This window comes from Octopus sinensis, linkage group LG19, assembly GCF_006345805.1.
Source record: "Octopus sinensis linkage group LG19, ASM634580v1, whole genome shotgun sequence".
In the NCBI taxonomy this organism is placed as follows: Eukaryota; Metazoa; Mollusca; class Cephalopoda; order Octopoda; family Octopodidae; genus Octopus; species Octopus sinensis.
This window is the reverse complement of record NC_043015.1, coordinates 9,790,939-9,850,938: the sequence shown is the minus strand read 5'-3', so window position 1 is coordinate 9,850,938 and position 60,000 is coordinate 9,790,939. Positions and strand designations below refer to the sequence as shown.

General features: G+C 33.4%; 1 long non-coding RNA gene across 1 annotated transcript; it reads right to left on the bottom strand.

The window, feature by feature from the left end:
* Positions 1 to 24,727: 24,727 nt before the first annotated feature.
* LOC118767139 lies at positions 24,728 to 51,532 on the bottom strand. Its single transcript, XR_005003039.1, has 3 exons — positions 51,503 to 51,532; positions 35,919 to 35,923; positions 24,728 to 24,853 (listed from the first exon to the last, which is right to left on the bottom strand). It is a non-coding gene; the product is annotated as an uncharacterized LOC118767139 (long non-coding RNA).
* Between the last annotated feature and the right edge of the window lie 8,468 nt (positions 51,533 to 60,000).

Sequence of the window (60,000 nt, the reverse complement as noted above, 5' to 3'; positions counted from 1 at the left end):
TATATATATATATATATATATATATACATATATATATATATATATATATATATATATACACACATATATGTAAGTATCCTTACATATATGCGTGTATTTGTACACATATATGTGTGTGTTTGTGTGTGCGTGTGAGTGAGTATGTGTGTATAAATTATGCACATTATGTTATTGTATCTATTTGGACCAGAATCCTAGTCCTTAATGCTACTTCCCATGCTTCTAGGCAAATGTCTGTGAAATGTGAACCTACTTTTACTTAATATGAATATCTCAAATTTGATATTTCCTTCAAGCAACACGTTTATGAAGATATCTATCAATTACACCTTTCCTATGCAGGAGGAATTCGGTTTTCTAAATTCAATTACAATAAGAATTCTTAAACCTTTTACAACAGGTCTTGTCTGTCCCCTTTAATTCTGCAACAAGATATGTAATTCAAATGGTTACACTTAATGTACTAGGATATAAACGAAACTTTATTGCTCACAGAGAATCTATGTAGTATGCCGCTCTTCAAATGATATAACACGATATTTAAAGGTCCCAGGGATGTAAATATTGTTTAATTTTTCTTTATGAGTTGTGAATTGTTTATTCGAGACTACATTACGAGACTTGACGAAATGAGTTCGTGTAGTTAACTCATGAACTTAATGGTTTGCTTGTTTGAATATAACTTTAGTCTTTAGTAGCGTTACGAGAATCCCTATAATAGGAGCACACCGTCGGTTCCGACGATGATGGTCCCAGATGATACGATCAATGGAACAGCTTGCTCGTGATATTAATGTGCAAGTGGCTGAGCACTCCACAGACACGTGTACCCTTAACGTAGTTCTCAAGGAGATTCAGCGTGACACAGAGCGTGACAAGGCTGGCCCTTTGAAATACAGGTAGAAGAGAAACAGCAAGAAAGAGCGAGAGAAAGTTGTGATGAAAGAGTACAGCAGGGTTCACCACCCCACCTGCCGGAGCCTCGTGGAGCTTTAGGTGTTTTCGCTCAATAAACACTCACAATGCCCGGTCTGGGAATCGAAACCGCGATCCTCCGACCGCGAGTCCGCTGCCCGAACCATTGGGCCATTGCACCTCCACAAGAAAATCCCTAACACCTTCAACACTCATTGATGTCGTCTCTGGTATTTTCACAAGCAATCCGCGACCATCAATGTCGCCAGCGTCATTATGATCCCGACCATCACCAACCTGCTCTCTTCCTCCCCCTCCTCCGGGTCGTCATCATCAACGTCATCGACTTTTTCATCGTCATCGTCGTCGCCATAACCATGATCGCCATCTTCATCACCGTCATCGCCGTCGTCGTCGCCATGATCACCACCACCATCGCCATCATCATCATCATTTTCATCATTGTCATCACCACCACCACCACCACCACCACCACCATCATCATCATCATCGTCATCGTCATCATCATCATCATCATCGTCAGCATCATCATCATCATCATCGTCAGCATCATCATCATAATCATCATCATCATCAACATCAGCATCAGCATCAGCATCAGCATCAGCATCAGCATCAGCATCAGCAGCAGCGCTGTAAATTCTCTATTGAATAGACCTGGCATTTTCAATATGCAAGATAACATATTTGATATCCAGAAAGAGACCATGTGTTATTAACTTACTCATGTTATTTGCTACATACGGATGTGTCGCGTTCGTATGTACGCTATCGTCCACCCTTTACCTGCTTGCCTATAATTAAATGTTTTTTGTGGAATATTATTCCATACCCAAAGACATTCACATACGCGTATGCACACACATTCATTTATACATACACACAAACATATATACATACATATACGTGTGTGTGTTTTGTGTGTGCAACTAGAGGCGACCTATAGTGCAAGGTCCGCCGCTCTCGTAATTATGTCAATCCGCCACTAAAAATCTAGTAAGAAACACATTATTCTATCCTGTATATCATTCAATTTATTGAAACATGCAAAGCTTTGAAACCTAGTAGTACCAGAATTATCAGGTTTTTCTTTGGTTTCCAATCTACAGTCAAAGTAATCCCTACTTGAGCTTACAGATAACCTATGCGTGCACAATGGGCTTGATAAGTAGATTTAGTTGCAGAATGAACAAATTGACATATGGTCAACATATTTGATTTAAAATGAATTTATTAATTGATTTGGTAAGTTTCAATGAATACTTCATCCACTATAGAAACGGATGAATCAAATCCTCATTTAACTGGGGCCTTCTGTATGTCCCTTGAATAACACGTTCTCTTTGACTAAATGTCTGTATTCGCCTTTTGGTTTAGCAAATGTCTATGGAAGCATTTATCAATGGTAATTCTAGATTCATTCAACAATATATTTCAGCTGTAAGTCAATTAAATACTACGAGATTTCCCTTAGCATTTTCTATCGATATTTCAGGAGTCAGTGCCATGCAGTTTATCATTGTTATTATGATGAATAGAGGTTGCTTGGAAGGAGAGGAAGATTTTCTCAATCGCATTTCTTGGTCCCATTTCCCTCCTCAAATCAGTAAAGTATCTATGCATAGCATAGAGGCCGATTCTCTAATTATTCCGCCTGTAAACAGAAGGAATATGTATTTCATTTCATTTCTCCAGAAAGAATGTAAGCAAAGTTTGGACATGGCGTTTGAATATTGCGTTCCAATTAGTCAGAAAGTTAGATCCGTCAATTCGTCAATATACTGTACACGTGAATGTCCGTATTCAAATTAGTTATGCGATCAAGAAACACAATCCTAACTTCCTGCTCACAACAACGAGTTTACCTAAATGATGGATTCGGCCTTGGAAGACATCGTATCCTCATTCAGCTTTGGCTGAACGACCTGCACAAATCTTTTTTTTCTATTTGTATATAGTGATCAAATGAACGTGCCGTACATTAGGTCACTTCCTCCATCAGGCGAACAAAGCCTGAACAAGTGGACGTTGTACCACGTTTCAGGTGTCCGAGTGATCGCAGAGTAACGCGAAATGAAGTGTTCTACTCAAACACAGGATAAAACCACGATTTTACGATTGTGAGTGCAAAACCCTAACCGCTAGGCCATTCATCCTGGTGGTTAAGCATACCTATTTCCGGTGATTACGTTCGCATATGCCGAGCATAAAGCATCTGTATATTGCAGAATCTTCACGATGTATATAAAAAAACAACAACATTTGCATACCAGTCAGAGTGTAGATATAAAAATCGCTTAATCATGCATTATAATGTTCTTCATAATACAATGCACAAGAAAATAAGTTCTATAATTTTTGGTTTCTTATTTTAGTTTATAAAATTCCCATTCCGTCTTCTATAAAATTTCCAGAGTATGTATATTTAAAGAGAAACTAATAAAGTGAAAACAAATCTCCATATAAACAAAAAACACATGTACAACAATTCACGTAATACGATTGTGAGGAGCCTAGAGACATGGGGCGATTGCAAACAGGAGCTGGGATAGTTGCAAAGTAAAATAAAAAACAGCCCCCATTTAGTGAGTTGCCTATGTACATCTAGCTCTCACTCTCTTTCTCTCTGTTTCTCTCTCCCTCCACCTACACACAGACACACACAGATACACACACACACATCTATATGAATCAATTTGACAATATTAATAATTATTGCTTATGAAATACAAAATTGATAAAAGAGAAACAGGAATCTGATCTCACACTACTTTATTACTCAGAAATCGAGTAGTACAATCAATAAATAAACAAGCAGCTACTTTTTTTCAGAAATAAGTGAGAGTTTGAGAAAGAAAAATAAAATGTTGTGAGTGAGCAGATCCAAGCTTTAGTGGAATTATATTTTCAGAGAGAATGTGATGAGAATTTTATGTTGAAATTTAAAACACTTTCAGGTGATGTTCAATAATTATTTGAACTCTTGTCACGTTTTGAAGACCTATAATGAATCTGCACTCCTCAATTGCTTGTTAAAAACATTCGGTTACCACATAGACTCTCTTCAGTGTGGTCGATACTATTTTTTATACATGTTTGTCACTCTGTATGTATGCCTATCTGTATGTATATATATATGTCTTGTTTGCAAGACATACATACACACATACATATATATATATAATATATATATATATATATATATATATATATATATATATATATATATATATATATATATATATATATATATATATATATATATATATATATACATACATATATATATATATATATATACATATATATATGTATATGTACATATGTACATATATTATACGTGTATATATATATATAATTTTGTATGTATATATATATATATACATATATAGTTATATAAATGTAAATAAGCAGAAAATAGAGAAAACTTTTGATCAACAAACAAGCAAATTGACCAGCATCGGTCCATTAATTTTTAATAGAAAGCATAACATAACATTACATAACATTAGTTACGCCATTTTTGGCTGGCATCGTCAGCCGAAACGGCCGTAATCTGGTTGTTTGATGATCAAAAGTTTGTCCCGTTTTCCGCTAATTTAAATTTGAATCCGGATAAACTTCCGTTTATTCAGTTACTAGCAGTATCGCCCGGCGTTGCTCAGGTTTGTAAGGGAAATAACTATAAAGCATTTTTAGAGAGTTATAGCCAAAAAATTATGGTAAATTTTTTTTGAGTTAAAAAAGGTTGAGTTGCGCCCCCTAGACAGTCTGTGGTGTGTTTCTGATTCTCGACCCCATGTCGATTTTATCGATTTTTTTCAGAACTGGGGGAACTTTTCAAAATGTTCGCTGCGTTAGTTTTGAATTATGACATTGGGCTATGTGTGTGTCAAGTTTCATCAGAATCGGTTGAAAGCCGTGGTCAGGGTGAGGGTACAAGCAAACAGACACGCAGAAACACGCACAGACAAACTGCCGTTTATATATAGAGAGATTACCTGTACCCTATGAGCATAGTGTGCTTGCATACGCATGCCCAGGGATAGCATAGGTAAATGATACCGGTTCTAAGTACGGACACGCTTATCCTTTAGACGTTTATTCCAGCCGCTAACTCTGCTTACATATGTACGTGTGTGTGTATGGACACATACATATATACATACACAAACACACACACACACACACACATATATATATATATGACACCCCTTGGGTATTGGAAGAATTGATTAGCCAGACTCTTATAAAGAGTAGAGGTCGGTAAGAGTTGAGAGAGAGCGTTTTGGTAGTCCCGCGGAGTACGTCGTGTGAACACATTGGTTAAATCTACGCTGCGTAATTTATATATACCAACCTATGGCAGGATATATATATATATAAATGGAGAGGATAATCAATCAACAAACATCAACCTGTAAACATTCATTTATATCGATTTATCAATTGATCATAATCATATGTATCAGTAATGAAAATTAACAAATTAAATAAGCAAAAAAACAAAAAATAAATAGATATCACCACCTTGGAATTAACGTTTTCACCATTCCTTACTGTTTCTATTATGTTATTATTTTAATTTGTTTTATTATTTTATTATTGTACCTTACTTCCTCACATGTTAGATTATGGTCTCTCTGATCAAGTTTTGGGGCTCAATCATTGTCCAACCCGTGTCCAATGTTTGTTTAAACTTTGTAAAACCCATGTATATTACTGGCGTGATGTGGAAAACTGGGAAGATTGGGCAACCCCATAGTAGAAACAGCTGTAAGGGCTTAGTATTTGTTCCCTCATTTATTCTTATTCTTATACTCTTTTACTTGTTTCAGACATTTGACTGCGACCATGCTGGAGCACCGCCTTTAATCCAGCAACTCGTCCCCGGAACTTATTCCTTTTGTAAACTCAGTACTTATTCTATCGGTCTCTTTTGCCGAACCGCTAAGTTACGGGGACATAAACACACCAGCATCGCTTGTCAAGCAATGCTAGGTGGACAAAACAGGCACACAAACACACACACGCATATATATATATATATATATATATATATATATATATATATATATATATATATACATATATAGGACGGGCTTCTTTCAGTTTCCGTCTACCAAATCCCTTGACAAAGCTTTGGTCGGCCCGAGGCTATAGTAGTAGACACCTGCCCAAGGTGTCACGCAGTGGGACTGAACCCGGAACCATGTAGTTGGTAAACGTGCTACTTGCCACACAGCCACTCCTGCGCTTATACTCAATTAATAAATAGATATAAATGAATGTTTACAGGCTGATGTTTGTCGATTGATTATCCTCTCCATTTTATTATTTACCTTCTAAATTCTGGGTAAATTTTTGTGTTACCCCTCCCACTCATACCCAGTATTCAATTGTTACCAATCAGTTACCCGTTTGGGGCGAAATACAAATCTCCTGTATGGAAAACATAGCAATGTAAGTAAATTGAGGAAAGAAATATGGTGGAGGTGCGCAAAGGTCATCTCGGACGTGCTAGAAACAACAGCTAAAGGAAAGGTTTTCTGAGATAACGTCCGTGTAAGTTTAAATGGTCGATCAGGGCTTTGAAATCACTGATCACAAACAGGAATGACAGGGCAGGAAAACGTAATTTCCATAGTATTTGAGCTGGAATTTAGCACACAACAAGAAATAACATAGTTCTCACAAAACTTTAAATTTATGTGTGTGTGTGTGTGCCAAAGGAAGTAATTTTTGCATACCTTTCTTTATCCCAATTAATTAATGGAAGTTGTGACTTGTTGTATAATGAAAAATTCAAAAAGAGAGATAGTGCCTATTTCTCCCCTTCCCTCCCGCTTTTCCCCTTTCTTTGTGCCGGCTTTCTTTCACCTTCACTCATAGAACATCCAGTACCAACTTTGTTTCACTTTCAACTATAGAATATGCATAGGGCATGGAACATCAGCGTCTCTCTCTCGCCCGCTATCCATCTTTCATCTTCTCTTATAGAAACCTGATTTCTGTCTGTTTTTCTTTCTATTGTGTTTTTGTCTTTTTCTCATCCTGTCTTTCTCACGGTCATTCTGTAAACATCTTTATCTTTATGCTTTGAAGAGAGCAGAAATTGAAAAAAATAGAGAAAGCGAAAAGGGGATACAGAGCAGAAAGTGAAAGGTGTATGTACGAGTATATGAAATATACGTGTCTGTGTGAATGTACACTCATGAGTCTGAGAGAGAGAGAGAGAGAGAGAGTGAGTAAAGGTGTGTATCGTAATGATGGAGGTCTTTTTATGTACACACTCATATACAAAATATAACGTCATCATCGTCGTCGTCGTCAAATAAAATATTTACGATAGGTGATTCATAGAAATGATTATAATCTTTAATTTTTGTAATTCAAATTTGTCAATGAAAATAAAGTTTAGTTGCGAGTGGAAATAGTAATGAATCTCTTGATACATCATACGTGAAAATCAGCAACTCGGTTTTGGAATGCATAAAGAACATACATACACACGTGCATACTCTCTTCTCTTCTCTCTCTCTCTCCATATATATATATATATATATTATATATATATATATAGGAGCACTCCGTCGGTTACAATGACGAGGGCCCCAGCTGATACGATCAACGGAACAGACCGCTCGTGAAATAAACATGCAAGTGACTGAGCAATCCACAGACAAGTGCACCTCTAACGTAGTTCTCAGTGAGACTCAGCGTGACACAGAGTGTGACAAGGCCGCCCTTTGAAATACAGGTACTACTCATTTTTGCCAGCTGAGTGAACTGGATCAACGCGAAATAAAGTGTCTTTCTCAAGGACAGAACGCGTCACCTGGAATCGAAATCACGACCTTACACTCGTGAGCCGTATGCCCTAACTACTAAGCCACGCGCCTGCACATACATCTCTCTCTCTCTCTCTCTTTCTATATATATATATATATATATATATATATATGTATGTATATGTATATATATATATATGCATTTATATATATATATATATATATATATATATATATATATATATATATATGTATGTATGTATATGTATGTATATATGGATATAACTAGAAACGAACGAATGTTTGAAATTTCGCTAAGAAACTTTATTTTCTATAAGCATAATACAATACTTTGAACTTCATCATACATTATGTAAACTCCATGCTTATCAGGCATTAAATTAAATAAACTACAGTTAACATAGAAGTGTTAAGCAATGAAATTAGTGCCAGTACGTTTGCATCTCGAGGAAGTTATGTATGTTTGAAAAATGTTTTCCTTCCTACTCTAATTTTACAGCTAGATGTCTCTGTATCATTGTTCATGAACAGTCGCCACTGTAGTGTTACGTTAAACGAGATATACAAATAACACATTCCATCTCTTAATTATAATTTCATTATGTGTTCTGCAGACCCTTGAAATATACGCATCTGATTAATTACATTTATACACGAAATTAATCTACATTGAAATATTATCACAGATCCTTTCGTTTTAGCATATATAACATTTCCATTTGGAATTGTGTTTTGGACGACAATGGAATTCTGTAAGTTCAAATAAGGCGCAGATTATACATGACTTGGTGTTTGTCTTCAATTGATACACCGAATTCGACTTCAATTGTACGCAGCATAATAATGAAATGTACAGCAGATAAATACCCAGTGGTATCTTTAGTGGAGAGATTCGAAAATGCATAATATGATCATGAAATGCTAAGGAAGAGATTGCTAAAGGTATAAATTTGTTTCATCGAAGTACGGATACACAACTTATATTGTGCCAAATAATACTGAGAATAAAACCACAGCAGCCTATTAAGCTTTTGTAAGCATATTACAAACCAAATTAAACCTGTTATTTCAATTGAATTTTGTAATTGTATACAGATATTCTTATGAAACTATATAGAATCATAAATATTTGAAAACTGCGCAAATGCCATGATATTTTCCAGGGTTAAGGCTACCGTGAAAACTTTTAGCGCCATAGAACAAAGTTTTATTTCGCTCACAATATATTGACGCCACTGACATCAAATATATTGCACATTAAAACGATAGCTATATTAAAATCTTTTCTCAGATACATTTACAAATTTGTTTTCAGTCGAAGAAATACTTATTTTAATTCTTTCTTCACTAACTTTTATCAACATTTCAACCTTGGATAATATTGAAATGTATGTTTCGAGACGTATATGTAATTAATATATTGCGTAAAACAATCTCTTTATTAAGATAAAACATAATTTATTGAGAAAACTTTAATAAGTACAAAGTCTAAAAGAGATTTCGTAAAGAGAATACATTTCTAATGTGTTGTATACATTTCGTAACGACTTACAGAATGTGAAAAACTAAAGAGGAGTAGAAATAGATGTAGTCGTTAGAAATATTCGAAGTAATTATCTTTGGAGGAAAATCACACATTTTAACGAATATTCCTATTTTTATATCCTCCTTTCAAAATTTAATCTATATTTTAGATCATTTTTTTTCACCAAGGAATTATTTACAATATATTTTGAAATCTAGCGATTGTAGATTGGTGGAATCGTTAGTGTTTCATAAATGAAATCTTTTCTTACGCATTTTTATATTCTATCGAAGGTAGTCTAAAACTTCCATCAGTGGGAGACGATATAAATGTACCAAAATGTACCAGGTTCATGTGTAAGAACCTGCGCGTATATCAGTGTTTGCTTGTCGGCGCGAGTGCATTTCTATGAGTAAGAAAGAACTTACTTTTCTAAGATGTTATATTGAAGCTACTGCAGGATTCTTTTCTAGACATTTTGTTTTCATATTTCCTTCTTAGTAGTTTTTTTTTATTTGTTTGCCACAATAACTTTAATATCTGAATCATTTTGGGTTTCCAATAATGATGGAACGATATTTATTCATTGTTGGCGCTTCTCTGTACAAGTCAGTGTTGTATAGCGTATAATATTCTACTTGTAAAATAATTTTCCTGGTGTTTAAAATTGTTTCAAGGTTAACTACTCTACATATTAATATTTCTTAACTAGAAATTAAGAAATATATGGTGTACAATTTATTACGACAGAGAAATTATTGTGCCATGTAATACAAGTTAGGATACCACTGAATGAAAAGAACATTCTTCTCAATGAGAAAAGGTACTAAGAATTCGTCCAGGTATTTCTCAAGTATGAAAGGACAAATTAAATTGCCTTACATCACACGTCCATATATGGGTTTATTGCCAAGCACACATATATACTGTTATGTTCAACACATCTCAACAAAAGCATGTGAGATTCAAATATTCGTAACTCATAGCGGATAGAATTTAGCATAGATGAAGGGGGCGTGCTGTCAGAAACGTTAGCACACTGGGCAAAATGTTTGCGGTATTTCGTCTGCCGCTACGTTCTGAGTTCAAATTCCGCCGAGGTCGACTTTGCCTTTCATCCTTTCGGGGTCAATAAATTAAGTAACAGTTACGCACTGGGGTCGATGTAATCCCACTTAATCCGTTTGTCTGTCTGTGTTTGTCCCCTCTGTGTTTAGCCCCATGTAGGCAGTAAAGAAATATGTATTTCGTCTGCCGTTACGTTCTGAGTTCAAGTTCCGCCGAGGTCGACTTTGCCTTTCATCCTTTCGGGATCGATTAAACAAGTACCAGTTACGCACTGGGGTGGACATAATCGACTTAATCCGTTTGTATGTCCTTGTTTGCCCCTCTATGTGCTTAGCCCCATGTGGGCAGTAAAGAAATAAGAATTTATTACTGAGTCACAATTAGGAATGATGAGAAAATACAAAGACTTGTGATTGGAGAGATTAATTAAACTAATAAATGGCACTTAAGGAATATAATCAGTTACAGCAAAGCATTAGCCCACTACGTTAAGATAATCTCCCTTGCTACGCAGGAGCGACTGTCCTTCGGAAAATATGGCAGATGCAGAAGTGTTTTGTGGAGATGGAGACTGGTGAAAGGCATTCGTACTTAGGGAAAAAAACCCATTCAGAACAGCTTAGGTCATTAATGTGCTTTTCATGGATATATCCGGACATATTCGGACAAACATGGACACTACTTGCATAATTGCAGTTAGCTGCACTATTTCAATTTAGTGATATTATATCGGAAATTGGTTAGATTCCAAAGAATCTAACCAAGAATATTCGCACTAGATATTGTTATGCCATTCCTGTAAATGAGGAAGTTTATGATATCATAGATTGTTCCTTAAATAATACTTAGTGTCTTCTTGATATATTAATCTTATAATCATTCAAGACATTTCAGCAAATACACTGAGATTAGGGTTAAAAATTTTAAATGAAAATCATATAAATTGATAAAACGTTTGAATACATAGAAAGCTTGTGTCTCCAATTTTTGACGTATTTTTAACCAAATTTGCAATAATTTTAAAATTATCTTGCTGGAATGAAATTCAATCCTAATATCTGTTATATAAATTCAGAGTATGAAAAGCGAAATACGTTATTGTTCGACATACAAGAATTTTGTGGCAAACAACCAATCGCTACATTCATAGAAAAGTGATTTGCTTCTCCATTTCAATCTGGTTATTTCATTTGTAACAAATAGAAAAAAAGAAAAGGCATTGTAATAAAACAAATTATCACCAATCCTAAAAAAAAGCACAGATAAATCAGACAGAGACAGAAATAAAATCTTGCAGTTTGATAATAAAAATGTGTGTGCGTAAAAGAAGGGTGCTTTTGAGTTGTTTATCTGAGTAAATGACAGTGTAGAGACAGGTCTCGCACACATGACTGAGTTATGGTGCTATAAAAATGAAGTAAAGATCATAAGTATATGTCAGATTAAAGAGATCAAAGTTTCCTGCAGTATTGTTATAGTATCCTTATTGTATTCTGCAGACTGTAAGAGATAAAACTGTAATATTCCGATGTTGAAATTGAAAGGACTGTCAGTAGTTAATGTTATCGTTTTCCATTGTGTCTCTGTTCGATTTCGTTTCAATAAACGATTACGAGAGCTGAGACAATGGTGTCAGCTTTAATGACAATTAAATCAGAGAACCATTGATTTTTATACGTGTGCATTATCTAATTACACATTTTAACCTAAATACGCGTTTTGTTTTTATGTATAAGGACACTTGACTCTCACCACTCTCTAACATTTATTTACATTCGAATAGTTCTCAAGACCTTCAGACTCCAACAAATAATCGAATTTGTTTCTTTTATTTCATAAATATTAGAACATTTTATATTGTTGCAAATATATTACAGGTAAGAGGTTTAGGTTTAGGTGAGTACAACAAAAAAGTGTGAATAAAAGGAAGAGACGATATGTTGAATTCTGTTTTGAATGAGTTTAAAATCATGATTTAAGTAAAGGCCAGACGCGATAAATAAATTTAGTGACTTTATTTTTATTTTAACTAAATTAATTCAATGTATAATTGTAAACCAAAGACATAAAAGAAAAAGAAAATTAGAAACATAATATTCTTCACATAATGCCAAGCACAATCAACGAAAACTGTTTTAAGTTTGTGAAAAACGTGTATCAATAAAGTAGAAGGAGGACAAAGGCTGGAGTTACTCATATGAAGCTTAGGTTTACTATCATATCTGCCGTCATAGATTGTATCATTATCAACTAATGGCAATTGGACCAATTCCATACAAAATGCTGAGGTAATACATTTGCCCTACATAACATATTATACATTTTTAGCATCAGGATGATATCGGAATGGGAAATTTTCCCTTTTATTTGGTTCTTCAACATCCAGTATTCAGGTTTCTATTTCTAGAAGGTAAATCTTGGCTGATTCACGCTACCTTCTTTGGCGTTGGTCAGATAATGTCAGAGATCATGAGGGAGGCAACTGACATTTTCTTCGTTACTTTTACCTCGAGATAAAAACTTTGGGACAAATCAGCCTCGAGTTGGAATAAAAATTTGGATGAGAGCAGTAGAATGATTGCATTACAAATTTAATTCTCATCCGCAACCACTGATCAAACACAACCAGGGTATAGAGTCATTATAAACATATTGTAGTCATACTATTTAGCTCCCTTTAGTTTTTGGCCCCAGGTCCAATTAACCCTTCAGGGGTGTTACCGTAAAAGCCCGCATGCAATGAGGCTTTAATGCTAGTATATATATATATATATATATATATATATATATATATATATATATATATATATATATATATATATATATATATATATATATGTATATATAAAATTTAAAGGACTGACCACAAATAGTGGACGGTCAACATGCTGGATATAGACGTCAAATCGCTATTTTCCACAAAGAATATGTTCTCAAATAAAAAAAAATCATCACAAACCAAAGCATTAAAAATTTGACGTCTATATCTAGCATGTTGACCGTCCAGTATTAGTGGTCAGTCCTTTAAATTTTGTATGTAAAAATATTTTAATCTTCGGATTTTTTTAATATCCTAGGCCACTGGTTTTAATTGATTAATATCAATTTCTACCCTTGTTAAATTTTAAAATAATAAAAAATGTTCCCTAACCGGTAAATTGACTGCTGCTATTTAATGGCTGCAGGGTAGATTTCCGATGAAGGCATTTGAAAGATACACATAAATATAATTGGTTGGACTCTATGCATGCGAGACTCCGGTTAAACGTTTTTGTATCTAATCCTGCAAATTGTATTTCTATATGACAGACTATGCTGAGGAGATAGCAGGTATCTATATGCGTGGATATTAACAATCGAAACTGATCGGTACATAGGTAATCATTTTTATTTCGTATATTTTCATTTGTCTTGCTTATTATTAATGCTTTGGTTTGTGCTGAGTTTCTTTATTTCAGAACACATTCTTTGTGGAAAATAGCAATTTGACGTTTATGTCTAGTATGTTGACCGTCCACATTTACTGGTCAGTACTTTAAAGTTTGTATGCAAAAATATTTTAATCTTCGGATTTTTTTTAATATGCTAGGCCACTGGTTTTAATTGATTAATATCAATTTCTACTCTTATTAAATTTTATATATATATAAACATATATAAATATATATCATTAGAAAAAAAAACACCTTTTCTCAATTCAAAATGAACAATTAAATTACACCATACAGAAAATTACATATAATAGAAATATTAACATAAAAGTAACAATCAAATGTCAAAGATTAAGTAAATTGCAAAACAATTAATAATAATACCTTATATAAATTATTCCCGCAAATATTAATAATATATATATATATATATAGTTAATCCAAACATGAAAACACAAAGAGAAAACACAACAACGCGAGGACGTGGAACAAGTATAGTATTATTGGACGCTCAGGAAAAAAGGAGGGTTTAACGTTTCTCTTCGTCAGAAACGTAGGGAAAAGAAAGATCCAAAGAAGGGAAGACGGAGGACAAAAATCGCCAACGGTACACATGCGGTCACATTTTGAATATATATATATAGGAGGAGACGCCCTTTGGTCATGAATGCCCATCAGATTCCACCTAGAAAGCTACCCTCCCACGCACAAGTCCGGGCAAGGTTGTTTGAGGAAGTCCAGCAGTCGCCCATGCATACCAGCATCCCCTCTCCACACCACTAATGTTATCCAAGGGAAGGAAAAAGGACAATACAGCTTGGTACCAGTGATGTCGCAACTCATTTCTAAAGCTGAGTTAACAGGAGGATGGTGAAATAAAGTCTCTTGCTCAAGGACAAAACAAGCAGCCCTCTCCGTGAATCGAACTCACAACCTTAAGATCGTAAGTTCAACGCTCTATCCACTGAGCCATGCGCTTTCACACATACACACACGCACACACATATATTCAGCACAATGCGGAGCATGCTGTAGGGATACCCGGTTCCCTAGACCCCGTATCTAGTAGTGGGGTGCAGATTCAATGTGCAATTATCTCCTTTCAAGTTTCTAGTCTTCTCTCTATTATACACGAATACATCAATTGATACACACTGACTTTTTTTTCCACTCTTTCGCTCAATACTTTTAATAGAAAAATTGTTTTATCAAATTAGTTAGATATTTATTACTTTAATTTCAATACACAGATACGTACCAAAAATAATCCCTCTCTCTCTAACACACACCCGCGCACATACATACGTGTGCACACATATAATGTGTAATACGAATTTCTACTATGAATTTGTATGAAGCACGATAATCAATATTTGATTGAATCATATACAAAAATTTAACGGTCATCTCTTCATTACATTTTATACACAGTTTTAAAGGATGTAAAACTTTCCTTTTTATAGGATGCTAGTTTTATTTTTCGTGTAGTGAAAATTAAATGAAATAAGGTTTCATTTTTTTTTTGCTCATGTCTAAGTGTAATAAAAATAGAATTATTATTTGCTCTAAGGTGGAAGCCATAAAATACTCCATTAGAAATAACGTTTCGCAAGATGTGTTAAAAATATGTTTATTTCATTATATTTAAATGGCTAATTGAAGTATCATTTCCTAGTATTTCATGCTAACATTCACCTTTGACATCGCACTAGGCCAAGTGCAATATATATAATACGATGTAATTCTCAATGATACAGAATTTGTCATAGTTATAAATTGTGATTAGAAAGATGTTTCCTATTTATCATTCTTTCGAAAAAGAAGAGCAAAGAGAATAAATGTGTTTTCAAATTTTAAATTTGAATTTCTGATTTCTGTTTCCTTAACTATTCCAATCGAATTGAAAATAAGAAAAAAAAATCCAGAAAAAAATGCTTAAAAATTCAATTACTTAATATATTCATGCTGTGAGTATTGAAGCAACATAGTGGATATTTACTATATTCTGAGAACTGTTAGAATTGATTTTAGTTCAGTAGTAAATGTTGGTGTGATACTACTTTGCTCTGACATACATTTATATAGATACATATAAACACACAGGCAGACATACACACTCGCGCGCGCACCCATGAATATATATGTTTATATCTATATATAAAGGGAGAGAAACTGATATATGTATATGTATATATGCGTTTAGGTATTTGACATATATGTCATGCGCAAACACATACATTCATACAGATATGCAAGCATCATACGAATATCACATAATATGTGTTTGTAAAAGATGCAAAATTGAGATATTTCATTTAAAGGGAACTAATTGCAGACATTTGGTCTTAAAAAAAACACAAAATACGCCAAAACTAGGCGTAAGAAAAGCATCTCGGAAGACAAGAGGAAGATGACGATATTTTGCGGTTATTGTCGCAGAGTAATATAACATAATTCCTCCATCATAGGAATCGGTAGCAACACCTAGCCAGAGATGTCTATACAAATCGTGTAAACTTAGAAGCATTAAACAGAGATAAACGGATGTAATCGTGAAATATCGGCAGCTATCATTTTCGTCTAATTCCGGCTATATTTTGTATCGCCTTGCCCTAAATTATAAAGTGTTCTGTAATACGATGTTATTTTAAAGAGGTTTCCATTAGACGAAATTTCACAGCTTTCTAGCTTTTAGTAAAACGCATATATTAAGAATATAATAACGGTAATGTTTATATTAAGCGGCTTCAAAGACACAATTTAAACACACATATATGTATGTGTGTGTATGTACGTATTTATATACACATACACAAACACACACACACATACACACACACACATATATATATATATATATATGTATATATATAATCAAAGTAAGCAACGAGAATATCTTCGGTAATTTGGTACAATCGTTTCACGCTACATGATTTTATTAAACATTGTAAGTATTACATCAGTTTTAAAACGTTGAACAATCATCAGCCATTCATAGAATGGCTGATGATTGTTCTATGAATGGCTGATGAATGCTCAACGTTTTAAAACTGATGTAATACTTACAATGTTTAATAAGATGATGAAGCGTGAAACGATCGTATTAAGTTACCGAAGATATTCTTGTTGCTTACTTTGATTATAATCATCCCATAGATTTATATGGATAACATAGCAGAGCGGGTAAGGATCCTTTGTTAGACCGGGATCAGTCTTAAACTGAAAACATGAAATCTAGAAACCCTTCTCGCATTTCAATCGCTATCTGCTCTAGGATTCCTTGTCTGTCGATTAAAGCTGTAAAAATTCTTGTAGACTGGAAACAAACGAAGGGCAGTGGTTCCCTGCTCATTATTCTGTCTGAAGGAGATAATTCGCCCTGTTTAAATCTAAATGACTAAAAGAGTGTATATTATTTTTTTTGTTTACAAATTAACTGACCGAGTGTGAATAGAGGTTATATGCCCTCGGCGATCAACGTCAGACAAAATCATTTATAAAGCGAAGTGTACTGTTGTTGCGAAACCATTGGTCATTCTATTACTGGACGTATATTTAAATGCATGTTGATTCATTACTTCTCTATTCTTTAGAATATGCTTCTCTTTCGGATATATAATCCACTGATGATATATATATATATATATATATAAAATATTATTAGAGACAAAACCACTATTTTGCAAAACAAACAAGGAAAGACTTAATCAATACATAAAATTTTAATAGTTTATTAAAATTTTATGTATTGATTAAGTCTTTCCTTGTTTGTTTTGCAAAATAGTGGTTTTGTCTCTAATAATATTTTATAATATTTTACTATAAAATTGGATTTAATCCTAAATCTGATTTCTTTCCCTGTAAATTTGGATTTATTCCCTAATATTTATTATTATATATATATATATATATATATATATATATATATATATATATATATATATATGTAATTTAAAAAAGGAAAATACGCACACTTACATAGTGTTAATATAATTTTTAATATATCGACTGGCTTCGCTTTTGATATTCATGATATTATGTTCTATTTATTTGAATATATATTTTTTCTTAAGAACAAAATTTGGTTCATGTTGTGTGTGACACCTGATCAGGGACGCGCAATGATATGTGTTAATGTCTATTTATATTTATATTTATATTCTCCCCTTTCGTGGTGAAGTTCTCTTGACTGGATTACAGCTTATGCATGGAAAAAAGTAAAAAGAGATGTCTGTAAAAATCACGTAAATTTAAGAGCATTCAACAAAGATTTAGGATGTAACCACGAAATATCGGCATCTGTCATTTTCGTTACTTATATCTGTACTTGCCAAAGAGTGCCTGGTACAAATTCATTAGCACTTTATCATACACATTAATCTGTCTGTTCCATAATATGCGCCATTGAAAAGTAAGATATTCATAATCTTTCATAATCTGTTTTCTTCTTCATCATTTGATATTAATGATATTTTTTTCAGTCTGTATAAGTTGTTAACAACGCATCCTCCTGAAGCGAATTATCTGCTTTTATTCGCTATTCTTATTACAGCTTATGCTTGGAGGAAATGGTACATTAGATTACAACTATTACATATACTTTCTATGCTCCGTCTGTCAATTCTTCTGTAACAACATCGAGTTCTCCGGTTGCTGGGGTACTTTTAATTACAACATATAATATTCGTTAGTTTTCAACCCACCTGCTTTCAAGGTTTAATTGTTTTGGATACATATATATAATGCAGTTTGTTATTATTTCTGTGTACATGACGTTCGTGTAAGAGATTGAAAATAACAACCATGTCAATAGGAACCTTTAGTTGCTTTAAACCAAACTGCTTCAATTTTGAGAAAATTAGGAAAATTTTTGCTTGCTACTTTTATTGAATTGCTCACGCGTGAAAAGACTCCCCGGCATAGAAACCACGTCTTTAAATATCAATGTCAGAAGCGTTGCCATCTATCATTTATAAGAAATGAACTTCCAGTTCTCTCTATATATATTACTTTACACAATGCTATGTGCACGTTCTCCTTCATTCGAAAAACGTACTTATTTCATTGTTTAACTTCCATTACCACCAATAGCTTATATGTTGTTTATTTATGAAAATTACACACACATTTACACACACACATACATACACGTACATTCGCGGATGTATTTAGGTGCATATATATAAAGAAAATCGTAGCAGGAGATGCCCAGATTACACAGAAAATAGAATAAACTTTGAATGCTAAAGTATAATGGAACATGATGTGAGACTTTGGACGAAGATTGCATAAAAGAAAATAATTTTTATAAGAAAATATGAATGTGATACGTAGTGAAAAGATGGAATCACACTCTTACATTCTCTCTCGCACACACACACACACACACACTCCCTCTCTATATTTGTATATGTGCGTGTGTAATGTGATATATCGGTATATGTATGCATGTGTGTATTTATGAGTCTGTGTATGTATGTATGTATATATATATATATATATATACACACATCTGTGTGTGCGTCTGTCTCTTTGTGAGTGAGCGAGTGAGGAAGAGAGATAATAGTGGGTTTTGTGTATAATATAAAAATATGCTTTTTCTCGAGAAAGAAATATCAATTTTTAAGGCAAAATCGTATTTACATTCCTTGTCAGACTTATTTACTCAGATAATGGAATCGTTCGGCAATGTCCATTCTTACCATTAGCTTTCTGGAATGTGTTTCTTTTTAATCCCTCGTCTTGCACTTCAGAAGAATGTAATACACCTATTTTCACGTGCATACATACAAACACACTGTTTAAAGCAAACACATACATAAACTATTATCTGAACGGAAGTATAAATGTGTATATAGGCTTATCTACTCGTGCATGCTAAATTATAGGTATGATCTCTTTATACCTTTTGAATATTGCTTTATATGTTGGCCATCATTCTTGTAATATTACGTTCTTTCTTCCCTGACTTTGACTTATGATTGAATGTGAATGACAACACCTCTTATTCCACTATATTTCTTCTCTTAAAATCTGTTATGGTTATGTCAATGTATTTGCGTTCTTTTTTACCGTTTTTACATTGAATATTTGCTAACGTTTGTTATGAAACCCAATATCCTTATCAGGTGAATCTTTATTTACCAGTTACTGGAAATGTGCACGTATAAAATTATGCCGAGATTCTGACGACATATGTAAATGCATCATTCGGCAATCGTTAAAGTAGTCACGGTTCAAACTTTAGAGCACACTTTAATATCATATAATCTGCTAATTTAGGAATAAGATCTGAAGGAATAAGATTCTTGTTTATCTAATGTAATTTGAAGTAACGATAATCTGCATTTATATAATAGTCACCTTCAGAATGTATTCCTCAAATATTAAACATAGATATTTGCCAATACATATGGACGCATTTAATGCTTACCCTCGCTGTAGGTTAATTTAGTTGAAAGATAATTTTACATCACTAGTGTATTGCAAAATATATCAGCTTGACGTCTTCAAATGTGGCTTCAAATTTTTGAAATAAACATAGTCTCTCACATCTTGATCTTTTTTCTTCGAATGCGATATTTATGAACCATATTCTCTTGATTAAAGGGTCGGTATTCAGTACATACAAATATATAATCTCAATACGATTTCGTAGTAACGTAAAATGGATAGCCATAATAAATAACTGGACTGTTAATTTGATTAGCATTTTATGGGATATTTAAATTCAAATAAAATTTTAACGATGTTTTATAGAGATTCAAATAAAGACACTCATTTTTAATAGTTGTATAAGCATTAGCAAAAGCATAAATATGCATACAGATAGTAATAGTAATACAGATAATCATAGCAATTAATTTACACACTTCACACTTTGAATCAGGTTTAAATTTAATCTGAAAATGAAAGGGGAATAAATTCCATTATACGCGCAACGGTGTTACATTCAACGCATATGTACGTATCACTTTTATTGTTAGTCATCATCATTCATCTAAGACCCATATGTTTTAATTCATAAATATATTGTTATCTTTTCCAATGGTTACAATATAGTAAATGCAAGTGTGTCCACGTCATAACAACATGCACTATTCTGTTGCTGAAATATATGCAGTGTTGTACTTTTGAAATTTAGTATTTGTTTTTGATCCAGATGTTTTCTGTTACGCAAATTTAGTTTATTCACTATGTATTTCATTATTTGCGTCGTACAATGAGTGGCATATGCGCAAAACATTATTTGTATGAGCGTGCTGCAGATTATGGATTGTCATATAGTAACGCTTATCGTTTAGATGAGGAAGTATTCTTTTATATTTATCTCGTTTTAATTTCGTACAACCTAAGCGTATATGTCGTGCATCGATGTATGTGCATAGAGTGCAGTTTAAACTGCATAATTCAAGACGGGTCTTAATGATGTTATTTTACACTAGCCTCTTTTGCTTTTCCATGTTTCATTTCAACTAATTCTTTAGATAATCCATTTCTCCCGATTGAATTCTTAGCATTTTCAAATTCATATTTCTCAATCTAACAGTTTCTCGAGAAGCGTTCAGCGTAATATGAAAGATATGTTGAACACTTTTAACTATGATAACTCACACTTCGTCTCTGGTTGGAAATATAATAATATATTCCCATTGTTTTAATTTTCAAACAGCGAATTAGTAGAATTGGAAAGCTGTAGGATAGAATGCCTTCGATTATGTCTATTGGTTCTCTTTCGAAACCAGCTGGAGACAATTTTGTTGTCCGTACATTTGGTTTCCTTAATTAAGGTAAGTGTTACCTTGTATTTCCTCACAGTGGACAGGTTTTATCCTACCATGGATCTTGCATTGGCCTGATAGAGAAACCCTCTAAGATTAACTGTTGAAATATTGCTTTAGTATATATTTATATAGATATATAGATATATATATATATGCGTGTGTGTGTGTAAATGTAAACGAAGATACATTTCAACAGACCATCATTTGCAATGACAGAAGATAAATGCGTGTGCGTAAATACACACACACGCACGCACACACACGTGCACACACATACACACATACACATATATATATATGTCGTTATTCGTAAGTATATATTGTATATATACACACATATATATGTTTAATTGGTGGGGATATTTATATATATATATTTGTATACATACGCACACATATCCACATCTATATTAACTGAAGATTCATATTAGAGCCATCGACTTTTAACTGTAATTCTAATGCACTTGTGATATCACTTATGGAAATTTGCTCCCTCTGGTTCATAAATGTGGGAATATATATGGGTATAGAGATCTCATCATTTCCTTATCACTTAACTGACATCTATTGCAGCGTTGGTCATGTTTCATAATCATCCTATACACATGTCTCCTAAACATATTCCTTAAACGGCCTTTTATATTTGTTTCCCTCCTGAATCACCTTTATAGCCGTTAACAGTGTTTCCTGCTGTTTATCAGTAGATTTCAATCGGACGAATGCCAAATATAATTGCCCAAAAGCTTTTTCATGCAATTAAATTATAGACTTCCATGTTATCTAATTGCGGAAATAGAGCTGAACAAAAGTCATCTGATGCAGATCAAAATTTTAATATTTCCTATAATTCCTTCTTTTGCTTATACCTGCTTAGTTACTTAGTCTTTTTTCATGTGGATGGGTTTCGGGAATCCTCTAGTACAAATCAAAGCAAAATATCGAAAAGAATTCTCTCCATCTCCACCATTTTGGTGCAGAATATTTTGGTTAATGGGTTGTTTGTATAATCACAATAGTGGACATACAGAACAATTAGAGCGTACAAAAAATGTTATCTAATTTATGATGACACATCAGATTCCGATTTCAAATCTCATCGAGTCTAGCTTTATTGATTATACATCGTTGATGATAAAATAATGTACAAATGAATAACAGCGGTCACCAATAAATAACAGTGGTCTCTTTGCATCAATAAACTACTATTTTTATGCTATTATATTTTCTTCATGGAAATATTATTCATATATTGTCTACTAGAATTGTTCAACGCAATGAAGACGCCTCACTTGTAAAATACAAAACATGATTTACAGCTCCGGTATACATGAATAGATATTTCGAGGAATATATATAATGATTCTACAAAGATCTGCCACACAAATATTCCGACAAATATATATTAAATCAAACATTGCAAATGAAGATAAAAAAAACATTGCGGTGTCTATAGAAAGTCAACGGCTATAGTTATTAAACAAGTCGAAATAATAGGAACAATGGTATTAATAGACAAGGCACATTACTCGGTTAATGGTATTAAGTTAATTCAATGGCCGATTTATTTCAACAGAAAATTAGAAACGAATGCAGCTAAACGAACGATGAATAAAATAGGTAAATTAGCGAACAAACTCAAACCTGATTTAACCATAAAGGCGTAGGATAAAATCAGATAACTAATGTAAATAAATCAACTACAGCTTGACCGATCTTCTCATAACATATTTAAGATTCCCAAACCAAGTGATCTAGAAGTACATTTAATTGTTGCAGGACCGGCGTCCAACACTCAACAATTAAGCGACTTGCTTGGCATAATCTTGAAACTTATGTGTAAAAAAGTGAAATGACGCTACAGACATCTGCTGTACAAAACGATTGAATATATCACATCAGTTTCTGAAATCCTCTAGGAACACCTAAATGTAACGTTCGATATCTACATTATGATAGTTTCTCATCTTGGCACGAGGCCTTCAGTTTCATGCGAGTAGTAATATTGGTTCAATAAATGAAAAACGATAGTGCTTTTAGACATGCTACAAAATAGTTAAATTTCCATGACATCTTTTCTGCTTAAAGGGAAGCACAATGTAGTCCAGAATCTTCGGGACTCAACAAATCTATAACAATGCAATTCCGACAACATCAACGCCCTGCCTACTTATTTCAAAGTGTCTCAGACATATTGTATCAAAACTTACGTTCTTGAGAGGAGCTAACTATCCCCAGAAAAAATGCGTTGAAACTCAGACAATCATAACGACTAATTACTCATATAGTAGCCTCCTCCATTTTCTAATATCAATTCAATTAATCTTAATAATAACAATGCTAATAAACATTACAATCTTCGAGTGTGAATTGTGCTAATGTGTTTCAAGTCATACTTCATAGGTAAGAAATATACACTCAGTTAAATCATCAAGAAGTTAAACAAATACGATTGGGATTTCCCCTTTCGAAATCAGTTTCAGTCCATATAATCATCCCGTTATTAAACATGCAAGTCATGTTATAAGCCATGTTATAGTTATAAGCCATTGTCACACGAAAATACTTGGCTCATATAAAACAATGTATTGTATAGTTAACTAACAGGAGCACTTTTATGAAAATTGAAACTCAATATTTAACACACGAAATTTAATGCAATATGGATGCCGGTACGAAAATCAACATACATATTTTATCTAAACGCTGTGTTGTTTACGTTTAGTTTTACATTGGTCATATTATAAAGCTATACTTGCATTTTGGAAAAGCTTATTTCCTCCGCCATGGGAGGAGGTTATGTTTTCATCGACGTTGGTTTGTTTGTATGTCACTCTATTGAAAAATATAAGCCAAAACTTAACTTTTTCTAACATTTTTAAATAAGGAAACTCACCTCATTGAAAAAAAGATATAAAGCAAAACGTAGCCACTTGTAACATTCTATTCCTTCTAAACTAAATCATGTGAAATTAATCAAGCTTAGTCATTCCCAACATATTTGATTATCTCCCCTATACGGAAAAAAATCCCTGATTACCTTCCCGTCTGGAAGTCCATATTTCACAACATAGGGAAGACATGACACGATATAGGTAAATAAACTTGTGCAATTTGAAAAGAAAATACGAAACCGATTATTTTTCCTTAAACTATATTACTATACATAAAATTTTATAACATATTTTTCTAACATAACGATTTAAATATATTTTTTATCCATATAACACACGCCTTCTGCAGTTTTTTCACTCCTTTTTGATTTTTATACATCCAACCACGTGCTTTCATATAACAAATCTCTCTTTCGCACAACCACCCACACACACACCACACCCACATATATGCGTGTTGGGTTTATTTAAGTTGCGTTGTCGTCACACTCGTCACCCTCAAGCGGACGAGGAATGCACTTAGAAAAAAATCTTATTTTGCAATATAAAGTTAACAAGGGGTTCCCTGTTTTGGAGGATATTATATTTTATATATAAGCTATGAGTGCAATGCTTACGAGAGCCGTAAGGAAATGAATTTAAATGCATGACGACGTCTTTACTTTCTGCTTATTTATTGTGCGATATTAAATATATACATACACACAAAAACACCGCCCCCAAACACAAAAGTGAAGTATATACAGAGATGTATATACGTAAAAAGGATATACATACACACCGCAACCACACAAACACACGCACGCACACACATACACGCCTCTCGCTATATATATATATATATATATATATCTCTATATATAAACGGCAGTTTGTCTGTGCGTGTTTCTGTGTGTCTGTTAGGTTGTACCCTCACCCTGACCACGGCTTTCAACCGATTCTGATGAAACTTGACACACGCATAGCCCAATGTCATAATTCAAAACTAACGCAGCGAAAATTTTGAAAAGTTCCCCAGTTCTGAAAAAAATCGATAAATTCGACATGGGGTCGAGAATCAGAAACCCAAACCACAGACCGTCTAGGGGACGCAACTCCACCTTTTTTAACTCTCAAAAAAAATTTACCATAATTTTTTTTCCATTTTTTGGCTATTTTTTGGCTATAACTCTCTAAAAATGCTTTATAGTTATTTCCCTTACAAACCTGAGCAACGCCGGGCGATACTGCTAGTATATATATATATATTATATATATATATATACATATATCGATATAACATGCGCACATATGTCAAGAACAGATTAAGTGCAGGTACGTATATATATATATATTTCTGTGTGTGTGTTGTTATGTGAGTGTATATTTATATACATGCATGCATGCATAAATATTTAATCACATTCGTACGCAAACATGTTATAGTTATTGAATCTCGTTCCTAAAATAGACGCCTTACTTTTCACTTCTTGCTTAAGCTGAACGTTTTCTACTCGATACAACGTTCACAGCGAGGATATCAGCGTTTTGTATAATTGTAAATATACACACTAAAATTCCAAGATAGATTGATAGATTGACATGTGTGTGTGTGTGCCTCCAGAGATTGAAAGAGATATACATATAAATAGATAGTTATATAGTTAGGTAGATTCATATTTGTATACATGTATACGCATAAACGTACAAATATATAATTCTAATCCATGTTTTTATAAATGGCATAAATGAAGTGCAGTTCTCTATTTAAGAGAGAAGGGATTACGTGCATTATTTACATTATTTCCATTCGACGGATATTTGTCCACGGGCATATGGCGTAGTGAGTTAAGAGCTTCCGAGGCCGATTCCAGGCAGTGTCCTGAACAACAACAACAAGAACAGCAACAACAACAGCAGCAACAGCAACAACAACAACAACAACAACAACAATGATAATAATAATAATAATAATAATAATAATAGTAATAATAATAATAATAATAATAATAATAATAATAATAATAATAATAATAACAAGAACAACAACATCGAAAAATACCTTAGGAATGAGAACCCAGGTTCGAAATTTCCCAAGTCACCTGAAGGAGGCTGGAGGGCATATGATCCAAAACGTGTTAACAACAAACTAGATGAGGACAAATATCCGCCGAATGTAAATGATGTAAATAAAGTAAATAATGCGCATTATTGAGATGTTAATAAAAAATTGTAATTAACAGAGTTTAAGTGAAACTTTTGCAACTGATACGATCGCTGTAGAAATTATTTGGAACAATGTCCTCGGATACGTACTGTTAATGCAGTAATGCGACGAAAATAAACATAAGTTTTTCTGTCTTTGGTATGCGGCCATGATAGTCAGGCTTCCTTGAATACAGCAGTATTTACATTTTCGTAAGTCTGGTAGTTACTCTAACGGACTCGCTTGCCGAACCACAAACACCGGCTGAAAGGCGGGGATGGGGAGAAATACAAACACAAATACACACACATACATGTATAAGTACATACACATATGCATATAAGTACATATACATATACATACACATACACACAAATATATATATATATATATATATATATATGTATATATATGTATATGTGTGTGTGTTTGTGTGTATATTTATATATATACATGCAGATTGATAGATACACATTCATATATATGTTTACACACACACACACAAACACACACACTCACACACACTTACACACATCACACACGCATTCCGACACACATATAAGAAACTTTGAATATGCACATGATCGGTTTAATTCCGATTTTCAGAAGTATGATAAATTGCGCTGTGTCTCGAATTTTATATTTCCTGTAGTTGTAAGATTTGTCCTTGAAGAAAGAATGTGGCGCAGATCACCATCCGTTAACTAGTAAATGTTCATGAGAGAGCCGTACGAAAAGAAGTGAGAAAAAGTGATCCCTAAATACGTGATAATCATTTTATGTTATCTCTCGCACATGTATGGGGAGTGATAATGAATGAAACTTGATTTATGTAAAAAAAAAACTTACATAATAGTGGTATAGACAGATGTTGCTTATTATGCTTATTATTCTCTTCAGGAACTATCCGACTGAATTATTGTTTTTAAAAGTATCGTATTATATATAATGCCAAATAATAGTTCGTTAAGTATGAAATTTGTAGAAAAGAAACATATAAGTTTGCCAATGTTTTATAAATACATCAAAGTATGCACACATATTGCCATTTCAGGGGTAGTTTGACCCGCCCGGAATTATAAAAGCTTGGCAATATAGAGTCAATACAACGTTGGAAGGCCTTTGGAAGCATCGTCGTAATTAATTTTTTTTTTCTTATCAAAAATTGATCCAAATTCTGGAAGAAGTGGAAGTTAGTGGGGGCAAGATCAGGTGAGTAGGGTGGATGATGGAGAACTGCCAAATCCAGCTCTTGTAGTTTCACCAATGTCATTTTTGCAATGTGTGTCTGGCGTTGTCTTGCAATAAAACAAGGAGTGGATCTCTTGACTAGTCGAGGCCGATTTTTGTAAGTTTCTACATCAATTGGTCCATTTAGCTGCGGTATACTGCGGCCGTAATTGATGGACTAAGTTTAATGAAATCATAATGGATTAGACCTGCACCAGACCACCAAATACGCACCATCAGCTTGTTTTGATGAATTTTGCTTTTTGGTCTGTGGTTTGGTGGCTCGACTTTGTCCCATCATTGTGCCTTCACATTATACAATGGTAAGAATATATTCTTATGAATGTTCAATACATATATTCAATATTATATTTATGAACATACAAGCCTCACAGAATACACATAATCACACACTTACTCACACATACACACAAAAATACATACATGATTATACACATATGTCCCGGCGTCCGCAGGGAAAAGTTTGTGTATGTATATATACGTATTTCTTCACGTGTAGGTATAAATGATTGTGCATGAGTATCTGTGCGTATATATGGGTACGTATGTCTGCAGAAACGAAAACGAACTACTCTGTGAAGTTGTTTGATAAAAAAACATATATGTTTTCACTCTAACCCAACATGTGTGTGATGTAATCTCTTAAAAATAGTATACCACATCCTTAAATATTCCAAAATTATGTATATACGTATAGCTATGTATATACGTATACCTGTGTATACATCATCTATTGAATTTGTTCTCCATAGCTGTGATCCTGAGGTATATATCTTACATTATATAGAAGGCATATTTTACTGGATATTGCATATAGAAATATTACAGTCACCATACATGTATCATGGCGTTTGTTCAACAAATGTTTGTATGTAGGTATACACGCAAAAATGAGTAGGGTCACGTGTATATATGCAGGCATACGCATACATACCCATACGTGTATATACTCAGGCATAGGCGCAAACATATGAATATAGACACATATATGCACGTACACAGAAATAGATGTATACATGTACAAACAGATACACTGTTAGGTGATCATCTATTTGGTGTAAGAATCTGCCAACAAATCTGAAGAAGGTCACTGAAAACTTCTACCTCACTCTATGTTAAATGTCAATTCCAATTATGTGCAAATAAATTTGAAGAAAATAGAACTCTTGAGAAAAATAAAGACGAATTTCTACGAATGAAGTTGAACAAAAAATATTAAATGCAAAGTATATGCGTTCATTTCCTGTGATGTACTACAATTATATTTCTTTACTATAAATTCTTTTAGAACTAACTTTGATGTCACTAACTAGAATCTACTTTTTTTTCAAGTAACTATTGCTTATCGGATTTTTCAAACAATCTTCGAATATTACTTTTCTTTTTGTGAAATTGCATTACATTATCAATGTGGTATTTTAGTTAATACTTGGACATGAAATCACTAAAATGTGTAAATTATATTACTGTTAAAATCTTTAGTATGATTTCATCTATTCCAATCGAGAATAACTCAATATATAACGATTTCAAAATAGGCGCGCAACAAAAGATTTGGATGTTTCAGTCGTAAATTTGAACCCAAATCATTATTACGTTATATTATCGAACGTGAAAGACCAGTAGTTGACATCAGTTGTATTGTCTCAGCCTCAAAAGCAACACAACAAAAGTAAATGTCGGCATAATTTGGACGAAAAATGTTACATGCTTTAATCAATTTGCCGCCTTCCCTTTTCTCTGACGCCATCTTCTGTAGAATCAATCAGCGTTGTATATTGGACAACGCAACCAGCAACTCTTAACAATTTACGGTTCTAAAAGAAGGCATATTGGGCGAGAAAGTAGTGGTAGATATAAAAAAGTGAGGTGTTTATCGCTGATCAACGCTTTACATGTAATTCTGAAGCATAGTTTGTGAAAATAAATGTGCAATACTTTCTTCACACTTACATAATAAAAAAACATGCTAATATATTCACATTTTCAAAAATTATTTAGAAGCGTGCATTTGAATATATCCGATGACGTAACTATTTTTCAATCCTCTCATCGATTCTGAAATGGCAACCTTGATATCACTCTAACAGAAATCTGTACATAAGAGTCACACAACTTCTATCTATTTTAGCTGAATGGACTCTGACGTTGTATGGTTCAATCATTGTAAAATAAGAGCTCTTACAGAGATCCGGAAACACAGCTTGTGATGGAGGGAGATAGCCTGTATACTGAACCCAGATATTCTATTTTAGTGATTGACGAAATTTATTTCAAAGACTGCCCATGGCAACTGGGAGAGTGAAAGGACAACTTCAGTGATAACATGTGACGAACATGAACTTCCTGTTAATCCGTTGAATCACATATTTTACATATTACAAATATTAGCTCAATGATCGATACAAATGTAAAGAATTTCACTTCATTTGAATCTCCTGCCATTTTTCCACACAGTCCATAATATGAACAGTTTCCTATATTTTATCGAATCATACGGAGGCTAACATGGTAGAAAACTGTAGCCACTACAAATAATAAGATACTAATCTATACGATAAACAATACTAGTTCGGATTCTACACCAACCATTTAAATGTATCTAATATACACAAATTCAATCTGTTACAATGCTAATCTGAAAATAAGACCTTTACTTTTTGACCCTTACACGAGCTATCATTTAATAAATTCTTTGAGACTTATTAATTTCCCTTTATTTATTAATTTCCATTTAAGCACCGATTTGAATTTGGCTGTGGTGGGCACTGTAAGTTATTATGTAGAAGTAAATTAGGAAAGCGCTGGTACTACATCACTTTCGATATAAATGAGTGCCTCATTAATTTTATAGGTAATGTAACTTTGTTCTGAATGAAAAATTATCACCATAAAGAAAACATGTTTCTCCTTAAAAGAAATATCGAATCTACTTGAATAAACAGCATGCAAAATATTTCCATGCTTATATGTGATGTAAATTCAAGTCATCAAACTAGTAAAGTGAAAGACACTGCGGTACAGCATTTTTATCGAGTAAACTACATTAAGAATTATAATAAATATCTCAAATCTTACTTGATTGCATGTGGTTATATTGATCGTATGAACGTTAATGCTGAACATTAATTACACTGATAAAAAATTGTTGCTAAACTAAAGCAAAATAAACAAACTAGTACTGATGCAAATAGTGTCAAATGTTTAATGTGTATAATTAAATTAAAATGAATTTTTGCTAAGCTCGCTAAGAATCTAGTGTTCATAATGTGTATCATATTCTAGGATATTTAGTAATTATCCCAATGCAGATATTTACAAAACTAAATATGCGAATAAAGCACAGAAACACAGAAACACACATACACACGTACACACATATATACCTTTATATGCATGTGTGTATGTATCTATATGCAGATATATATACATATATACATATATATATATATACATATTCATATACATATATATATATATGTATATATATATATATATATATATATACTGACATATATATTTATATACGTATGTATGTATATATATATATGTGTGTATATATATATATGTATATATATATATATATATATATATATATACAAACACACACACGTATGTACACATATGTCTACATATGCATGCATACATTTATTTCTTAGTTTATTACTGTACAGTTATTTCCTCAAATATTATTTTGCTATTTGAAATCTGAAATTAAATTTCAAATATACTCTCAATATCATCATTATTGGCTTTAGCATCACAATCATCGCCCTGATAGTCATCATATTTTTCTACCATCGTCATTATTACAAGTATCACTATGTTTATCATGTTATCAACTTTTGCACTTAAGTGTTGAAGTTTCCTTATAATCATTTCATTTTAAACATCTGATATTTTCTTCTTCCACCTCAGAATTGTTTTGCTTTTGTACCTACTTTACACTTTCCAAACCAAAGCTATATGCAGGTCAGTTATAGTCACTTTAATAAAGATAAAACGCTCCGAGTGAGAACCCTATTATCTGAGGATTGATATGTTTATATTTATGTATATTTTCAAAGTCTTTCTTTATGAACAAGTAACGTAAATTTGTTTGGGGGCTTCAAAAAACGAATGAGTGGTATATTGCATCTTCTGAAAACATGCTTAAACCAAATCTATATTTGAAATGTACATGATATATCTCTTCTATATTTTCCATATTGTGTAACACTCCTACAGGAAGAGAATAACAATTATTGAAGTATATTATTTGCTATATACCGCTTTACCGAACTAGCTATGTCTATTTTGTACTCCTAGCAGCAATGAGAGATGCAAGACAGTTATTAGCTTATCAGAATAAAAAATTTCATTAGGCATGGAAGATAGATTTTTCGGTACATTTGCTTGTATGAATGTCCTCTATATGCTTTTGCTATTGACGGTTACATAGAAAGAATATGACGTGGCACACATATAAAGAAACAGGTGACGCGCAGAACTTAAACTTCACTATCTGCAAATTCAAAGCAAAACAAATGAAGTTACAAACACAAAACCACGATGTAATTATCCCATCTTAGGCACACAGTTTCTTAAGATCGGTAAGTTGAAAAATTTTGTAATTATGAATTTGACGTCCTCATATAACGTTTATCTCGTATTGTTTCTCTCAAGAAAAATTTAAGAGAATTTAAAAAAAGAATTAATTGAATTTACATGACTGAAATATTTCTTGCTTTGTTTATCATTACAACAATACGATCATATATTTGAAAACATATGAAGTAAATGTAAAATATACTTCGAATTACTTTATTACGTCAGGGTTATTACATAAAATTCAATTCACTAAATATCTCCTTACATATATCTAATACATGATATTCATATAAACATGATTATTTTTCTGTAGTCTTACGCATGCTTTAAGTTGTCACTGGCCAACAGAATATATCTCTCTGCTCAATCATTGCATGTAATATTTTTGTCTTTCATTATAATGATTTGTTATAATGAAAATATGTATTATTTTAATGCACTTTGTATGTATGTTCGAGGTAGGTACTTTTTTGATAGAATTTCTTTATCTTGTTAAACATAAAATTATGGAGTGCAAATTGTAATCCATGTATGCAGTTGCGGCCAAAATGTTCGGACAGACATTGTTTTCGTCAGAAAAGTAAGTATAAGCTTTTATCAAAGTAGTTTTATATTCTATAATTTTCACCTACAATAAATACATTATTAATTGTTATTGTCTGAGATTTAGGTGTAATTTGGGAGGATAATACAAACGTTATGGATAATTTAGTGATTTACTGCAAAACCCATGGCGGCCAAAATGATCGGAACGGTTGAAAAAATAACAAAATAATCAAAAATGACAGAGAATACTGGAATTGTTTAATATTTAGTGTGAAGCACTTTAGCTTCAATCACACTCTGACATCTTTGACTGCATGAGGAAATTAAATTTTCAATTTCTTGCTGGGTGATCTTATTCCATTCTTCCTGAAGGGCATTCCATAATTGCTCAGTTGCTTTAGGATTTCTGGCTTCCGAACGTTCTAGAATATTCCATACATTTTCAATAGGATTGATATCTGGGCTTTGAGCAGGCCAATTCATAACAATAACCTTTTCAGCCTTAAGGAAGTTCATGACCACCTTAGCCTTGTGACATGGGGCATTGTCCTGCATGGGTATGGGTGGTCGCTTAGTTGAATTTCTCAGCACAGGCAATACATGATATTTTACAAGTTGTTTATAAACTCCTGCATTTACCTTTCCATGTAATCGCACCAAAAGGCCCACATCATCTCCAGATATCATCCCCCAGAACATGACACTTCCTCCATTGAATTTAACACTAGTCTTAAGGCATTTAGGCGACAATTTTTCACCTACTTTTCTACGAACTAATCTGAGCCAAATAACATAAACTTAGATTCATCCCTGATATGCACCGTTTGCCATTTTTCTTGAGACCACAACACATGTTTGGTTGCAAAGGTAAGACGACACTTTTTATTCTTGGAGCTGATCAGTGGCTTCACTGCAGGTGCTCTTGCTTGTAGGTCATGTTCAACTAAACGACGAGACAGAGTTTTTCGAGATAAAGTTTTCCTCAATAGAATGCTTATTTTCCGAGAAACAGCAGCAGCAGTTTTAAATCTGTCCATTTTAACCAACTTTACCATAGAACGATCTTCTCTCTTCATCGTTTTTCTTGGCCTACCTGTAAACTTTCTTGCTTCACACGGACCACAATCATCGTAGACCTTAAGAATGCCGTGTACAACACTTTTTGACTTGTTAACACTCTTTGCAATAGATCCAATACTTAAATTATCCTTCCTTCGAAGCTTAATGATCTCCTGACGAATTGGTAACGGAGTAAGTGGCAATATATTAAAAAAGTACTCTGCAAATATTCTTACTAATGTTTAGTAAGCGAACCGTCACGTAAACAAATTCAAAACATTAGAGTTCGCCGGTTAAATATACTAAAACACGGAGTAAAAGCAACCGTTCTGATCATTTTGGCCGCCATCGGTTTTGCAGTAATTCACTAAATCATCCATAACTTTTGTATTATCCTCTCAAATTACACCAAAATCTCAGGCAATAACAAATAATATTGTATATATTTTCTGTGAAATTTATAGAATATAAAACAACTTTGATAAAAAATTATATCTACGTTTCTGACGAAAGCAATGCCAGTCTGAACATTTTGGGCGCCACTCTCTCTCTCTCTGTCTCTCTCTCTCTGTATATATATATATATATATATATATATATATATATATATATATATATATATATATATATATATATATAAACAGATGTCAGTGTGTTTGTCTGCGTTTGTATGCTCTTTATGCCTTTCCACATTTTTCAACCGATTTCGCTCAAACTTGACACACTGATAGCTTATATTTCAGGAGTGATCATGATGTATTTTATATTTTCGAGACCCCTCGCGTATGCCCCCAAACTGCGAATAAATGGTCAGAAAACAATTCTTTGCCCATAATTCATTTGTTTTTGGTGCGATTTCTTCCAAAGTTGAGACGAACATTACTCATGATATAAGAATTGTTTTGCTTAAAATTTTTGCCAAAGTCATCCGCGTTAATTGTGAAAGATCCCCGAATAACTGAGTAACAATCGGTTTCCTGGCAATAACCTCCGCAGTTTCCAGCCCATTCGCTCCACATTTGACACATACATTATTCAGGGTTTACGAATTGCTTTAAAACATTTTTTCCTCAAGTCAATCTGCGTTGAATGGGAAAAGTCTGCGAATAACAGCGTAAAATTCTGTTTTATGCCTACCCATGCTTAATTGACTGATTTAAACTAAATATTTGTCAAATCATTAGAAAAAAATGAGAATGTAAGAAAGATTTGTTAATTTGTATAATTTAACTGTTAAATGGTACTGCTTGAGAGTGGGGCTCAATTCAGCCATTTCAGCATCATTAATTTTATTATTTTTATACATTTTTCATTTTTCATTCAATTTATGTTTTTGCGCCTACTGTGGTATTCTATCTGTCCTTGTGTTGTCACTCTATGTTATGGCCGCAGTGCCAAAGAAAGAATTACAGCGGGAGAGGTATGCCATACGGGCCAGTCTCGCAGACAAAGAAATACGTCGTTATAATGCGGAACATAGCAACAGCCCAACACTGCTGCCATGTCACCTAAGAAAAGAACGCACCTCGGTCGAAGAAAACAGAGTCTATTTCAGCTGTCAAACGAAGGAGGGTGAGACATGTTTCTCTCAAAGCCAGTTACAGGCCGCATGCTCCAGAGCTAGAAGCAAACAAAATCTATTCGTTCTTGCCCCTAATAGCAAAACGAAAAATGTAGTCTACAGTGAAGTGTTGTATGCACTTCATGCGCGAACTGCTTTCAAATTCGTGAACCTTGGTGCCTCCACTACACAAGTGCAACATTACAGACCTGATATGTGGTAACTGGTTGATACTGTAGTCATGCTTTCAAATTTACTACCTTTCCTCAACCATGTTACTTCTCCTTTGCCCAACCTTGGTGTGTCAGTTGTTTTCACACAGTTTCAATTTCACTGCAGCAGTTCCGTTGCTTTCGGTGTAAATTAAAACGGGACCCGTTTCAAAGCCACTTTACATACGATTGTTACATCACCGAAAACGCATTACAAGAGAAAGCCCTTTTAAGGGCACTCGAGATTGTTACACCATCTGAGAACACATTAAAGCCCTTCTCAGGATGTCATATTCAAACTGTTACTGCTTGGCTTCATCGTTACAACATTTTTTTGCTTTTTGTTAAATTTGTGCTACAATAAGCGACCAATTATGTTACACTAACGTTACTTCTAACATAGGAAATTTACTAATTATCAAAAACATTGTTGTACGTTATACCGAGCAACGTCGGGTACTTCTGCTAGTACTCTATAATATTTGTAATAGTTGTTTTTTTCTGGAGCAAACTTATGACAATGTGTTTGTGAATGTGACATATTATGAATGAAAATGTGATACAACTACATTGAATACATATCACACTAAATCACTAGAAAGATTACTGGAAAATGCTATCATTTGCCTTCTTTCTCCGTCACATTCTATTTCTTAATAACTTCGGTAAAATTATTATTTCGTTTGTCTTTATGTTCTCAGTTTAAATTCCGCCGAGATCTACTATGCTTTTATTCTTTTATTATGCTTTGAGAGAAACATGTCTCACCCTCCTTCGCGGATCACTAAAAGAGTTCACAACCTACCATTTACCGGGTAGAATTCCTCTTTCAGCTGAGTCTCCTCGATAATTGATTTGCTACTTACCTTTAAATGTTCAGCTAAATATAGCATGATCCAATAAAATATACACCATCCTGAGAAATTGTTGTTTACAATTATTTAAATGATTGTAATTCATAATTGTATTAGTTATATTTTCTCAATCACTAAAGTCGTTCAGTAGCAAATTTTATTAATATGTAGAAAAATTCCCTCTTCACACACCTGTGACGGGGGACTCACTGAACTACAATGTTATAGGCCCTGGAAAACTGCAGAGATATTCTGCTGCGTGATCTTCTCTAGTAAAACTTGGAGTTTCCTGACTGTGCGAAGAGACAGATTCACGAGAGCTGTCTTTGGACATTCAATGCAAAAGCAGTGCCTGAATACAGATACACATGCACACATGAATATATACTCCAATGACTGGTCCCCATAGGAAAGGAATGAAGTCACTTGTGACTCTTTTTCCCTTTCTCTTCTTAGGGGTATGTATATTGAACATGCTTTGTAAATACATACGCGAAGATATTGTTAAAAGTATCTTATAGAAAACGTATTTTAAAATATTTGCTTCATATATATAAATATATAGTGTAAAACTATTTAACCATCATATTGATTTAGCATGTTGGCAGAAGGCCAGGAATATCGGAGGAGCATTTAGTCAATTACATGACACCAGTGTTCTTAGTTTCCCGACCCTAAGGGAGGAACGACAAAGCCAATGCTGGCATCATTTCAACACATAACTAGGAATGAATGCTGCTAAGCATTTTTCAGGCGATTCCGTCGTATTGTTGTTGCTTTTTCCCAGTGGATATCGTTGACCCCTAGAATTTTTTCCATTGTAAACTGTGAATTTGGTCACATCATATCAGCGGAGATCCCATTTTTGTGTTGATGATTTCACGTACTACGTACGTTGACAGCTGCTGAGTCTTCCGCATCATTATTTTCTCTTGACGCTGCCCTTTCGCTCAAGCAACAGATAGCGTAAAATGGCTAAATCAAGCTGAAATCACATAACCTAGTTGTCCACGAAGCAGAAGTAGCAGTGCCTGTCTGTTACTGGCGATTGTTAGAACGTGCTTTTATGTACTATGTAACCTTATGAGAGATTTATCTCTTGCAAATGTTGGAGTATTTGTGTGTTGTGATGTAACATCCACTTTTAATTGGTGAATATAATTTGCCTTTGGGTATTAATATTGCCTCTCTTGCTTTGTTTATTTTTATAAAATGTTTGAAGTATATATATTAAATATGAAAATATAGAATGGATAATTCAGCAACGATTGAAAAATTTTTGTGAAATTAATTATATAACCGAGCGATACAAACAGCCAAATATCTTCATGAAAATCCGAAAAAAAACTTTGCCGCTACCTGGTATGTTAGAAGCTATTATTTATGCCCCAGTTCAAGTGACTTTATTATCATGCACAAAAGCAAAACCAGAATATAGCTTCAGCACATTTTACATTTCATTTACATTCATATAGAAACACATGATTTTATTTTATATATATAATGTGAATTTCTTATACTTTATATTTTGCTAGAACATGCATTTTCTACTTCAGGAATCGTCAACGCTTCGTAATAGGATTTTCATAACCACTGTGTAGATAGAATGCCAGTGAAATATACTAAGAAAAGACATATCCATATTATCTCAAGAAATTCTGAGACATGTGTTTAAAAATATTCTATAATCAATATTTTATATATATATATATATATGTGTGTGTGTGTGTGTGTGTGTGTGTTTGTGTGTGTGTGTGTGCGTGTGTGTATGTATCTGTTAGGTTTCACTTTATTCCTTTTCATATGAAATTCATCAAAGTAATCGTTTTCTTTCATTCCTATCTTTTCTCAAGCAAATACGATATCTAAAGAATTTCGTTCAATTACATAAACGATATTTCTTTTGTGGCAGTAACGTTTCAAACGTATGGAAAGTTTAACATAAATATATCACATGCATAACAATGCGTGATAGGTTTGTTTTATCGCAGAATATTTGCTTCTCAGTATCGCTTACGCTTAGCTTTTAGATAGAATGCTATAACAATATTTACCGTACATGGCCACTCACACTTAAGAGACTAGCTTCCATTCTCTACAAACGTCGTCCATAGAAAGTCAGCAGATATGCTGAGCATTGCGATATCGATGAATGACTACACTCTGTTATTACTAACACAAGCCACTACGGTTATTTAATGTAAAGTCTTCCTCAAATCACTCTCTCTTGCTATTTACTCTCTTCCAAGAACATTTTCACTCACTCTTATGTCTTAGCTTCCCATACATTTTACTCATGTATCTATCAGCGTCATAGACAGAAACAAATATTACATCGCCATCGTCACCGCACTCTATTGTCTACCTGTCAACACACTGAATTGCTTTCACTTAATTCGTAGCGCACTGTGTGTGCGTTTGCGTGTGCTGTAAACCAGACTAAGAAAAGCATTTGACATACACACCAGAATGTGAGTTTTCTGTAAATTTTGCTTAATTGGAGTTTAAATTTTAAAAACTGGACCTGGCATGACCCGATGCATTCTACTCTTAAAAATGCTAGGTAAATTGTAATTGAAGAAATCCTATATTGTAGATTTCTATAAGATACAAGGGAGGCAGATAAAATCTGCCTTTTATAATAAGATATAATAAGATATATATATATATATATATATATATAATATATATATATATATATATATATATACATATATATAACGGGAAGCTTTATGAAAATAACAAAAGACGAAGGCAGGTGGAATACAAACAAACAATTGTATTAGTATGGCGCTCAGGAATATAAATAAAACAAGTCTTTTACGTGTCGAGCCTACGCTCTTCAACAGAAAGATACACAGAAAAGAAACACGGAGATAAACAAGGAGAGAAAAAAGATGCGTGCAGAAGCTAGCGAATCAACATATATATATATATGTATTAACATATATATACATACGTACATGCAAACATACGTACATAAATTTCTCTATGCATGTGTGTGTGTGTGTGAGTTTGTGTATGTGTGTGGTAGAAATAAGGTGGTGAGCTGGCAGGAACGTTAGCATGCCGGGCAAAATGCTTAGTGGTATTTCGTCTTCTGCTACGTTCTGAGTTCAAATTCCGCGGAGGTCGACTTTGCCTTTCATCCTTTCGGGGTCGATTATATATTTACCAATTATGCACTGGGATCGACATAATCGACTTAATCCGATTGTCTGTCCTTGTTTGTCCCCTCTGTGTGGACAGTAAAGAAATAAGAAATAAGTTTACATAATCTATAATTGTGGCTGGTGACTTGCTAGACGCTGCAATTAATGTGAGAAGCGATGTGAATTCTTGAAATATGGATGGTATGAAACCGTTCGTTTTTAAAGAATGGCACATTTGGAACGACTGCAAGAGAGGAAGAGAGAGAACTATGCTGAGACAGAGGGAGATAGGAAGTGAAATACGGGAGGGAGACAGATGTCAAAGTCTTTAAGTGAGAGTACTTAAACATTCATTGAAGAGCAAGCACTTCTTTAGTCAGTGCCGCCATTGCTGTATTCTCTTATTGAAGTGAATTGTATTTTTCGATGAAGAACAATTATATATCTTAAATTCATTGATAAACTGTTATACTTTCCCGTTGAGAAAATATTGCAAGATATAAGTTAAATATAACAAATAATTAAGCAGAAAGAACCAAAGTAATAAAACACAATTTAGCTGTCATTTTATACTAATTCAATCTGGCAGATTATATATGAATAAATAATATTAAAACACTTATAGATTTAATATTTTAAGAGATTAAAACACTGAAGCAGATGTACAAATAGTAATCCTAATATAATTTTCTACTCACATAGTTTTAACGTTTTTGATATTTTCTAATTCGTGTTTCCTAAATCTCAAATGAGTCGATATAGTGCGAACCAAAATAATAATATGTATTCAAAGGACATGAAACATTTTTCTTTGCTCTTCTATGAAATTTTATAGAACAACGTATCATTTTAGGAATTTTAGGCATCACATACAGGATAAAACATGGGGATATTTTGGATGTAGTGTGCAAGAATTATAATGCCTATCCATAGGTTCGATTCTGTTCGTCGGAGAAATTCCCACGATATCTCTGAAAGTGAAGAATACGCAACATACTTATAAAAAGAATATGCATTGTTGCAAATTGATTTTCATAATTATGGGAAGGCAAGTAGGCATTTGTGACTGATTAGCGCCCATGTTTACATATTTATTTTAATGTCAACCTTTGTAGGAAAGCTAACTTGTGATGGAATTCTTAGATGCGATGCATGTAAATGTACATACATACAAATATGGGGTGCGATGATTAACTGCCGTCTAAATTACGGAAAAATGAAAATAATGCTGGCATCGCATTTTAACAGATATATTCGCCAAATTTGCATAAAAATATTTTGAAATATTAAATAATAAATATATTCAATAAAATCGCCATTGGCTTCAACCACGGCATCCAGATGACTTCGGAATTTCCTGCAATTCTTCTGGATAGTCTCCTGGTTTAAGATGGAGAATGCTGCCGTAATCCTTGCCTTTTATATCATTGTTGGTGTTATAACCATCACTAGTGCTCACAACAAACAGCATGATGTTGACTGGGTGTTTGATTTTTATCATGTCCTCAGATTGCACTGTCCTCAGATTCACATTCAAACAATCTGAGTTGTTCGTAATGGACATTTAGGCGAGAATGGCAAGCAATACAGCATGTTTCCAAATTTCTGACAGAGTGAATCGCATCACGGTACTGGTTTTCACTTAGACGGTGCCCAATTGACCCTACTGTAGTTGACAAAATCAAAAACAAACATGCGTATGCGTGAAACTAAAAGTATAATATGGCAACAATTTATCGGTCACATCCCGGATATATTAATGTGTGGGCAAAAATACATAAGATCGTGCCTTATTTTAATGATATATGTATATTTGTGAATATTGATCAGAGCACGTAAAAGAGGTCAATGTCTGACTTTTGCTTTAAAAGATATCTATAGCAGCACCTGACAGAAACAATCATAACTTTCATGAGGATATCATGAGGATATCATGAGGATATCATGAGGATATCAAAATCTATTTTACTGTCATTTTATGTATACCTCCAGTATTGAAACTCTAATTATCCAAAGCAGATATAAACATGAGATTTTATTGCACAAATTGATATATATATATATATATTATATATATATATATATATATAATATATATATATATATATATATATATATATATATTATATATATATATATATATATAGAGAGAGAGAGAGAGAGAGAGAGAGAGAGATATATATATATATATAGATAGATAGATACACACAGTAAGTTTTTTTACTTTTATTTATAATTTCAGCAACTGTACTCTGGTCCCTTTCTTTCTCTCTACCCCTCTAAAAACACCTTTATTTTCCGTTTCTCCACCTTCTTTGCTGTCCCCTGTCTGTGTTTCTTTCACCATTTACTATCTTTCATTCCTTCTCCCTTCTCTTCATTCCTCTTCTTTCTTTCCCTCAACGTCTCTCTTGTCTCTCTTCTCTTCTTCCTGTGTGTTCCCACGTGACTACTGGCCAATTTCTTCATCTCTATCTTTTCTGGACGTGACTCCTACTTAGCTGGACGTCCTTTTTTCTCACTCCATTTTTTGTCCTCATTTTTTCTTTTACTATTTTCCTGTATTTATTCTATATATCCTTTCAAAATTCCTCCCAGGCATTACCCACTGCAAAGCGTCTTGATATAACGGCCCTTATTATTTTAGAAAGTCCACCATTATTTATGTGTTTTATTTTCTAAATTCATTTCCCGGCTTCACATGCGCAGAATCAGACCCTCATAAACATACAAGCAATACATGTTTGTGTATATGTGTCAGTTGTTTACTCTTTACTCTTTAAGTTCACTCTCTCTAAATCTCAAAAAATTTTATATTTAAAAATTTCTGGATGCTGCTGTTTTATTAAGTTTTCCACTATTTTCGTTGAAAGTGCGAAATAGGGAGTAATTACCAGACGACAACTGAGGGGTGGTTAGAATTCTTTTGGTATTTTGTCCCGTACTTGTCTCTCATTATGTGTTAATTCGTTCTGTTCTTATCGCTCGTGGATGCCTTGTAGTGATGCATTTTACACACACACACACACACATACACACATACATACATACACACACACGCACACAAATGTGTGCGTGTGTGTGTATTTATGTATTGTGTATCAGGATTGGTGAACAGAAATTGAATTTTAAGAAAAAAGCTCATCAGAATTTTGGAAAATCTTTTTATTTCTTCATTTCGTTTCTCGAACTTGTCAAATATAATTTTGTGTATACACAAACACCTTGTTCATTTATATTAAAAAGATGTTTTTTGGGGTGTCATGTTTAGAAGAGGAGTACATTGTTTTTGTTTTTGTAGGAAAAGTTCCATGACAATGGAGATAGAAATATAGGTAGATAGATAGGCTGATAAATAGATAGATAAATAGATAGATAGTTAGATAGGTAGAGAGAGAAAGAGGGGGAAGCCCCCTTCCTATTCATCATGTATGTAATTATTTAGTCATTTACCATTGTATTGAAAGGGATGAACTCTTTCAGTACAAATGGTGTGGTGTGGTATGGTCATTATTGAAAGTTGTTTGCTTTCTTTCTCTCTTCTCTCTTTTCCTTTCTTTGTTTTCACTTTCCTAGCCTTTTACTCCTCCTTCCTAATTTTTTACTATTTGTTTTTCTCCCCTTTGGTATATATTTAGAGTACTAAATATATTTTCTCCGCTTCAAACATTCAATTTTGGAGAGATTCCCTTGATGAAGTGTGTGTGTGTGTTGTATGTTTTTGTGGGTGTGTGTATTTGTGTGTGTGTGTGTGTGCATGTGTGCGTTTGCGTGTGTTTGGGAACATGACAAAATAGATGAATGGATAATAGAAAGGGGATCATTTTCTCTCTCCGTCTACCTACCTATCTCTTTATGTATGTATGTATCTATCTATCTGTTTCACTACATATCTATCTATCTATCTATCTATCTATCTATCTATATATATATATATATATATATATATATATATATATATCTGTCTATCTATCTATCAATATATCTATCTATCTATCTATTATCTATCTATCTATCTTCTATCTATCTATCTATCTATCTATCTATCTATCTATCCATCTATCAGCCTATCAACCTACCTATATTTGTATCCATTTATCCCCATTGCCAATGAACCTCATCAACAAAAACAAAAACAATGTTCAGTTCTTCTAAATAAGATACCAAACAAAAAAACCCCATCTGTTTTATATAAATGAACAAGCTGTTTGTGCATTCAAAACATTCTATTTGACAAGTTCAAGAAACGAATGAAAGCGCTATATAATAATGAAGAGATAAAACAATTGTTTCCCAAATTCTGACGATCTTTTTTCTCATTATATATATAACGGTTGTTTGCGAAATAATATGCCAATCCTGGATTACGACGAATGTTGCTGTAATTCACTCCAAAGTACCATTGCTGAATATCTCTTGTGAGATTTAAAAATAGTAATTTTTTATACATACATACATACATATATATATATATATATATATATATATATATATATATATATATATATATATATTATATATATATATATATATGCATAGTGGCCTATGCAAACATGTATCCCATCTCCACGCCACCGATGTTATCCAAGGGAAAGGCAAAGGCCGACATAGCTTGGAAACATTGATTCGCAACTAATTTCTACAGCTGAGTGAACTGCAGGAACATGTCCAGGAATGGGACTCATCACCTCATGATTATGAGGCGAACGAACGGCCAGGGAGTCATGCGCTTTCACGTTCGCATACACACACACAGACACAGACACAGACACACACACATACACTCACACAACGCACATACCCATACACACTCAGAGACACACATACATATACATATATAGTCCACAGTTGTGAACCCTTTGCGTCTCACTTCCTCACGGAAGATAAAAAACATATATGCACACACACAAACACACACACACACACACACATACATACATACACCCACACACCCACACACACACATATATATATATTATATATATGAAGATGTACACACACAGATATATGTACATATATACATATATTCCATGTACGTTTATGAGGGTCCGAGTCTGTGCATGTGAAGCCGGGAAATGTATTTAGAAAATAAAACAAATAATGGTGGACTTTCTAAAATAATATTTTGATTCACAGGTTTTTTTAATAGTTTTAGCATATACATATACATAAATATCAACATTTAAAGACGCATATTTATTCATGCCTTTGCTCCTATCTACCTAACTGTATGAATTTCTGTGCTTTTTTTTTCTTTCATTTTTCGGTATGTAGTTTTCCTACTTTAGTCAGAGCTTTGCTAGAAGACTATGGTAATTATTGAAAACTGAACTGAAGTAGCTGGTTAATTAATGTATAAAATTGATATTGACTTAATTATATTTTCTCACGTTGTTCACTGTAATAAATTGCTGCAGTGTGCATCTCGCCTTTTCATAATTTATTTACGTGCATTATAAAGACAAACGTGAAATTAATAAATGAAAATAGAAATGAAAACTTAAGTAGCTATAGGAAATAAATACGCAGAGAAAACGAATAGCAAAATACGCATGAACATACTATAGCATTCAGCTATACAAAATAGGGATAACTCTTTTTATTACTCTAGTCTTGAAGCTGATATTTGTGTATAATTTAATCTCTTGTTTCTTATTCTTAGCAAAATATTTCGTAAATGATAAATAAATTTAGAATTGAATCATAAGAATTCGCATTATATGTGCAGACTCTCAAATGGAGATTTAGACATGTGTTTGACACACTCATTCATATACCTATATATATTTTCATGTGTGTGTATGTGTGTGTATATACGTGTGTGCGTACCTGTGTCTGTATATATCAAAATTTATATATATATATAATATATATATATATATACAAATATAGATATACATATATATGCATATATATACATATATACACACATATGTGTCGGTGTATATATATATATATAGATATATATGTGTGTGAGTGTGTGTATGTTTGTATAAATATTGATAGATTGATATAGATATAGATATATATATTTCTAAATATATATTCACACACACAGGAATAAATACGAACATACGCACAAAACACAGATGCAGGAACATACACACACAAGACACACACACACACACACACATGTATATCTCGTTCGTAAATTATATTGAAATAAATTGCAGCTTTACTGTAATAAATCTATTAATTTCATTTGGAATTTTTTTCTTACATTGTTTAAAATTCTTTAGTCAGCTTTAAGTATGAAATATTACAATATAAACTTATAATTGGATTCGCCATATTTTAGTGCCTGATTTTGTGGGCATAAAGAACATAGAAAAGAATTAATATTGATTCTTCATTTTATTTTTATTAGTTAGTTATCTTCTCCGACATTTTAATCTAAGCATTTAATTTTTATTTTCAGTTCAGTAAAATGTTAGTTTTGTATCGTTCGTTAGGCACAAATTGAGGTGACCTGTAAAATAATCAACATCACGATACTTGTCAATGAAACTGTGAAAAATTCAATATAGGAATAGTATACGCTGGGCAATGAGAGAGGGAGAGACTACTCTGGATATTAGGCTGTTAAAAGTAGCCTGAAATGTTTGTGTTCTGTGCAGAGTTAAAGAAAAAGAGCAAACAGTTGCTGACGTTTTGTTATGCACTTTGAAAATGTTGCGTAGTGCAAATGGAATTATTTTAGTCATGCGTCATATCAAGAGCAATTAAAGGGTAACAATCAATAACCTTATATACCTTTCGTCGCTGTACTGTTGCATATTTAAGTCAGAGAGCTGTAGACGCGTAGAGCAGTAGACTTGAGGGATTGCGAGTCGAACAAAATGGACCCGGTACTAATACCCTCGTGTTCTAATCTCGAACCGCTATGTTACGTTGATTAAGTTCACCAACATATATATGCACACGTGTATAATGTGTTACTTTCAGTTTCCGCACATTTAAGTTCGTTTGGGCTACAGTAGAAGATATATTCCGATGATGCGACACAGTGGAGTGGAACCCAGAACCATTTGGTTGAAAAGTAAAATCTTCCCGAGATAGCTATGTATTAACTCAGTATTATTCATACAATTTGCAATCTTATGCCGTTTGTATGAACGTAGTTATATTTAGCTGTTACACAGTTTGTAATCCAACGAAAATAATTTAATTGTAGATAATCAACATGCATGTATCTAACATTGGAAGGTCATGATCTCACAGCAGAACATGATGAAAGGCTGTGTGTGCGTTTAAATTAATCCACACAGTCATTAAATTAATGCCAATATATTCAATGAGGTGACCATCATCAGTCTAATTTGAAAGAGAAAAAGATAACTTGGCCTTAATCACCTGAACTCAGGTCATGGTTACTTTCACTAAACCTTTTTTAATTAGTGCTCCAGCCAGGTATTCATTCGCTTATGATGAATGATAGCAGATAAACGCGTTTGGAATGCATACCGAAATGAATAAATGAATATTTACCATTGAGACAATGTTTGTCCAACACTGCGTAGTTAATATTACGTACAGAACATTAAATACACCGAGTCTAATTTAACATTATTATCTCTGATTGAATGGTTTCCCGAAGAAAATACGCTAAGTTATACATTATTTTAGATGCATTAATTGTACACGAATACGATTGTAAATGTCTTACAGGTATTAAAGTAAAACATTAACAAGTTCTTTAAATTCTCTATTATAAAACTACACATAATTTGATATATCGAAGTAGGAGCCTAGTTGCTGACATGATTGCAATATTTACGTTTCTTCAGTGCAAACACTCTTATAATTAGAAATTTCGCGGCTCATATTGTAGGTGCTGTCTGCAATAGATCTCCGTCGACCAAAGACTTGTGATCTAGATTTGGCTGATGGAAAGATTTTTTAATTAAACACACACACACACACACACACACACACACACATACACACACACACAAACACACACATATGTATAAAACTGGCTCTCACGCAATCTTACTCTCACTCTCTCACTCTCTCTCTCCCTCCCCCCCTCTCTCTCTCTCTCTCTATATATATATATATATATATATATACACACATATAGAAAGAAAATGGAGAATACATACACAGAATGATGAATGTTTATTATAGCAGTCAGTTCATGTTGCCTACGTGCGTTTCGATTTATAACTTAAATCCATATTTATGCTATTAAATCGCATTATAAATTTGAACAATCAAAATCCCTCATGAGGGCAAATTTGACTGTCATCAATATAAAACTCGACTGTTACCTTTTCTCACATCCTAACGGTTGGATAGTTCATACTAATTCAATCGTAGAATGTGAGTGTTGGATTCACTTCTAAACATAGCTAGAAGTTGATTTCGACCTCACTGGATAAGGGATAGGCCTAGTTCAGAAGAACTAGGTCATGTCACTCATCACCCTTTTGAGTCTTACAAGCTATCTTTTTACTGGCAAGCCATTTATCTTTATCTTTCTTCAGCATGTCTGTAAACACATTCCTCATTGACTATGTAAGTTTATAAACTTGCCTTCACTATTTGTATATAATTATATATAGCTTTATATGTACATATGTATATATAGGTTTATAAACTTGCATTTACCTTTGTATAATATTCACCATATTTATTTGTGTTCACAATTATTGGTAAAAAATGGTTCTAGGTGTGTACTTATTTGCTACTTTCACTTATTTAGTTTTTTGTCTGTTATTATTGAAAGACGTTACATTAGTTATTAAAGTAATTATCTATGTTGATATATTAATTGATAATTTCGTTTCGTACATATACTGGACTATTTAATTAATGGTATAGAAGAATGTTGGCATATACACAGTGTGTACTTTCACAGAAAATCAGTAAATCCAAAGAAAGTATATTTAACTTTAAGAACATAGGTTATTATTGTATCATTCAAACAAAGTGTATTTTAATTAAATTTATCAAAAACCAATAAATATATATTTCTAAATTTATGAATTGACAAAAACCCAATAAATATATATTCTTTTAATTTTATGAACAGAGAAATGTCACCTACCCTATAATTATTAGTGTAACTTATTTATATATATATTAGATGAAAATGTGGGTTCCTACATTAGTCTGTTTAATTAATAGTGTAGAAGTACGATTCTTGGGTATCATATACACGTTGTTTACTTTTTAACTGAAACTATTGAAATTCAACGATCAATTTTCGAGGTCATCCATGTTTTTTAATAACAGACCAAATTCCAACACGCTATTCTATTAAATAGACTAAACGTGTATATATATTTCCGAAAGGATTTCTGCACAATGAAGCCATACAACACGAAGTAATTACCAACGACGTCCCTCTAAAGCACCACATCCGAACATGATATATAGAGACGCACTTTTCAATCCTCTCCCAATAATCCGCACCATAAATCACAACATGGAATCACACAGCAACAGGGGACAGCTTGTTGATAACAGCTACTGTACCAAGCACTTCAGTCATCTTTTTGACCCAGTACAGAGACACTGGGATAATTGATATACAGGAGAAACCAAAAGTGATAAAATCCCTCAATCGAACACACAAACAACTAACACCAAAGAACTAACACACACAGAACTAACATACTCTCCAAAGGGCTCAACTTTACACGCACCCAACAACGTCCAAACAACAACGGTATGAAAGAAAACATCGTGGAATATTTTTACAACATGCTCTAAAACTTAATATCCACGACATCCCAAACTAAAGAATGGATTACAAATAAAAGCCCTACCATACATATCCACACACAACCCCCTAAACAATGAGGCCTTCGACACCATCCTGAAGAACAATGCTTTACTAAAAATGGACCATAGTTTGAATCAAATTCTCCGAACACACATCAGCCTAAGGAGCAAAATACAGTCCACGTCAATGAAAATTATTCTAAAACAAGCCCAAGTACACTCGTCAAATTCGATCCGAGAGTAAAATAATGGGGAGGATATAATTGTAGTACATGTGTCAACTAAATTGGGAGATTGTGGTTCTGCTTTAAACAGAGTCAACGTTTAATACAGAAAAAAATCTTTACACGTGCTTCGAAAAACCTGGTATAAGTATTAACTTGCTCAGGGTGTCGAGAGCAATATATTAACCAACTAAAAACGGTCTAAGCAAGAGTATGACCGTACATTGTTCCCAGACTGAAAAGCGGGAATACAGAAACATTTCAGTTGCTAATGGCTGAAAATGTCATTATCATAACTGTTAAACATGTGGACTCTTAAATACATTGACACTTAACTCGATTAATTTAAAACCCTAAACTACTACGTCATGGATGGCGTTGAGAGACAAACAAAAGCAAATTTACCTTCGCAACCAGAACTCTACAATTATATATATATATATAACTAAGCAGAAAGTGGAAAAAATGTTGTAGCGTGACAGAACCACCGGATGGACCGCGCACGCGTGTAGCTATATGACGTAGAGCGCTGTGGGACCACCCACGTCAAACTGGTAAAAGACGGCTGCCGTTGTGCCCTGTGGTAAACTGTTTTGGAGACCGCAGCACCTACGTTTTGCACACACATACACCCGCACACACACATGTGGTTGGATGCATGGATGGATGGATGGAGGAAATTGCAGCAATAGATGTGTGAATATACGTATGCATGTATTTATGTATGTATGTATATATATATATATATATATATATATGTATATATATATATACACACACACATATATATGTATGTATATTCATGTATATGAGTTTGTGTTTACATATGCATTTTCATTTATACATGTGTTTACGTGCATATAATTCTTTTGATTCTTGTCTATTTATATGTATATGTATGAGCATGTATGTAAGTATGCATGTATGTATATGCATGTGTATGTATCTATATATGTATACATATATAATATTAGCGTATAAATAAATGATTGCATTTCAGTGCAATGTCTGCTGCTAGAATAAATCAGTAACAAACAGATATATGAAAATAAGAGGAAATAAGCAATATGAATCATAAATCATAAGTTATGCAAAAAAATGATAACATTAATTATTTTGATGCAAACTTTAGTGTAAAAACAGAAAGAAAAAATAACAATAATATCTCAATATATTCAAAACATAATAGAGGAATATACAAAAACTAAATGAATCCTGAAAATCTATGAGATACAAATCGTTATTGATGCAGTTAATGTGCACAAAAAGTAAATGGAGAATATGTTGTAAATTACAGTAATAATTGTTTCGAAGAATGTTAGTCAACTTATACAAATTTTCTGCGCAATATCTATTATATGCAAACTGTTGTGAAGCAGTCCAACCTAAAAATAAAACATGAAGAATTTATAATGGTAAACCATAAAATATGATCTTTTGTTTTTTTTTAATTTCGTTTCTAAGAAAAGTGGAATCGTTATCTAAATTAAAGTAAAAACTGATTTTATTTGTATAAACAGAGACATCGTGCTATAAGAAGATAATAAGATGAATATGTACACTCGCTTTCACTCTTCCCATATATTTCTGTATACTCACACGCGCATACATGCACAGCCACATATAAACATATATACGCACAGACACGCTCTTATACATATATACATACATACACACACACACACACACACATATATATATATATATATATATAAATCAAACATATATTATATAGGTAAATCAAACATATGTATATATATATATATATATATATATATATATATATATATATATATATATATAGGTAAATCTATGAACAGATAAAAACAGCAGAAAGCAAGAAAATGATGGGAAAATGTTGTGATCATAGCAATGGAAACAATTTGGAAGCATGCGCAACATTAATTGAAGGAGAAAACCAGGGGCAGATCGAAGGAAAGGACAATGAAATGGAGAAGAGATATGGAAGTTGAAAGTTGTTACAAGAATATGTTTTAGGTCCAAACAGAATTTGGATTGCTTGAAAATCCGCTGTTAATTTTAAAGTGTTAGTGACCATAGTTGGGAACAGTAGTCCAACCGAGGAGGATGAATGTCTCCCGGAGGACTATCATACTTTCCTTCTCTCTAATTCTGAAGGTTCTCAAGATCCACCAAGTCAGACATATATACATACTTATGCGTGTCCATCAGAGCATGCTTGTATTAGATTACATATATAATTATTCATAAATATGTGCGTGTCTGCCTGTGTGTATATCTATTTGCTTATATGCCTTTGCTTATATATCTTTATATTTATATATATTTTAAGGATGCAAATTGAAGTATAACAGAACAACATTTTTGGTGATGTTTATCACCCCACTGACGAATTTTTTGTATGAAATTTCACTTGCTCAATATATGATATAAAATATATGGTGCCTAATCTGTTCTCAGTGAAATTAATTGCAGATAACATTTTAATATATTTATTTAAAACAAACTATGGTTCGTGAAAGGCCAATGCATGGGAGTAAAATTACAATACCAGCTTAATTAATGATTACAATATTAAAATATATAGATTTTAATTATGCAAAATACAGTGTGTAAAACGGTTTTTCTCCTAGGGTAGCAACTGTTATTAATTTACTAACCCTTAGAAGGTATGGAAAATGGTAAATATTTCCTTTAAATTTTGCTTTTGTTAAATTTATTCAAACCTCAAAGAATCCCTCGCAACCACGGCTTTGATGTCCTCCTCCCACTTCTGCTTATGATCAGAGATGCACATATTGCAAGGTGCTAAGTGAGATGCCCAGGTGGTTAAGGTGAAGCAACGGACAAGCAAACCCGTTGTACATTGATACTCAGGTCACAAAAGCTGAATGGAATAGAAACCATATCCTTCCATTTCTAAATAGAAGCAAATAGGAAATAACACTTATTGACCAAAGACAGAAATAAAATAACGTTACACTGTAGTATTTTCAAGAGGTTGTGCAATTACTCTTATCCTCGTATGAAGTTTCCTCTTCTATGTTGTATTAAAATTCTAATTTATATACAGCACATTTATACCTCAATAAATCTGTGCAGTTATCTGAGTTTACTCTCATATCACATTTCATGTTGTGAACCCTTTATAATATAATTTAAAGATGCTATTCTGTAGATTCCACATTCTTAAATACTCTGTTTATCATTCTTTCATCTCGTTTGTTGGTTTCGATTGGTTAAAAAACGCATTTGTATGTGTCTCAAGCAAACTTATTTACACTAATCTTCGTATTTTTTCGGCAAAGTAGTCATATCTCTGTTTCATCGTTATCAATATATTTCACTATCTTTTAATTTGTTTTTTAAGAACTTATCACTTATTGAATCTGCGGCAGCAAAACGTTTGTGGAAAATACGAGTGAAAAGATGAAAAAAAGCAATAAAAAGTGTCTGGTATATCAATTCGGAACACAGTTCTAAAATACAGTTACTAGAATAATTTTCTTTATGATTTCATGGTTATGCATTTAGCAGAATATTTTCTTATAAAAAGTTATCTGTATTTATTTCCCCATTTTCTTCTTACATAATGTATAAGATGAAACAAAAATTAAATATGAACGTCAAATACATGATTATGGAGTTTAAGAAGCTTTCAATTTCACAGCGGTTTGTTTGCATATATGAATATATATAGTTTGTGTATGTATTATACATATGTATATGTATGTATATAAATATGCAAACTATATATATATGTGTGTGTGTGTACACAGTCACAAGGACAGGCACATACACATACACACTCACATACATACACACACACACACACACACCACACACACACACACACACACACATATATATATATATAATATATATATATATATATATATATATATATATATATATATACAGGTGTAAGTGGACAAACAAAGCACTCAAAACATTTACTTATAGATTTACCTACAATTATTTAAACAATTTGTATCGCATTCATGTGACTTGAATTTTCGTGGACATCTTACACAAATCTATCTCACTGAGATTCAGATAACCGAATGGAGAAATAGAGGAAGTCCACATTGCTGCCGACACGGGGCTGTTATATATCAAGTCGTATCACATGGTGTTTTTTAAGTGACGTGGACATTTCAACGATTATGAAAAAATTACAAAGAAAACTATCTTGGACCACGTGAATAAATAGGAATAAATAGGAAGCATGGGGTATTCTTGTTGTCTAGCAGGTCTTTAAAAGATTTTTGAAAGGCCTTGCAGGCCAACAGTAACCTGTTCGGGGTTATATAGTCATAGCGGTGTTTCTAGCAGTGGAATGCTGTTAGACTACGCTTTGGTGGTGTGTAGAGGAGAAAGAACGCGAGGAGAAGTATATTTTTAATCAATTATACACAAACACAAACACAAACACACATGCACACGAACACACAAACACACACACGCGCACACACACACATACGCACACAAACACATATCAAACACAGTGCATGCCTATATTCTTACAAGATTTGACATTCATTTAAAATCAAATGAAGCGATTACAATTAAAATCATTTTGTTTTCGGCCAATGGTTTCCGCTGACCATACATAATTCAGATGCATTCTAGCACTGGTCAGCAACCCATTAATCAATATGTAGAGAAGATTTTCAAACAGAATGTGTGTGGCTTTGAAGAAACTGTATGGTTAAACTCACTGAATTGGTAGACTGGTATATTTTCGAACTGTTAAAATGTGAAATTAACATTATTATATCACCTTTACGATTTTGAGTAAAGTGTGGCATATTTATCTCCTACTGTTATATAAACATATATGCATACCTAGCATTAAACTTTAAATGGATGTAACACAATAGTCAAAAATATATTTGAATATGTATGTCATTGATGGAAATGCCTCTCTATCACTATCAGATCCATGCATAATAAAGCTAATAATTTTTCGATACTGATTTCATTTCGAAACCCAATGTTGTGTATAATATTTGGAAATATTTTTTTATTAAGATTATGAGATATAAGGAACATACTGTGTTTATGCCATGGCTTCCATCTCTTTCTATATACACAGAATATTATATATAGTTAGATATTGTCTTTCTTGAATGCTGATATGAATATATATGTGTGTCAGTGTGTGTGAATGTGTGTATGTGCAGCTGTTTTCAAGAAATAGATTTCTTGTCATTTCGTAGATAATATAATATGCAATTATCTACTTATATTTATAATATGTCTATTCTCTTCAAATAGACATTTTCTGTTCTCAAGACCATTACTAACTCTTTTCTGTAGTTTTAATTATCTTCTTTCAATGGAATAATTTTTCGCTTTGCAACTCAGTTGGATTTCTTTGTTGAATATTTACAATGCTGTATTTCATTATTTATGCATTAGGTTAGTAAATAGTCTGCTATTGTTCGTTACCAATACTTTTCACATATATTAGGATGGTGCAGTTTGAGGTTTATATTAATGAAACGACTGGAATAGAATATTTCAATCTGATGCCTATCTTCGCAGTATTTATGAAATATATTCCCTCAAATCCTAAATCCTAGAATTATACAGAAGACTGTAGGCTTTTAGAGGTTCCACAGACACACAAGTCCACACATAGACACTCACACACGCAGATAAATATATGCTTATGTGTAAATAGATATAGAAGCAATCATTACTTTCTGTATCACTGTGTTTTGCCAACGGCTTCGTTGTCTCCTTCTCAGCTCTCCATGTCATGTATTACAAAATTTATAGTGCTCACAGGTTATTGAGTAGTCACAATATCAGCAATTTGGCATCCGACTCGAATTATCAAGACAGAGATATCACTTGACATATTCAAATGACTTCTGTTCTCCCATGCCAGCTAGCTTTCTTATGTGAGCTAACTTCCTCAACGACAATTTAACCCTTATGTACTCCAGCACTGTTAACGGATCACCAGTACATCAAGCTGTTACTGAAAAAGAGATGAAAATCAAATTGCGAGCGATCTGTGCATGCATATATACACACGGACTTACGTACTTACCGACTTATCTATATACCTACGCATGTACGTACGTATGTACCTACTTACCTACCTACCCACCTATCTACCTATCTGTCCACCTATCTACCTACCCACCTACCTACCTACCTACCTACCTACCTACCTACCTACCTACCTACCTACCTACCTACCTACCTACCTACCTACCTACCTACATACATACATACATACATACCTACCTACCTGCCTCGTACCAGCGTAGGGTAAAGATTAACTACACTTTCACCTAAGCACTTTTTAGGTGGCGTGCACTACTTTCATTGCTCGCATGCTAATGTCTGGTATTCTATTGGACATGTAACCGTGGTTTTACCTCGTCATCTGTGGTTTTGTTTCGTGTCTTGCAGAGTAAATTTACTTGCTCCGCTGGAAGAATTCGCTTAGAGAGAACATATATTAATGATTCTTTTTCTCTGGTTTGAATGTGTACAAGACTTTAATTATAATAACGAAGCAATTCTCTACCGCAAGCGAGTGTCTATGAGGGGATCAGGAAGTCTAAAGGTGGCCGGACAAGGGTGAAGCACAAAGAGAGAGCAGAACACTCATCAACCTTCAGTAGTGACGTGATGATTCCTGAAGTTCGAGTGATGGTTCTGGCGAACCAAAAAGGGGCCTTCCGTGAGGTCGAATGTTATCTGCATCTCAGCGATACTTCTGCTCTCTAAACCATCCACAGTAAGGTACGCATCCAGAAAGTCTGTTGGAAATGGGTACCAAGAAATCTTGCTGAAGCGCATAACCGTAATCATGTGGAGACGTTAACTTTTAATCGATCGCTATCAGAGTGAAGATCAACTCATTGTGCAGAGTATAGTAAGAGGAGAAGAAATTAAGGTCCATCACTTATCCAAAAGATAAGGCATGGGTTTGAATCAGTCTGAAGAAAAGGAGATTCAGGACACAAGTTTCTGCATAAAAGGTGATGCTCACCGTTTTGAGAAACACAGACGGGATTATACTGTACGACAACCTACAAAAAGGACATCCGTCACTAGTGTTGGATACGAAACAATGCTGCCAAACAAATTAAAGTCAGAATTCGCCCCAAATGACGAGATCTATTCTCAAACAATTGCAATGCACGCCCAAATATAGTATTCCACACCGTTAAAAGTATTGATAAATTGGGTTTCGAGTTACCAGAACGGCCTGTATACAGGTCAGGTCTCGTCCACACTGACGATCGCCTCTTTGGACATCCAAAAGTACTGTATAATTTTGCTTATTTGCTACGTGATCATCCGAAAATCTTGTCAATGAAAGTATTGAATGGAAAAGCAAGGCGATTGTATCGAGAACTGAGGCAAATGTTCAACCGGTAATTTTGCTTCTATAATCTACCGAAACAAAACTGCAGATTATTTTGCAAACACACACACACACACGCACACACACATCTATATACATATATATACTGGCCTCGAACCTTAAAAAAAATCATCCTACCTGTAGCAAATGTATAACTCTGATGTGGATAATCTAAGTTTCGAACTTTCCAAATTCGGCTTCATAACGTAAATTTGATTAGCTCTCTTCAGCTAGATTAACACAATTTCGAATGTTGCTACTTCAGTGCCAGTATACTCGTCTAAACGTCTGGCCGTCAACAGACCGAGAACAGTGAAGACGTTTTCAAAGAAAAAAATTACTAAGCAGAGCAATATAGTAATATTGCTTCCCTGTAAAACAAAGCAGCACCATCGGGTTAATGTATAAATATGCACTAATGATACAACAATGCATCAATATTTACTGGAAATAGCAGTCGATATTAGACGAAACTATAGCAAAACAATTTCATCTTACCTGTAGGAATAACATTAAATAAACGTACAGCCCAGATGTGGATAATCTAGGATCTACGTTTCGAAATTTCCAAATTACGTTTGTTAACCTAAATTTGGTGTATCACTTCTTGCATAATTTCAAGAACTCCCTAATACTGAGGCACTTTGACTTGAATATTTAATTCATTTCGAACTTGTTTTCGTACACATTGTTGTAATGCGTACTTGTCATCGTAAGCCTGTTAAAAACACCAGTATGCACTTTTATCTTCCGTTATTATCAACCTAATATGCTGTCTAACTCATTATTGCACATTGTATTCAATTTCTTTATTTTCCTTTTGGGAGATTTTTCGGAATTAATATTGATTGTTGAATTTTAGTTAAAGAAACTTAAATAATATACTTTACGATAGTTTACATTTATTCACAAAATACATTTACATTTCTCAACATATAGCCTCTGTGCAGCATATAAGCTATTGGGAAAGACTCAAGAGATTGAGACTCTATTCCTTAGAGCATAGGCGAGAAAGATATGCCATAATATACATCTGGAAGATCCTAGAAGGACTTGTTCCAAACTTTGGCCTCGAGAGTTACACAAATGCCAGAACTGGGCGCCACTGCATAGTGCCAAGGACTCCAAATTTGCCATCAAGATGTTGGACAAGATACTGTGATAGCCTGGGCTTCCGAGGCCCACAGCTCTTCAATATCCTCCCGAAGAACCTAAGATACCTGCATGGGGTGGATGTAGATGTCTTTAAACTGAAACTGGCTTTCTTCTTGTCAGGTATCCCAGATGAACGAACATCACGGCAGGAGGTGCAGATGAGGGCAGCTGCATCGAACTCTCTCATGCACCAAATGGCAATTGCTAAAAAGCATTCGTGAAGTAAAATCATGTAGCAACACCAAATGGCGGTGCCCCAGCATGGCCACATCTTGTGAGCTGAAACTAGATAAAATAAATAAATAAATAAATAAAAATATCAACTGCTTTTCTGAGATAGGATAAACTTTGTGCATTGCTAATGGTTACTTTTCAACGATTTGGTTAGTTTACTATATTTTAATTTGGAATAAGGCGGTGAGCTGGCAGAAACGATAGCGCGCCGGGCGAAATGCTTAGCGGTATTTCGTCTGTCGTTGCGTTCTGAGATCAAATTCCGCCGAGGTAGACTTTGGCTTTCATCCTTTCGTGGTCGATAAATAAAGTACCACTTTCGCACTGGGGTCGATGTAATTGACTTAATCCCTTTGTCTGTCCTTGTTTGTCCCCTCTATGTTTAGCCCCTGGTGGGTAGTAAAGAAATATATATATATATATTAGTTTGGAATAGTTTCAATACCAAAATAACTTCGTTACAACTCTTTTAAAAGTGTCCTCTGGAAATTCAATTTTGAATATTCAAATTATATATAAACCATATATAAGAAGCCAAATTAGCTTATACAAACGGGAGATAAAATAATGATGAAGCACTGAAATGAATGAATTTTTTTAAACAGTAGACGTGTATATACATTTCTTCCCGAGAGAGACGGAGAGACATTGTCAAATTTATTATTTGAACTTGTCGTGCGTCTAGTATACCTAGTCTATATCACCACTATTTACATTGTTCCATATAGATGGCAGTTATTGTAAAAATTCCCACGATATTTTGTGTAGAAGATAGCAATGAAAATGTTAGTAACGTTGAATATATTTGAGTAGAATGGAAGTTTTCTGTCGCGTTTCTGCCTGCATGAAAATTGAAATATAAATCTAGTAACATATCTCTAAATACAATTGAAACTTTGATACAGTTAACTTTGGATGTCGATAATTTAGACACACAGTTTATTGAGGTTTCTCATATGCACATGTGGGATTTCCAAACATCATGATAAGTTGCAATAAGAATTTGGAAGAATGTTGAAGAATATCAATAAATGTGAAAGCGGAAGACAAGAAATAGCGGAAAGTTAAGAAACCTGTTTAGAAAACGAGTAATATGTATAAAATATTTCATTTTCTTTAGTTAAACAAGACCAGAAAGATATAGAGAAAGATAGTTAAAGGGCAACAGAAATACTGACAAACAGGGATAGGGAGAAAGAGTGGTGGGGGGAAAGAAACGGAGAAATCATGCTGATAAGGTATATACATATACAATCATAGTAACTTGACACCAGCAAACGCGCACGCACGCACGCACGCACGCACATATATATATATATATATATATATATACACACATATATACATCTATATATATACATATATATACGTGTATATATATGTATATCTATACATATGTATATATGTGCATATATATATA